Consider the following 72,089-nt stretch of genomic DNA (forward strand, 5'->3'; position numbering starts at 1 on the left):
TGGATATATACAGTAACAGACCAAAAGTTTGGACACACCTTCTCATTTAAAGATTTTTCTGTATTTTCAATGACAATGAAAATTGTACATTCACACTGAAGTCATCAAAACTATGAATTAACACATGTGGAATTATGTACTTAACAAAAAAGTGTGAAACAACTGAAAATATGTCTTATATTCTAGGTTCTTCAAAGTAGCCACCTTTTGCTTTGATGACTGCTTTGCACACTCTTGACATTCTCTTGATGAGCTTCAAGAGGTAGTCACCGGAAATGGTTTTCACTTCACAGGTGTGCCCTGTCAGGTTTAATAAGAGGGATTTCTGGCCTTATAAATGGGGTTGGGACCATCAGTTGGGTTGTGCAGAAGTCTGGTGGATACACAGCTGATAGTCCTACTGAATAGAATTTGTACTATGGCAAGAAAAAAAAGCAGAAAAACATGTCCCCAGCATGAGACACCCATTCAGGGCCGGCGTAATGGCAAGCAGACTAGGCATCTGCCTGGGGCCTCCAGCCCGTGGCGTGCCTCTATAGGGTCCGTGAGTTCGTCCCCCCGCATCGCGCATTGAACTGTATCGGTAGCGGGGGAATGACTGTGCCTGCAGAGTGGAGCTGCTGAGACGCTCTGCAGAGCATGGAGCAGCTGGAGAACGAGGAGAGGTGAGTATTGTATGTATTTGTTTTTTATACGTGGTGACCATAATACTGCAGAACTGGGGGGCTGCATTATACTTATGGAGTGGCTGAATTATACTCTATGGTTGGGGCCAAATTATACTTTACGAGGACTATGGGTTGCATTATATTATATGTACTATATGTTTGGCTGCATTATACTATAGGGAGGCTGCATTATACTCTATTAAGGACTGAGGAGAATGCATTATACTATATGAAGGACTATGGGGAGTGCATTATACACTATGAAGGACTATGGAGAGTGCATTATACTATAGGGAGGGCTATGGGGAGTGCATTATACTATAGGGAGGGCTATAGGGAGTGCATTATACTATATGGAGGGCTATAGGGAGTGCATTATACTATATGGAGGACTATGAGGTGCATTCCATTATATGGAGGACTATGGGGAGTATATTATACTATATGGAGGGCTATGGGGAGTGTATTATACTATATGGAGGACTATGAGGTGCATTATACTATATGGAGGGCTATGGGGAGTGTATTATACTATATGGAGGACTATGAGGTGCATTATACTATATGGAGGGCTATGGGGAGTGTATTATACTATATGGAGGGCTATGGGGAGTGCATTATACTATATGGAGGGCTATGGGGAGTGTACTATACTATATGGAGGACTATGAGGTGCATTATACTATATGGAGGGCTATGGGGAATGTATTTACTATATTGAGGAAAATGGGCCACATTATACAATATGGAGGGCTGTGGTGCACATTATACAATATGAAAGACTATGGGGAGTGCATTATGCTATATGAAGGACTATGGGGAGTATATTATACTATATGGAGGGCTATGAGGTGCATTATACTATATGGAGGACTATGAGGTGCATTATACTATATGGAGAACTATGAGGTGCATTAAACTATATAGCGAGCTTTGGGGAGTGTATTATACTATTTGGAGGAATATGGGCCACATTATACAATATGGAGGGCTATGGGGAGTGCATTATACAATATGGAGGACTATGGGGAGTGCATTATACAATATGGAGGGCTGTGGGGCACATTATACAATATGGAGGACTATGGGGAGTATATTATACTATATAGAGGGTTATGGGGAGTGCATTATACAATATGGAGGACTATGGGGAGTATATTACACTATATAGAGGGTTATGGGGAGTGCATTATACTATATGGAGGGCTATCGGGAGTGTATTATACTATATGGAGGACTATGGGGAGTGCATTATACAATATTGAGGGCTATGGGGAGTGCATTATACAATATGGGGGGCTGTGGGGCACATTATAAAATATGGAGGACTATGACATGTATTATACTAAACAAGCAAAATGCTGCCTATTCATCGAGTAATTGGATTGTTTATGCCAGAACAAAAATCCTTGTTCTCAGCAGCACATCGGCCGGTGTAACCTGCAGATGTGCTGCTGATAACATGATGCTGTATGGGGACAGATTGATCTATTAGTGATTGTTCTGTATCCATCATTCTTCCTCAGCTGGTGTAAAGAGGTCGGGAAACAAGCGTCGAACGGCTTCAGTATTGTGGATTGCGCTCGTTTAGCGTCCTGATCTCAGCGCATGTACATACAAGCTAAATGTTTGTGTGGTGCTGTATGTCAGCATTTGGGACCCCACTTTAAACTTTTCCCCAGGGCCCCACTTTATCTAAAATCGGCCCTGCACCCATTTAAATGGTTCCCGTACGCTGCACAGACTGGGAGAGAGAGGGGAGACTATTTGTGGCTTATGTAGTGGCGCTCAGTTTTGTGGACATCGGAGGGAAAGTTTTCTTTTAATTTATGAAATTCAATTCATGTGATAAATTTAAAATAATATTAGTAACAATTCAACTTTATTTTAATCCTTAGGTTATGGGTGAGGATCTTTTGGCAGAAAGAACAGAGGAAGGACAAATGGACACAAAAACCACTCAGACATTGGCCTCTTACATAATGCCGTCTGACGCCGAGTTCAGAGTCAAATGGTTTCAGAAAGCGACCACTTTCCTAATGAGCAGCGAGTAAAGATGATCAGCTCTCCGCCATCACTGACTGTCTGCCAACTGGAGCTTGTCCATCTCTAATCATTCCTGCTCAATGGGGGCCACAATATTTTGACTTCACAGTAATCACTGACATCTTTTCGGAGTATATTGTATACATAGTGATCTTTATACGGCTGGAGCACTTACAGTAGCCAATCAGATGGCATGCAGGTAGCGTTGTGCGAGATCCAGTATGCCGTCCTGCTTCTATCATTAGAGGGTCCTCCTAGAGAACAGCGGCCACACTATTATACTGTGTCCAGAGTTACAGGAGTCTGTCAGATGTGGACTGCTACGTTGCAAAAAATGCTTAATGAGTTTTTTTTTTTCAAACTGGATTGATATGCAAAATATTTTTAATAAAATCATTTTCTTATACTTGCAGGGTTTCTGTTTATTCAGTAATGTTGTAGCTGTTTTCTCTCACGCTGTGGATGATTGTAAATGAATACAGTTTCCTACATAATCATTGCAGCGGATCAGTTAAAAACGGGTGCCGTATGTGTTGTACCCAGGGCCGGCATCACCACCCGGGCAAGTGCCTGGGCCCTGAGCGAGCAGGGGGCCCACTCACCCTCTGGGACACCAGCGCACTATGGGGCCCATGAGTCAGCGGGGCCTGATGCCAGCGAATGGGCACTTGCACTGGGCCTTCCCCAGTGCTTTAAACTGTTTGCAATACTTACCTCTCCCTGTTCCTCTGCTGCTCCTCTGTCTTCTGCGTCTTCTTACTCTGTGACATCTCAGGGCAGAGGGCGCAATGACGTCACTACAGAGCGCCCTCTGCTGAGCAGTCCCAGTGCAGAGAGTCAGAAGACGCTGATGAGACAGGCCTGCTTCCAGCAAGGAGCGGTGAGTATTTGATTTTTTTTTTTTATGTTATGAGTATTATATGGGGCTCATTATCTATTGAACAATATATGGGGCCCATTATGTATGGAGTATTATATAGGGCTTATTATCTATTGAACAATATATGAGGCTCATTATGTATGTAGTATTATATGGGGCTCATTATCTATTGAACAATATATGGGGCCCATTATGTATGGAGTATTATATAGGGCCCATTATCTATGGAGCATTATATGGGGCCTATTCTTTATGGAGCAATATATTGGTCCCACTATTTATGGAGCAATATATAGGGCCCATACTGTATGGAGCAATATTTGGGCTCCATTATTCTGTATGGAGCATTATATGGTACCCATTATGTATGGAGCAATATATGGGGCTCATTTTACTTTATGGAGCAATATATGGGATCCATTATACTGAATGGAGCAATATATGGGGATCATACTGTATGGAGCATTATATACGGTCCGTTATTCTGTATGGAGCAATATATGGTGCCCATAGTACTGGATGCAGGACCATGTGGTGCCCATAATACTGTATATGGAGGACCACGTGGTGCCCATAATACTGTATGGAGGACCACGTGGTGCCCATAATACTGTATATGGAGGACTACGTGGGGCCCATAATACTGTATAGAGGACTATATTGTCTGGTCTGAACTGTGCGCTGGGAGGATTCGCCGGTTTCTGAGCTGTTGTAGACTTTACAATAGATATCACTCATGTAATGTGAGAAGTGAAATCTTTAGCATTGTACTATACCTATATTTCTGTGCATCATGAATCGTGGTAGGTGTGAAAGGGGCCCACTGAGACTTTTGCCCGGGGCCCATGAAATCCTGGAGCCGGCCCTGGTTGTGGCATCTATTTCTTTTTGTACTGTATGCATGAGTTTTAATGGCGAATTTCTTTAAAAAAACAGTGGGATAAACCGTCATCTGAACTTGTCCCTTAACTTACATTGGTCTGTGAGGTGATCTGAAAGCAGAAAATCCAATGCTGACTTCTATAACATTTGGGGTAACTTTCCCGCATTGGTCTCTACATAATCTGTGAATTCAGGGAACTGCTAGATCTGCAGCAGATAAAAGAGGGATTATATCAAAATGCCATCATGCAGACCAGCAAGTGACACATCGCTGGGATAAGGTCCTCTGCCCCGACTTGTTGCTTTTAGATTACATAGCAAAAACCTGATGACAGTTTCCCTGTAATAAAATCCCAGAGCTTCTCCCATGGGAAATCCAGCGGGTGGCAGATACTGGCCTGGAATCCTGCAGATACACAGCACTGCCGTCGCCTATACACTGCATTGTGAAAGGATTTGGCCCCCTTGAACTTTTCTACCTTTTGCCACATTTCTGGCTTTAAACATAAAGATATAAAATTCTATTTTTTGGGGGAAGAATCAACAACAAGTGGGACACAATCGTGAAGTGGAATGAAATTTATTTGCTATTTTAAACTTTTTTAACAAATTAAAAACTGAAAAGTGGGGCGTGCAATATTATTCGGCCCCCTTGAGTTAATACTTTGTAGCGCCACCTTTTGCTGCGATTACAGCTGCAAGTCGCTTGGCGTATGCCTCTATCAGTTTTGCACATCGAGTGGCTGAAATTCTTGCCCATACTTCCTTGCAAAACAGCTCGAGCTCAGTGAGGTTGGATGGAGGGCGTTTGTGAACAGCAGTTTTCAGCTCTTTCCACAGATTCTCGATTGGATTCAGGTCTGGACTTTGACTTGGCCATTCTAACACCTGGATATGTTTATTTTTGAACCATTCCATTGTAGATTTTGCTTTATGTTTGGGATCATTGTCTTGTTGGAAGATAAATTTCCGTCCCAGTCTCAGGTCTTTTGCAGACTCCAACAGGTTTTCTTCCAGAATGGTCCTGTATTTGGCTCCATCCATCTTCCCATCAATTTTAACCATCTTCTCTGTCCCTGCTGAAGAAAAGCAGGCCCAAACCATGATGCTGCCACCACCATGTTCGACAGTGGGGATGGTGTTTTGAGGGTGATGAGCTGTGTTGCTTTTACGCCAAACATATCGTTTTGCATTGTGGCCAAAAAGTTTGATTTTGGTTTCATCTGACCAGAGCACCTTATTCCACATGTTTGGTGTGTCTCCCAGATGGCTTGTGGCAAACTTCAAACGAGATTTTTTATAGATATCTTTGAGAAATGGCTTTCTTCTTGCCATTCTTCCATAAAGCCCAGATTTGTGCAGTGTATAACTGATTGTTGTCCTATGGACAGACTAACCCACCTCCGCTCTAGATCTCTGCAGTTCATCCAGAGTGATCATGGGCCTTTTAGCTGCATCTCTGATCAGTCTTCTCCTTGTTCGAGATGAAAGTTTAGAGCAGTGTTTCCCATACTCCAGTCCTCACAGACCCCACAGGTCATGTTTTCAGGATTTCCATAGTATTGCACAGGTGAGAAAATTCCTGATGCCTTGATGATACTTCCATCACCTATGCAATACTAAGGAAATCCTGAAAACATGACCTGTGGTGGTCCGTGAGGACTGGAGTTTGGGAAACACTGGTTTAGAGGGACGGCCGGGTCTTGGTAGATTAGCATTGGTCTGATACTCCTTCCATTTCAATATGATCGCTTGCACAGTGCTCCTTGAGATGTTTAAGACTTGGGAAATCTTTTTGTATCCAAATCCGGCTTTGAACTTCGCCACAACAGTATCTCGGACCTGCCTGGTGTGTTCCTTGGTCTTCATGGTGCTCTCTGCACTTGAAACAGAACCCTGAGACTATCACACAGCAGGTGCATTTATACAGAGACTTGATTACACACAGGTGGATTCTAGTTATCGTTACCAGTCATTTAGGACAACATTGGATCAGTGGATTCTAGTTATCGTTACCAGTCATTTAGGACAACATTGGATCATTCAGAGATCCTCACTGAACTTCTGGAGTGAGTTTGCTGCACTGAAAGTAAAGGGGCCGAATAATATTGCACGCCCCACTTTTCAGTTTTTATTTTTAAGTTTAAAATATCCAATAAATTTCATTCCCACTTGTTGATTCTTCCCAAAAAAATTTGAATTTTATATCTTTATGTTTGAAGCCAGAAATGTGGCAAAAGGTGGAAAAGTTCAAGGGGGCCAAATCCTTTCACAATGCAGTGTATCTACCACTCGCTGACCTCCCTCTGTGAGAAGCTGATGGTTATTAATGATGGAATACAATGTTTTATTATAGCGGTGAGTGCTGCATTCACTTCTTACACTCATTCATGTGGATTTGTCTGATTAGTGACCTGCACCAGCTTATATCATGGGGCTGCTCAGAGTATAAAAATTTACCAAAAAGGTGTGTTCTGTTTATTTTCTTTTGGTTTCCATTTTTTTTTACTTTTCTTCTTTTTTTTCTTTACGTGGATCTTTCTGTAAAAAATAAATAAATAAAAAATAAAATATAGTCAACCTCTGCTATGCTCTACTACCATGAGATCCCCATAATAAAGGCAGAATTTAATAAAGGGTTACACATTTATCCAAGACATTGAAAGTTATGGTTAAAAAGGTAAAAAGACTTTTCTTTTTTTGCAGCAAAATTGGCTACAATTGCCCAGACAGGTTATATTTGCCCACAGCGTCGCACTGGGGAGACTGGGGCCCACCCTACAGCTAGATGCAGATACCTGATAGCCGTTATCCCCGTTATAGTGGGACCTCGACTGTAAATCACAGGCGGCTCCTGCACATCTACTGTGCGCACAGCACAACTGGGATGGACAATTACGGTAGTTTGCATTAAAGGGCTTCTTTGGTGAAAACAAGTTATCACCGATCCATGGGCTCCTCAGGATTGGTGATAACTTAATGATCGTTTGGGTCCGACCATTGGAAACTGCACTGATCAGAATTGGGAAGTTTTATCCCTGACAGGACACTTTTATCCCCATTTTAAAATGCAGCGGCAGGTGGGATGTCTGACCGCAGATCCATTCATTCTCTTTGGGGCTTCCAGAAAAAAACAAGAGCAGCGCTCGCAGCCATTGAGGAAATCAATGGATCAGTGGTGAAGTCGCACATGCTGCTCCAGTCTAGTGGGGATAAAAGCTCCACATTCTACCAATCGGTGCGGGTCCCAGCAGTCAGACCCCCACCAATCAATACCTTATCACTTATCCTTTGGAAAGGTGATTACTTGTTTTCACAGTAGAATTCCTGTAAGTGCATCTTGTTCCAAGTATTTAATCACAAATCTAAATAAAGATTATTCTCCTAATATCAGAGAGAACAATTGACTGCTGTACACAACACACTCCACTTTTTCAAGACCAATAATACCACATTCAAGGGAGAACTAACGTGACACTGTGACCAGACCACATATTACCAGCATAAAGCGACCGAATAATCCCACGTAGAAGGGAGAAATACAGCCACACCGTGACCAGACCACATATTACCACCACATAGTGACCGAATAATACCACATATTGTATAAGGGACAAATATTGCCACACCATGATCAGACCAGATTTTAGCAGCATATAGCGACCAAATTATTCCACATAGAAGGGAGAACTACCGTCACACCGTGAGCAGACCACATATGACCACCACATAGTGACCGAACAATACCACATATTGTATAAGGGACAAATATCGCCACACCATGACCAGACCAGATTTTAGCAGCATATAGTGACCAAATTATTCCACATAGAAGGGAGAACTACCGTCACACCGTGAGCAGACCACATATGACCACCACATAGTGACCGAACAATACCTCATACTGTAAAAGGGACAAATAGTGCCACACCATGACCAGACCAGATTTTAGCAGCATATAGCGACCAAATTATTCCACATAGAAGGGAGAACTACCGTCACACCGTGAGCAGACCACATATGACCACCACATAGTGACCGAACAATACCTCATACTGTAAAAGGGAGAAATATCGCCACACCATGACCAGACCAGATATTACCAACATATAGCGACCAAATAATTCCACATACAAGGGAGAAATACCACCACACCATGTCCACACCACATAGTGACCAAATAATAACACATACAGGGATAAATACCACACCATGACCGGACCAGATATTACAACATAGTGACCGAATATTACAATACTGATCATTAATGAAATGTCCTCGGACGCACATTCAGTTGAAACCAGTGGGCCCCCTCTACGTCCTGCCAAGGACCCTGGCCCACCGGATAATCGTCCAGTGTCCCGGTGCTCCAGTCAGACCCTGTTTGCCCACCAAACTCATCCATTTAAATGTCTGATTTTAGAGTTTGCATTGTGTTCCTTTTCTTTGCTTATAAAAACATAATAATTATAGTCTATGGACCTTTTCTGATGCTGATGGTTCACAAAAGAAATTTGAGACATGTTTGATTGTAATCTGATTTGCAGATAAAACTGGCCCATTCAAATGATTGGATTGCCAAAAAAAGATCCATTTGCATCCTTGTTCTGTATGTTTTTCACTGACTAATGTTAGAAGTTTGTAAATCTTCATCACTTTTTTTCTCTCATCAATAGGTGGCAGAAAATGTCATTTTTCAACATGAGGAGAGAAAACTTCATTCCATCACTTTACCTGATGGGCCCATGTAGGGTCGGACTGGCCTGGTGTGATAGCGCGAAAAATTCCCGGTGGGCCCCGATGAGAGAGTGAGAGAATTGGTAGCGGGGGCTCTTAAAAAGTGCGGGCCCTTTAAAAGCGCAGCCGAAGGAAATGTAGCGTCGCGTGCGGCGCTCCTACTATTCAGTGGTGACAGCGGGTGACGCGCATAGTCACATGACAGGAGGACGTGATCTTGGTGGGCGGTGACACGCACCGCGCTCTGCTTTCCCGCTGGTGGCTGGCAGTTGTGTGGTGACACGCTGACGTCACGCTCTCCTCTCCCTGCCCCCCTGGCGGCTTTTCATACGCCGACGCCGCGCTCTGCTCTCCAGTCCCGGCTCCTGCTCCCTTGGAATTGGCCTTGTAACACCGGCTCCCGTCCGGGTATGTAACACCGCACCAGCACCGCGCACCGCCCTCTTCTCTCCTGCTCTCTTGGCCTTTTAAGCCGGCTCCTGGGCTGAGTATGCGGTGACCTGCACTCTGCTCTCTCACCATCACCCTGGAAACAAGGCTGCAGGCCCCGGCTACAGCTCTCCCTGCTTCAACTTCAAGTCAAGTGCAATATCCACGTTTTTCTGGGTGAGTGTGACCAGCATTGGTCATCATCCGTATATGGAGGGGTCGCAGGCTGGTCACATGGGGACATGGATGGAGACATGGGGCTGAAGGGGGGGCTGGATGGACCCGTGGGGACATGTATGGAGACATGGGGCTGAAGGGGGGGGCTGGCTGGACCCGTGGCGACATGGATGGAGACATGGGGCTGAAGGGGGGGCTGGTTGGACCCGTGGGGACATGGATGGAGACATGGGGCTGAAGGGGGGGCTGGTTGCACCCGTGGGGACATGGATGGAGACATGGGGCTGAAGGGGGGGCTGGTTGCACCCGTGGGGACATGGATGGAGACATGGGACTGAAGGGGGGGCTGGCTGCACCCGTGGGGACATGGATGGAGACATGGGGCTGAAGGGGGGGCTAGCTGGACCCATGGGGACATGGGGCTGAAGGGGGGGTTGGCTGGACCCATGGGGCTGAAGGGGGGGCTGGATGGACCCATGGGGCTGAAGGGGGGGGCTGGCTGGACCCATGGGGCTGAAGGGGGGGGCTGGCTGGACCCATGGGGCTGAAGGGGGGGGGCTGGCTGGACCCATGGGGCTGAAGGGGGGGGCTGGCTGGACCCATGGGGCTGAAGGGGGGGGCTGGCTGGACCCATGGGGCTGAAGGGGGGGCTGGATGGACCCATGGGGCTGAAGGGGGGGCTGGCTGGACCCATGGGGACATGGGGCTGAAGGGGGGGCTGGCTGGACCCATGGGGACATGGATGGGGCTGAAGTGGGGGGCTGGCTGGACCCATGGAGACATGGATGGGGACATAGGACTGAAGGGGGGGCTGGCTGGACCCATGGGGACATGGATGGGGCTGAAGTGGGGGGCTGGCTGGACCCATGGAGACATGGATGGGGACATAGGACTGAAGGGGGGGCTGGTTGGACCCATGGGGACATGGATGGGGCTGAAGTGGGGGGCTGGCTGGACCCATGGAGACATGGATGGGGACTTGGGGCTGAAGGGGGGGGCTGGCTGGACCCATGGTGACATGGATGGGGACATAGGACTGAAGGGGGGCTGGCTGGACCCATGGGGACATGGATGGGGACATGGGGCTGAAGGGGGGGCTGGCTGGACCCATGGGGACATGGATGGGGACATGGGGCTGAAGGAGGGGCTGGCTGGACCCATGGGGACATGGATGGGGACATGGGGCTGAAGGAGGGGCTGGCTGGACCCATGGGGACATGGATGGGGACATGGGGCTGAAGGAGGGGCTGGCTGGACCCATGGGGACATGGATGGGGACATGGGGCTGAAGGAGGGGCTGGCTGGACCCATGGGGACATGGATGGGGACATGGGGCTGAAGGAGGGGCTGGCTGGACCCATGGGGACATGGATGGGGACATGGGGCTGAAGGAGGGGCTGGCTGGACCCATGGGGACGTGGATGGGGACATGGGGCTGGCTGGACCCATGGGGACATGAATGGGGACATGGGGCTGAAGGGGGGGCTGGCTGGACCCATGGGGACATGGGGCTGAAGGGGGGGCTGGCTTTACCCATGGGGACATGGGGCTGAAGGGGGGGCTGGCTGGACCCATGGAGACATGGATGGAGACATGGGGCTGAAGGGGGGGCTGGCTGGACCCATGGAGACATGGATGGAGACATGGGGCTGAAGGGGGGGCTGGCTGGACCCATGGGGACATGGATGGAGACATGGGGCTGAAGGGGGGGCTGGCTGGACCCAAGGGGCCATGGATGGAGACATAGGGCTGAAGGGGGGGCTGGCTGGACCCGTGGCGACGTGGATGGAGACATGGGGCTGAAGGGGGGGCTGGCTGGACCCGTGGCGACGTGGATGGAGACATGGGGCTGAAGGGGGGGCTGGCTGGACCCGTGGCGACGTGGATGGAGACATGGGGCTGAAGGGGGGGCTGGTTGGACCCATGGGGACGTGGATGGAGACATGGGGCTGAAGGGGGGGCTGGTTGCACCCTTTGGGGACATGGATGGAGACATGGGGCTGAAGGGGGGGCTGGCTGGACCCATGGGGACAGGGATGGGGACATGGGGCTGAAGGGGGGGGCTGGCTGGACCCATGGTGACATGGGGCTGAAGGGGGGGGCTGGCTGGACCCATGGTGACATGGGGCTGAAGGGGGGGCTGGCTGGACCCATGGTGACATGGGGCTGAAGGGGGGGCTGGCTGGACCCATGGGGACATGGGGCTGAAGGGGAGGCTGGCTGGACCCATGGGGACATGGGGCTGAAGGGGAGGCTGGCTGGACCCATGGGAACATGGGGCTGAAGGGGGGGCTGGCTGGACCCATGGGGACATGGGGCTGAAGGGGGGGCTGGCTGGACCCATGGGGACATGGGGCTGAAGGGGGGGCTGGCTGGACCCATGGGGACATGGGGCTGAAGGGGGGCTGGCTGGACCCATGGGGACATGGATGGGGCTGAAGGGGGGGCTGGCTGGACCCATGGGGACATGGGGCTGAAGGGGGGGCTGGCTGGACCCATGGGGACATGGATGGGGCTGAAGGGGGGGCTGGCTGGACCCATGGGGACATGGGGCTGAAGGGGGGGCTGGCTGGACCCATGGGGACATGGATGGGGCTGAAGGGGGGGCTGGCTGGACCCATGGGGACATGGGGCTGAATGGGGGGCTGGCTGGACCCATGGGGACATGGGGCTGAAGGGGGGGCTGGCTGGACCCATGGGGACATGGGGCTGAAGGGGGGGCTGGCTGGACTCATGGGGACATGGGGCTGAAGGGGGGGCTGGCTGGACCCATGGGGACATGGGGCTGAAGGGGGGGCTGGCTGGACCCATGGGGACATGGGGCTGAAGGGGGGGCTGGCTGGACCCATGGGGACATGGGGCTGAAGGGGGGGCTGGCTGGACCCATGGGGACATGGGGCTGAAGGGGGGGCTGGCTGGACCCATGGGGACATGGATGGGGCTGAAGGGGGGGGCTGGCTGGACCCATGGGGACATGGATGGGGCTGAAGGGGGGGGCTGGCTGGACCCATGGGGACATGGATGGGGCTGAAGGGGGGGGCTGGCTGGACCCATGGGGACATGGATGGGCTGAAGGGGGGGCTGGCTGGACCCATGGGGACATGGATGGGGCTGAAGGGGGGGGCTGGCTGGACCCATGGAGACATGGATGGGGACTTGGGGCTGAAGGGGGGGGCTGGCTGGACCCATGGGGCTGAAGGGGGGGGGCTGGCTGGACCCATGGTGACATGGATGGGGACATGGGACTGAAGGGGGGGCTGGCTGGACCCATGGGGACATGGGGCTGAAGGAGGGGCTGGCTAGACCCATGGGGACGTGGATGGGGACATGGGGCTGAAGGGGGGGCTGGCTGGACCCATGGGGACATGGGGCTGAAGGGGGGGCTGGCTGGACCCATGGGGACATGGGGCTGAAGGGGGGGCTGGCTGGACCCATGGGGACATGGGGCTGAAGGGGGGGCTGGATGGACCCATGGGGACATGGGGCTGAAGGGGGGGCTGGCTGGACCGATGGAGACATGGGGCTGAAGGGGGGGCTGGCTGGACCGATGGAGACATGGGGCTGAAGGGGGGGCTGGCTGGACCCGTGGGGCCATGGATGGAGACATGGGGCTGAAGGGGGGGCTGGCTGGACCCGTGGGGCCATGGATGGAGACATGGGGCTGAAGGGGGGGCTGGATGGACCCGTGGGGACATGGAAGGAGACATGGGGCTGAAGGGGGGCTGGCTGGACGCATGGGGAGACATGGATTGAGGCATGGGGCTGAAGGGGGGGCTGGCTGGACGCATGGGGGGACTTATGGATGGAGGCACGGGGCTGAAGAGGGGGCTGGCTGGACGCATGGGGAGACACATGGAGGTGAAGGTGGCCAAGTTGGGGACCTGGATGAACACATGGAGGTGAAGGGCGGCAAGCTGGACACATGGGGACCTAGATAGATATATGGGGTGGGGTGGGATGCATATATGGGGGGGACAGGATGGATATATGAAGGGGGCGGGCTGGACACATGGAGGCCCGGATGGATATATGGGAGGGGCAGGCTGGACACATGGAGACCAGAATGGATATATGGGTGGGGGGGGGTCAGGATGGATAGATGGTTGGCCTCGCTGGACAAGGGACTTTATTACTGTTTAGTGGCCAGATTGAGGAACTTTATTAGTTTATGATGGCGAGTGGGGAACATTATTACTTTAAAGTCCAATTAGGGACATTATTACTTCTGTAATATAATTTACTTTTTAGGAAACTGTTTTCCATAAGAGGGGACAAAAGGGGGGTCCTGTTACTGTGCAGGGCGCCACTATGTCGCTTTATTTCTTCAACTGGTGTAGTGTAGAAGCCTGGGGAAAAGTGGGAATGTGCTCTAAAAGAGATCAGCTATTGATAACTGTGTGTTATTTTCTGCAGAGATGATTCCTCGCTGGAAGAAGTGATGGCGGACTGTGCCAGTTGAAGAAAAGCGAAGATGAAGAACTTCACCTAGAGACATCACTGGTGAGTCAGTGTATTACTGTACACTTACACTATATAGTATATTCAGAGCTCCTGTGTATGTCACTGGTGACCAGTGTATTACCTATACACTATATACAGAGCTCCTGTGTATAATGTCATCGGTAATCACTGTATTACCTGTACACTATATACAGAGCTCCTGTGTATAATGTCACTGGTGATCACTGTATTACCTGTACACTGACACTATATACAGAGCTCATATGTATAGTGACAGTGTTGTTAGTATTGTGGTTTGTATTCCTGATCAGTATTGTATTATTTGGTCACTATGTGGTGGTAATATGTGGTCTGGTCATGGTGTGGTGATATTTGCCCCTTTTGTATGTGGTATTATTGGTGTTGTTATAGTGGATTATGTTGTGTATGGCGGTCATTTGTTCTCGCTGAGATTAACTAGGAAAAGATTTTTTTCCATGAGGCCACGGCTTCACTATCAGTATTTGGTCAGTATTTTTTCTCAGTAGTGAGAGGCAAAAGCAGGAGTGGGTGATAAATCCAGAATTGGTGACTTGTTTCTATTATTCTCTTTCTCTGATTGTTCCTCACCTGGTTTTGGCTCCCACTCCTGAGAATAATCCTGACTGAATACTGATAGTGGGGCTGTGGCCTTAGAGATGGAATACTTGGAGCAGAGCGTCAGAGATGCACTTACAGGGGTTCTCCGGTGAGAACAAGTAATCACCTCTCCACAGGATCAGTGATAACTTATTGATTGGTGGGGGTCTGACTACTGGGACCTGCACCGATCGGCAGAATGTGGAGCTTTTCTCCCCATTAGACTGGAGCTCATGTGCGACTCGACCACTGATCCATTCTTCCAATCGGTGCGGTTTCCAATCAATAAGTGATCACCTATCCTGTGTAGCCCATGAATCTGTGATCACTTGTTTTAACCAAAGAAGCTCTTTCATGCAAACTCCAGAAATTGTCCATCCCTGTTCTAGTCTGTGCACAGTAGATGTGAGGAGCCGCCGGTCACTGCTCCACTATAACAGGGAGAGCAGAGAAAAGAGATCTGCATATTGCTGTAGGTGGCCCCTAGAGTCACTGTCCCCTGTGGGCCCCAGACACCCCAGTCCGACCCTGCTGACATCTGATTAAGGCCTAAGGCCCCGTTCACATGTCAGGTTTTAATCAGTGTTTTTTTCTCATTTTCATCTGATTTTGGTCAGTGTGGCAGTTTTTCTCCTCAGTGGGGCATATTTTTTATATGTAAAGTAAAAAGCTAAAGGTTTCCTGGCCTCGCTTGCCCGGCCTATAGACACTGGAGAACAGGCAGTACAGGCAACATGGTTGGTTCTGGCCATTTTTCTGACAGACTCATTGACTTCAATAGATGATCTGTATCTACAAATCGGATGAAAATCGGACCGGTCTCAGTTCTGATTTACAGATCAATCGTCCACAAAAAATAGAGCTGTAAACCTGTCCCCGGTCTATAACGGAGCATATTCTACCTGTTAGAGAAATAACCAGACGTGAAAAGAGCCATGTGCTATTCTTACACGGAAGGGGCCACCATTTTATGTTTTGTATTAATAATTATGTAATCAATTATTTTTAATACAAAATTAAATGTTCCACTTTATTAGTTTTTTATTTATTTATTTTTACATTGGCCACTGGGGGCTGCCATTTTTATTTGGGAGGTGTGTAAGAAGCTAAGAAGCGCTCTTACACACCTCATTTACGGCAGCCCTGGCCATAAGAGACAGTAGTCAGTCACCGACCCTATCTCTAACATTAGAGGCCGCTCCTCCTGCCTCTAGCTGTGACCTGGGCACGCCCCCTTGGCTGTTCAGGTCGCAGCCGTGGGAGGAGATTGCAGCCATCTTTGTGGAGCCTGCAGTGTAAGCTGTACATTCCCCCTGTCGTCGCACGCACTGCTCAGTCAGAGCGTGCCATGACAGGAGCTGCCGGGGAGGAAATGCCTGGGAGTGGAGGCCTCGAGTGAGTATCTGCGGCGGCGCCGTGCGGTGATCTCAGCTTCTCTGCTGTTATCACTGCCGACATCTTCAGGCAACACAGACACAGCGCTGCGTGGGAACGTGGAAGGTGAGTAGAAGCGTTTATTTTTTGTTTTTTTTTCCTTTGCAGTGAATATATGGGGGCATATACCCACCAGGGTGGAGTTGGAGGCATATACCCACCAGGGTGGAGGGGGAGGCATATACCCACCAGGATGGATGGAAGAGGCATATACCCACCAGGATGTAGGGAGTGTGCATATACCCACCAATGAAGGGGGGCATTTACCCACCAGGATGGATGAAGGGGGCATATATCCACCAGGATGGATGGAGGGGGGGCATACACCCACAAGGATGGAGGGGGGGTGTATACCCACAAGGATGGACGGGGGCATATACCCACCAGGATGGATGGACGGGGGCATATACCCACCAGGATGGATGGACGGGGGCATATACCCACCAGGATGGATGGAGGGGGGCATATACCCACCAGGATGGATGGAGGGGGTGCATATACCCACCAGGATGGAGAGGTGGCATATACCCACCAGGATGGAGAGGTGGCATATACTCACCAGAATAGAGGGAGGGGGCATATACACCTTCCCAGGCTGGATGAATGGAGGGGCATATACACCTTCCCAGGATGGATGGATGGAGGGGCATATACACCTACCCAGGATGGATGGATGGAGGGGCATATACACCTACCCAGGATGGATGGATGGAGGGGCATATACACCTACCCAGAGTGGATGGATGGAGGGGCATATACACCTACCCAGAGTGGATGGATGGAGGGGCATATACACCTACCCAGGATGGATGGATGGATGGAGGGGCATATACACCTACCCAGGATGGATGGATGGAGGGGCATATACACCTGCCCAGGATGGATGGAGGGGCATATACACCTACCCTGGATGGATGGAGGGGCATCTACACCTACCCAGGATGGGGACCATATTCCATATACCAGGATGGGGCATATAGAAGGATGAGGGGCATATACTGTAGGGCGTATATGGTGTCATTACGCTTTGGCTCTTTTGATACCTGTGATACGTCTGACCTCATAGTATGTCCCCCCCTTTTTACTCTTTTGAAGGAGGCTGTTTTACACTTGAAGCATATATGTGTTACAATCCATAACTAAATCGTATATATTTTGTTATTTTTCCTCTTTATTGGTTAACTCTGGAATGAAGCACCGCTTTGTATTCATTTATATGAGATATTTTCATGTGCTGAGTGTCGGCTTATTTGTTATCCCCCCTCTTTTTCTCAGATATGATTGTAATTTGATTTATCTTGAGACGATGGATTTTCGTTTTTTATACAGTTCTTCCCATTTTTGTATTGTTTTAGATAAACCTTGATAAAGGCTGAGGCCGAAGTGTTGGTCATACATCTGTATCATGAACAATTTATTGTCTGAATAAATACCTTGATTTGCATCAATATCCATTGTGCTTAAAGGTTTATATATATATATAAAATAAGTATTTTTCCATGTGAGTTTTCTTATAATGTTTTTAAATAGAAGACCGTATTGCGATATCATTGAGATACAAATGTTTCTGTTGCGATCCTCAGCTCTACCTGAGAACACAATCTGCGTGGGACTGGGCCGAGTGGGGGGCATATGGCCAACTTATAGCGGCGGGCACTCTGCAGCAACTCAGCACTGTTGACTTTGGAGGTCCTTTTCATTCCCTGGTGGTCAGCGGCTGCATGCATCCCCTAGAACTAGATATGCTAAGATTGTTTGCTGTGGAGCCCTTTAGTTTCTATCAGATAAATGTGGAGGACAACTCAACATATCTGTCATCATAGACAATCTGTGCCGAATCCGCACCCCTCACTGCTGAGCAGCTACCCTGTCTAGGTGGCAGCACACAGTGCTTTGTGTGTGTCCCATTGTGTTACTAGTGATATAGCAGTATACTAGGGATGCACCAACTCCACATTTTTATTAATATTACTCCAGATATGGACGAAACCCTCCAAGATGCAGTCTTTATTATACTACAGAATTTTGGTGCATCCATAATATATGCTCAAGCACTTTAATAGAAACCTGTTCCACCATGTCCATCCTTCACTGCGTTACTGGTATTTATTTGGAAACACAGGGATATTCCAGGAAAACGTGTTTTATGCTTAATAAAAATAAACTGATCACATTTTCAGAGAATTTCCATTGGTATTTATCTCCTTTTTTGTAATTTATCTGTCTGGTTAATTCACACTTTTCATGTTTTTTGTACAACCAGTTAATGGGGTGGTCTCAGTTTCTTAAAGGGAGTCTGTCACCCCAATACTCAAATCATTTATGGATTTGTATAGGAATCTTGGCCCCTATAAAAAAAAATATACTTTAGGTACAGATATTTTTATGCAAAAACAGCATTTACACCCCACGCTTAATTACCATCCTCTGCCCCTCCCCTTACGATGATTGACAGCACTGCCTATATTGAATCCTCAGCCCTGCACACACTGACACTGCAGGAGCTGAAAACTCAGTGTCCAAGCTTGCGGGCATCCTCTGATCCCCTTGTCCAGTCTACAGTTGTCTCGTTCAGTGGGCAGAAAAAAGCTTTTACTTAAAAATTGTAAGTCTCGATTTGAGTTTGCCAAAAGACATGTGGGAGACTCCCAAAATATATGGAGGAATGTGCTGTGGTCAGATGAGACCAAAATTGAAGTTTTTGGCCACCAAGGTAAATGCTATGTCTGGCACCAAACCAACAGCTCATCACCCCAAGAACACCATCCCCACAGTGAAACATGGTGGTTGCAGTATCATGCTGTGGGTATGTTTTTCTGCAGCAGCCACCTCCATTATCTGAATGCAAGGAAGATTGTGAACTTGTGCTACTTGTGCAGTAACACTTTGTCATTTCTGCTCCATTCTGTCTTCAAGCACAGGGTTAACAATGCTCTGACTCCATATCCGGCTTCATGGCTTGATCATAGATGCTGGATCCTGATTCCCAAGAAAATCCCACCAACCCAAGATTGTGAAAGAAATGCACAAAACACTTTTAGTGAATGTTAAATAGACCAAATTTTATTACAAACCATATTATTTCATTCAGTGTCTGAAATTTAGAATAAGCCAATTGCTATGAAAAAGACACTGAAAATGGCAAACCTCCGACTCACGAAGAATCATCCGTCAGCACTCAGGAGAGGAAAACCCCCTGTGGAGGAAACCTCTAGGGAACCATGGCTGGAGGACTTGCCCATCCCTCGGGCTTAGAAGGATAGTGCCAACAAGTAACAGCAAATTGTACTAGAATTTGTACATTGTATCATATTTACAGTGAGACATAATATACATCCACTATAGATATGATAGCAGTGACATCACATAGTCACACAAGTTACACATTACATCATCAGAAAACAGACAGTAATGGAGAAGGTCAAAGTAGGTGCCCTGTGCGAGCACCATATGGAGAAGTCTAATGCGACATCTCCAGGCCGTACACATAAAGGTGAAGGCAACTAGTACCGGACGTGAGGGAGATCTGGCTGCAACATCTGTCACCCCATTGATCGCTAGGGTTAGGCTGATCTGGCTGGCTAGGCGGTATGGCTGATCTGGCTGGCTAGGCGGTATGGCTGATCTGGCTGGCTAGGCGGTATGGCTGATCTGGCTGGCTAGGCCGTATCCCCTTCCTCCCTTACAGGTTGTGGAGTGATGAAGCTCCAGGTCTCCAGACACATCAAGTACGGCGCTTCATACGGCTGAATGACCTGTGGTTCCGGAATCATCTTCTATATCATTAGATGTAAGTGTTTATGACATCAGCACAGTTGCCGTAGTTACCACAGGTGTTCATTACTGGTGCTTCACTGGCTAGAAAGTCTCTCTCAGTGTTCCAAAGAATTAACCCTTGAATGACTGGCATTGTACATTTGTCCAGAATCCTGTAACATAATCTTGTCACTATGCAGGACCGTTATCAATATTATACTTTAAAATTCCCTTAAACAAAGTCTAATTAGTGAGCGCATCTACAGATTTGATGGGTAACAAGCACAATAATCCCCTTAAGCCCCACTAAATGCATAAATGTCCAATATGAGTACAGAGCAGTCCACACAGAATGGATGATATAGAGGGCAATACAGTTAGATAAAGAAGTAGAAAGCCAAACCAAGTAAATGTCTCCTGAGATCTCGGCTACTGAGGTCTCAATTGCGCATCTGCTGCCTCAGGCGGCCATTTGTGTAACACAAGCGATCGGAAGATCACAGCTTCTAGTCTGCTAAGGAGACTATTGAAGCATGTAAAAAGTAAAAAAAAAATATTTAAAAGTTCAAATCACCCCCCTTTTACCCCATTCAAAATAAAACAATCAAAAATACACGTTTGGTATCTCCGCATTTAGAATCGCCCGATCTATCAATATATAAAAAGAATGACTTCCATCAGTAAACTGTATAACGAGAAAAAAAACAAAACTCCAGAATTAAGTTGTTTTGGTCGCCGCAACATTGCATTAAAATGTAATAACAGGCGATGATAACATCATATCTACACCAAAACGGTATCAATAAAAATGTCAGCTCAGTGCGCAAAAAATAACCCCTGACCCGGCTCTAGATCTCCAAAAATGGAGACGCTACGGGTCTCGGAAAAATTATTTTTTTTTTTACAAGCTTTGAATTTTGATTTCACCACTTAAATAAAATAGAAGCTACACATTTTTGGTAACTACGCCATATTGACGGAAAAATAAAAAAGTTATGGCTCTGGGAAGAAGGGGAGCAAAAAATGAAAGCGCAAAAACGGAAAAACCTGAGGTGATAAAGGGGTTAACTGGAATTTTCTGCCATGGACTCATTGGCAAATCTGAAATAGATATTTCTCGCTCCCTTATCAGTGTGGAAACATATATCTTTGGCCTCATTCAGACGTCTGTTTTTCATGTTTGTGTCCTCTCCATATTTGTTACGGATAGATCACATACACAATATAATCTGTGGAGTCGTCCACAGGTCATTTTTTTTTGAAAACCGCGTAGTGTCCGTTTTTTATCCTAGTGGTTGATGAAAATTCTCCAGTCAGATCTATGGGTCCATGACATCGCTGACAGCTGGCATTGCCATCCATGTGCTGTCTGTGATAACACTGTCACCAGAGGAGAAGCTTCTCAATTTATGGATTTATTTTGCATACAAGAAAAGCTGATGAAACGCTGAAGATAAAAACTGACCACTTTCAGACATTTTTTGCATATACGATAAGTCACTGTCATCTGATTAAGGCCTAAGGCCCCGTTCACATGTCAGGTTTTAATCAGTGTTTTTTCTAATTTTCATCTGATTTTGGTCAGTGTGGCAGTTTCTCTCCTCAGTGGGGCATATTTTTTATATGTAAAGTAAAAAGCTAAAGGTTTCCTCGCCTCGCTTGCCCGGCCTATAGACACTGGAAAACAAGCAGTACAGGCAACATGGTTGGTTCTGGCCATTTTTCTGACAGACTCATTGACTTCAATAGATGATCTTTATCTACAAATCGGATGGAAATCGGACCGGTCTCAGTTCTCATTTACAGATCAATCGTCCACAAAAAATAGAGCTGTAAACCTGTCCCCGGTCTATAACGGAGCATATTCTACCTGTTACAGAAATAACCAGACGTGAAAAGAGCCATGTGCTATTCTTACAGGGAAGGGGCCACCATTTTATGTTTTGTATTAATAATTATGTAATCAATTATTTTTAATGCAAAATTAAATGTACCACTTTATTAGTTTTTTATTTATTTATTTTTTCATTGGCCACTGGGGGCTGCCATTTTTATTTGGGGGGTGTGTAAGAAGCGCTCTTACACACCTCATTTACGGCAGCCCTGGCCATAAGAGACAGTAGTCTGTCACCGACCCTATCTCTAACATTAGAGGCCGCTCCTCCTGCCTCTAGCTGTGACCTGGGCACGCCCCCTTGGCTGTCCAGGTCGCAGCCGTGGGAGGAGATTGCAGCCATCTTTGTGGAGCCTGCAGTGTAAGCTGTACATTCCCCCTGTCGTCGCACGCACTGCTCAGTCAGAGCGTGCCATGACAGGAGCTGCCGGGGAGGAAATGCCTGGGAGTGGAGGCCCCGAGTGAGTATCTGTGGCGGCACCGTGCGGTGATCTCAGCTTCTCTGCTGTTATCACTGCCGACATCTTCAGGCAACACAGACACAGCGCTGCGTGGGAACGTGGAAGGTGAGTAGAAGCGTTTATTGTTTTTTTTTTTTTTCCTTTGCATTGAATATATGGGGGCATAAACCCACCAGGATGGAGGAGGAGGCATAAACCCACCAGGATGGAGGAGGAGGCATAAACCCACCAGGATGGAGGAGGAGGCATAAACCCACCAGGATGGAGGAGGAGGCATATACCCACCAGGATGGAGGGTGCATATACCCACCAGGATGGAGGAAGGGCATATACCCACCAGGATGGATGGAGGGGGGGCATATACCCACCAGTATGGAAGGGGGGCATATACCCACTAGGATGGATGGAGCGGGGGCATATACCCACCAGTATGGAGGGGGGGGATATACCCACCAGGATGGATGGATGGAGGGGGGCATATACTGACCGGGATGGATGGAGTGGCATATACACCTAACCAGGATGGATGAAGGTACATACGTTCCTCTCCCAGAATTCCAACTATTGGTCTCCTCACTACCCGGAGGTTTACTGACTGCTGTACAAAGAAGAGGAGATGCCACACAGTGGTAGACATGACCATGACCTTATTTTGAGTTGTGTTGCTGCCGTCAATTTCTACATTAGGTAAGTTTTTCAAATGAAATGGAAAATGTCTGATGTTCACCCTCTGATCTGTGATCTATGTTCTGTTGTGAATAAAATGTGGCTATAAGAGATTTCCCAATCATTGCATTCTTGTTTTCTTTCCATTTTTACACACAGCCCCAACTTTTTGGGAATTGGGGCTGTAATTTATGGTCATGTTCACAATGTCCACAAAGATAAAACATGGATATATCCATTTTCCATCGGATTTGCAGATAAAACTCGCCCCTTCGAGTGAAAGTTTGTAAGGAAAATGCACAGCACTCGGATGCTATCCACGTCATTTGAGCGATGTTCGTCTTTTAGGGTTTAATGGGCAGAAGACGCTTGGAAACGCTAAAGGGACGTCACATAAATGTGTCACATACATTGACATGATGCAGATTTTAATTCTACATTGCAAACAATTTCTGCATGAAATCAGCAGAGACATTTATTTTCAGCGTGCAGATTACATTTTGTAAACTTCCATCCGCTTTCCTGCTGCTATAATACGCTGCGGCTTTTCCACAGAGAGAGGACCCTGGTCCACAACATTTTGCTTATTTTGTTGGGAATTGAGCCCTCCGGAGTATGGGAGCTGACACTGATATGGGAGGTTTTATGCTGTTTGTGCAGTATTTGGGACATTAATTTATCAATTATTCGGCCAGGGTATAACAGTATTTTTAGGTAATGATTTGTATTGTACTAATATTTAAAACTTTAATACAATAAACTTTACGGTGTGATGTCAGGACTATGGCACAGTTATTTGGCCGGTGTATTTCAGTATTGTACAGCACTATTATTTGGGGACTTTCTGACGTGTATTTATGGACTGTGGGGTAGAATTATTTTGTGCACTGTATTGCACTATTTTCCATAGAACTGTGTGGCTATATTATTTGGCCAGCATATGGTAGTAGTTTTTGGCACTATGGATACTATTATTCTGAAACTTTGTGTCATCATTTTATGGACTGTACAATTCTGTTCATACTAATGTAATTGCTTCTATTTTTATAGTCTATGTAACATTTTGAACACCGTACGGTATTATTTTATGACAGAATTATTTGACCACTTTATGGAATTATTTTCTTATGGACTGTATGGCGCCATTATTTAGTTATTGTATCGTCGTTTTTAGTAATTATGTGTTACTATTCTTTAGAGTTTCATATGGTGGGTATTTAGGGATTGTTTGGTGGAATTAATTTGACCACTGTATGGCAGTATTATTGAGGCATTATAATAGGCCCATTGTGTGACTGTTGAAAGTCTATCCAGCAGAGCCGTCACCACAAGGAGTCTCACATGTAGACCCAGGTGATGTGTTTGACCTGAGAAAAATACCTCCACTAGCTTTGGGGGGGAGGGTGAGAGCAGTTCTGTCCATTCAGAGGGCTGATCCCAGTGAAGGAGAAAAGAAGCCACATGGTTAGAGTTGGTGGAATGTCGTTGAAGGGATAGTATCTAGTCTGAGGATCTGGACCATGGATGAATCGATGGCTTATGGCGTAGAGATCAGCTACCACCTGAGCTGAATAAATGTGCTACAGTTGTGGGATCCGGGATCCATTGTCTGGATTTGATACATTTTCTTAAAGGACTGTTGCTACTGGGCACCTTTGCTTCTATGGTTTTATGTGTCATATGGAGGATCGTGGACTGTGACTACAGACTATACTTGCTGGAGATACGAAATATGTGGGCCAACCAAAAGTTGGGGGATAGTGAGTATCGCTTGGCACAAAGGCGGTGGAATTACCTCCCCGGGGAGGGGATCTTGTGGACTGAGACAATTGTATTTTGGACATTTACCTGGAATTGCTGTATTACCATGGATGTAAGGAATAAAATAGTGTTGCTTGTAGATGGTAAGCTTAGGAGCAGGGACCTCAATCCTCATGTAACAGTTTAAACTGTCTTACCTTGTATTGAACTTATTGTATGTACATGTCCCCGCTTAATTGTAAAGTGCTGCGGAATATGTTGGCGCTATATAAATAAAAATCATTATTATTATTATTAACCTGCCTAAGTAATTATTGAAATGCACCATCTCAGATCTTCACAGTATGGACCCCAAAATAGTAAGGATAAAAACTACAGCAAACACTGCAAATAAAAAAAATAAGAAAGTTGGAAAGCAAAGAGGAAGCAATAGGACTATGTGACCCAGGACCTGGTGCAGCCATCTACTAACGTGCAGGACACCCTGGGGACAATGTCCTCCCCATCCATTAGAACTACAAGGTCCAGCAGACAAGCAGCAGAGCACATCACTCCTTCCCTCCATGTTCCGCTGCAAGTCCAGCGCCGACATTACCGCACATGGCCGCTAGATGGCGGGGCACCTCTGCTGTTGCAGCCAATACTAGCGTGCAGGTGAAGTCGCTGGCCACTAGGTGGAGGGGCATCTCTGCTGTTGCTTCCATTACAATTGCTGGGTGCAGTCGCTGGCCACTAGGTGGCGGCAGACTTTTCCAGGCTGGAATGTTGCTCTCCTCTGCTCTTGCAGTCTGATATAACGCTGGGGATTGTGGGCAGCAGAGATCACAGCCGCCTTGTCTCCTCCACACTCCGCGGAGAGATCCTGTCAGTGAGCCGCCCCTCCTGTCAGGGAGCCGGGGAGAGCCTGACCGCTGCCTCCATCCATCACCGGCCGCTGCTGCGGGCTCAGGTAAGTAGCAGCCCCGTGCCCGCAGCCCATGTCCCGGGCTGAGAAGCCTCCGGCTGCTGATTGCTGCTGGCAGAGGCGATGGCATCCGGGACTGGCAGCAGGTGATGGGTCCTGTGTGATGTGGGCACATACTGGTCAGATGGGGGCGCAGCAGTGCCAGGGAAGCTGGCAGGAGGAGATGCCCATAGTGTGTGGTGTCTGGGGTGATGGGGTGAGACTGGCACCTGCCCTGATAACGCTGCCAGTGCCCGGGAGACTTGTGCCGCTCACTGTGCCCGGGGAGACTCGATCACCTGCTGATCTGCCAGTATTCTACAGCTGGGATTGGCTGTAAGAAGCGGATTGTAACCAAGTCCTAGTGATTAGCTGCAGCGTCGCTATGTTCCATTGTGATCATTATATACCAGGGATTAGCTGCAGCATCGCTATGTGCCATTGTGATCGTTATATACCAGGGATTAGCTGCAGCGTCGCTGTGTGCCATTGTGATTGTTATATACCAGGGATTAGCTGCAGTGTCGCTCTGTGCCATTGTGATGTTATATACCAGGGATTATCTGCAACGTCGCTCTGTGCCATTGTGATCGTTATATACCAGGGATTAGCTGCAGTGTCACTCTGTGCCATTGTGATAGTTATATACCAGGGATTAGCTGCAGCGTCGCTCTGTGCCATTGCGATCGTTATATACCAGGGATTAGCTGCAGCGTTGCTCTGTGCCATTGTGATCGTTATATACCAGGGATTAGCTGCAGTGTCGCTATGTGCCATTGTGATCGTTATATACCAGGGATTAGCTGCAGTGTCGCTCTATGCCATTGTGATCGTTATATACCAGGGATTAGCTGCAGCGTCGCTCTGTGCCATTGTGATCGTTATATACCAGGGATTAGCTGCAGCGTCGCTCTGTGCCATTGTGATCCTAATATTCCGAGTTACAATGTGACCCTATAAGATGTGAGTAGCCCCTGAGTAATAGACACGAGGAGGTGAAGGACCCTCCTGCTGTTCCTCCTGGCCCGGTGGCCGTGGCACATAAGGACGTCCACTCCAGTGATGGGTATCAATGTTATTATATTATTTTCTGATAACTGAATATTTTATCAACGGTATTTTCTGCCGTTAATGTTAGTGTTGGTGAGGTCCCAGTGTGCTATGAGATATCCCCAGCGCCTTCTCTCCTGCTGATCCCCCCCCTCCACAGTCCTCCGTGCTGCTGATCTCCCTCCCCTCAGTCCTCCGCCCTGCTGATATCCCCCTTCCATTCCTCCGTGCTGCTGATATCCCCCCCTCCATTCCTCCGTGCTGCTTCTATCCCCCCCTCCATTCCTCCGTGCTGCTATCCCCCCCTCCATTCCTCCGTGCTGCTGCTATCCCCCCCTCCATTCCTTCGTGCTGCTGCTATCCCCCCTCCATTCCTCCGTGCTGCTGCTATCCCCCCCTCCATTCCTCCTTGCTGCTGCTATCCCCCCTCCATTCCTCCGTGCTGCTGATACCCCCCCTCCATTCCTCCGTGCTGCTGCTATCCCCCCTTCCATTCCTCCGTGCTGCTGCTATCCCCCCTCTATTCCTTCGTGCTGCTGCTGATATCTCCCCCTTCATTCCTCCGTGCTGCTGCTGATATCCCCCCTCCATTCCTCCGTGCTGCTGCTGATATTCCCCCCTCCATTCCTCCGTGCTGCTGCTGATATTCCCCCCTCCATTCCTCCGTGCTGCTGCTGATATCCCCCCTCCATTCCTCCGTGCTGCTGCTGATATCCCCCCTCCATTCCTCCGTGCTGCTGATATCCCCCCCTCCATTCCTCCGTGCTGCTGATACCCCCCCTCCATTCCTCTGTGCTGCTGCTGATATACCCCCTCCATTCCTCCGTGCTGCTGATATCCCCCCCCCCTCCATTCCTCCGTCCTGCTGACCGGGTCCCCGCTACTTTCTTCTCTTCTTCCATTGTTGGCTCGTGCCTTTCCCATTCAAGTAGTGGTGGTAGCAGGTATGGCCACTGAATTGGCTGCAGCAGTCACATGCCAACAGTACTGGGAAAGCCTGGTGGGACCCGACCAGCAGCATGGAGGACTAGGGGGGGATCAGCAGGGGCTGTTCAGTATTTCCATCCCACACTCAGCCCATACCTACATATAGAATGTGATGTCTGCAGCCGATCTATAGCTACTGATTGTCTGCAGCGTTCCTCGGTGCACTTCACTATTGAGGGCGCTGTCCGGGATCGTCCTCACCCACTGGGATTCTGGCAATAATGAGAAGCGATAAATGACGGGTGAGGAAAATCCTGGAGAAAAGCCGCAAAGAGAAACCTTCAGGGTGTTTCCTACTGATTCTATAGAAATCCTTTTCTCCGCCAGTAACATAGTCCATTAGCCCCCATAGTGACCGCCTGGTGGTCAGGGGGTCCGGGGTGTTGTGCCCTGGTGGTCAGGGGGTCCGGGGTGTTGTGGTCAGGGGGTCAGGTGTGTTGCACCTGTGGCCTCTGTACATTTATAAGGGTGGAGTCGCTGATATCAGCCACAATATAGTGAGACATAAAGATGGAGAAATGCTGGAGATCTCCGGATCCACTGTGATCTCCTAGAAGAGATCTGCCGGTGACGCCCCAGAAACGATGACTGTTCGGAGCTCCGCACCTTGGATACGAGTGGGGTCTCATTCACACCTCCGTGATCTTCACGTGTGCAAGAAAAATGCTCCCGTGGTCCTCAGTGTTCTGGATATAAGTATAAGGGTCTGTGCGCACCACGTCTTGTAGATGCCGGCGACCCGCTCAGCTTTACTACAGGAAGAAGCTGCAGAAACCGAGACAGGGAGAACTCCGAGCAGAAACCGCCTGGAGAACGGAGCGGTCACTTCTAACCGTGTGGCCTCTTCATAAACGTGAAACGGTTAAAGGACTGACCATGTGCACAGCGAGGCGGATTACATTGCAGGGTATATGGTCATTCTATCTATTTATTGGGTGGTTGTTCTTCAGACGGGTTGTGGAGCGTACCGGCCTGATAAAGGAGCTGTGTGCACAGAGCCTAAACCTGCAGCGGGAATCATAGGGTCAGCCATGAATCTCTGCTCGTAGATCACATTGCAAATGCACAAGGGATTTATTAGTGTGAGCTCCCGGTAACAATGCTCACACTCACTGGGTGGATGTGGACCAAGCCTGCTCATATTCACCACCTAACATGTATGGTCTTTCTTCATGTCTGGGAAGGAAAGATCAGGCATATTGGATAGCAGCATGCCCAATCCTTTTCTTCTGAGAGAAGCTGTCATCAGTAAATATATTTCTAAAGGTGCTATTGCCATGAAATTCTCACCAGATGTCGGTAACAGCCCATCCAATCCACACAGGCAAAGAAATCACCATAGATGTCCATAAATGAAGTTTTGTGTAATGAGAAATGACAATTTCTCAGCTGGAGGTCTACGAGGCATCGAGTGATATCATTGCTACTAATGGAGACAAGTGTAGAGAATTCTGCTACTTCTGGGCTTAGGACCATTATGTGCAAAAAGTGTATGGTGTGTGTTACCAAAATAGGAATACCTCTTTAAAGGGGTTGTCCGAGCTTTTATACTTTTCAATATGTGTCTAAGTTGCAGAATGCTGCCCCCTTGTAATATACTCACTGTCAGCATTCTGCACCGTTGCCTACATACTATACTTCAGCATGTGACCAGCCTCACTCCTGATTTTGGAGGACCTGGTCACATCCTGACTAGTCTTTTCGTGTTCGGTTCGGAGACTAGTCATGAAGTCACAACTAACACCACACCCAGTTTCTGCCAGACCCTCCTCCTTCAGCCTCCTGTGCCTGCACACAGTGCAAGGCGGCAGTGGCATGTCACAGCTGGTGGCACTAACCAGTCCAATCAGCTGTTAGCAGAGACATACGGGTGAACTGAATGGTGGAACAAGGAGCTGAAAGCTTCTTCCTCCACTGATCAATCTCAGGAAAGGATGGAGGTCCTGTCACTGATGATGATGGGAAAACAGTGCTGCTGTAGGTGCAGCGCAAAATCACATTTTGCAAATGGGAAAGTAATCAGACCTAGGTATTTCTAATAGCTGCAGAGCAGGTGACATTACTTTGACCGGTGTCCTAATAGACCTTCCTTCAGTCAAGGTCTAATAGGAGCAGTAAGATGTCAGTCATGGGGGTCACTGTTAGGACCCCAACTTCTATAGAAACTCATCTGCACTGTAATCGTATCTCCCTCTCCTTCTGTCCAAACCATCTAGATGCTGTGGTTGCTACTGACGGTGGGGTATAAGGGGTTAAACTGCCAGGATCAGGAATAGCTCCTCCAGCAGCGGGACTGTGTAATACAGCTGTACGACTGCTGCAGATCTCGTAGGTGCCCTGACGACACCTGCCTGATGAAAATGTGCACTATTGAGCGGGTGCTGGATCCTGACTGTGAAGTAGATTTTCGATGCTTCTCGGGAACCAGTTATTCTTAATCTTTCAGCAGGTTAAGGGTAGAGAGTCTGATTCCAGTGATGTGTCAATTACTGGGTGTGTTTTGCTGTTTTAATACAATCAGTATTTTATCAGCAGGACGTTGTGACTACAAGACTAGGTGTCTCGTGTCTCCTAGTCCAACCACACCGCCATCACTGGTTAGCGGCTTTCTGTCAATATACAGTGTACATAGAAAGCTGCCAATCAATGGTGTGTTCAGGGTTATACAGGGCTCAACATCTGAGCTCTGCTACAGAGAAAAGTGTGATTCTATCACAATTGCTGCACCCAGTAAGTGGCACATCGCTGGAATCAGGGTCTCTGTCCCTACATCATGCTGCTGTCAGATTACATAGCAAAAACCTGCTGACAGATTCCTGTTAAGGCCCAGCTATAATATCACTGTAACACTATCATTAGATGTGAGCTCCCTATACCTGTGTACCTGCTGCTGTGGTGCTGCACAAAAAGTTATTCACAAAACGAGCGTATACATGTATATCTATATCTCCTGAATGGTATTACTGCTAGATTTACTATAGATATACAGTACAGACCAAAAGATGAAGCTCATCAAGAGAATGCCAAGAGTGTGCAAAGCAGTCATCAAAGCAAAAGGTGGCTACTTTGAAGAACCTAGAATATAAGACATATTTTCAGTTGTTTCACACTTTTTTGTTAAGTATATAATTCCACATGTGTTAATTCATAGTTTTGATGCCTTCAGAGTGAATGTACAATTTTCATAGTCATGAAAATACAGAAAAATCTTTAAATAAGAAGGTGTGTCCAAACTTTTGGTCTGTACTTTATATGATTGTGAACTAAAAGTAAACGACAAAAAGTGAATAACAATTGATCAAACTTTCCATACACTAATGAAAGTGCTACAGTGCATATATGAACAATAAAAAATGTGTATATAATTTCTTTAAAACAATAATAAATATATAAGGATTGAGAGGAACCACTAATTTTAAAAACCTCTATATCAAAAAAGCTCTTGTATGAATATCCAGCAGCCTGTCACTGGTATTTATTCAGATAAGTATGATGAACAGAACCTGGAATGTGAAGACCAATTCCTCGTTGGCGAAATATCATCAATTCAGATGCATTTTTATTGTGCAAAAGCGCCAAAACCTAAAAAAACTATATAGATGTAGTATAGCAGTAAATGTACTGACCCGAAGAATAAAGCTGCCTTATCAATTTTACCACACGTGGAACAGCGTAAAAAAACAATTCCTGAATTGTTGATTTTTGTTTCTTCTGCCTCCCAAAAATAGGAGTAGAAAGCGATCAAAAAATGTCACGTGCCCGAAAATGATACCAATAAAACCGTCAACTTGTCCCGCAAAAAACAAGCCCTTACATGACTCTCTCGGCCGAAATATGGAAAAATTATAGCTATCAAAATATGGGATGCAAAAACTAGTTTTTGCAAAAAAAGCGTCTTTTATGAATATGAATCTGGTATCGTTGTAATCGCACCAACCCGAAGAATAAAGTCGTCTAATCACTTATACCACACGAGGAACAGCGTAAAAAATAAGCTCTAGCATTAGAGTTACGGTTAGACCACGGCCTCATTATCAGTATCTGGTCAGCATTTGGTCAGTATTTTTCTCAGGAGTGGGAACCAAATGCAGAGTTGGTGACTTGTTTCTATTCTACCTTTTCTCTGATTGTTCCTCTCCTGGTTTTGTCTCCCACTCCTGAGAAACAATACTGACCCAATACTGATAATGGGGCCCTGGCCTTAGGGTTGTTTTAGGGTTAGGGTTGTGTTGAGGTTGGGATGTTTTCAAAAGTAAAGAAAAAAAAAAAAAATGATGACGATATGGTGACTAGTCTTGAGCGCAAGTGCTCGCTACTTGAGTATGCATCGGGTGCCGGGTATGCACTGAGTATCGCAGGTGCTCAAGTGACATGCTCGAGTTTCTGCCCCATATGTTTCACGGCTGTTATACAGCCAAAAGAACAAAAACACATGGGGATTGCCTGTTATGCATCGGCAATCCCTGCATGGTTTTTTTTTGTTGTTGTTTTTTTGAGTGTCTAGAAACCGTGAAACATGCGAGGCGGGGACTCGAGCATGTCACTCGAGCCCTCGCGATACTTGTTTCATACCTGAGTACCTGATGCAAACTCAAGTAGCGAGCACTTGCGCTTAAGACTAATGACAACATAATGTTATCAAACTCTGTGTTCTGTGTCGTACCTCTGGGTTCAAAATGTTCACTATACCCTGTGACAAAGTCACTGGCAAAGTACTGGAGGGAAGATGTGTAGCACTGAGATTAGGAGCTCCAGTAATTAAATATAGGAAAAAGGTTCCAGCACACGAAGGGGTTACTCAGCCATCTTTAGTTCTAAGGTGGTTAAACACCTGTAGAAAGGAAGGAGGTCAGAGGATAAAATCCCAGCCTTTTAGAGCATTTGTGTGTAGGGTGGGTTTGGAGGTGAAAGCTCTGAGCTGTTTTGTCTTGTGAAGGAAAGACAAACCTTGAGTTGTTTGTTCCTGAAGCGGGCGGTTACTCGTAGCAACAAGGACTGTGCCATACGTTATGTTTTGTTTTTCCTGTTAGGCCAGGAAGGCCGTGTTTGTTTATGCTATCTGTGCTGTGGTTTATGCAGCATTCTTAATAAACCCAGCAGAAGATTTAAAGAGACAATGTTCCTGTGTACCGCTATATGCAACCAAGTGAGCCGATCTACAACAACCCCTTGATAAAATCCTTGGGGGGGTCTAGTTTCCAAAATGGGGTCACTTGTGGGGGATGTCCACTGTTTAGGTGCATCAGGGGCTCTCCAAATGCGACATGGCGTCCGCTCTCGATTCCAGCCAATTTTGCGTTCAAAAAGTCACACAGTGCTCCTTCCCTTCTGAACCCTGCCGTGCACGCAAACAGTGGTTTTTCCCCACATATCAGGTATCGGCGTACTCAGGAGAAATTGCACAACAAGTTTTGGGGTCCATTTTCTCCTCTTACCCTTGTGAAAATAAAAAAATTTGGGGCTAAAAGATCATTTTTGTGAAAAATGTTAAATGTTCATTTTTTTCTTCCACATTCCAAAAATTCCTGTGAAGCACCTGAAGGGTTAATAAACTTCTTGAATACTGTTTTGAGCACCTTGAGGGGTGCAGTTTTTAGAATGCTGTCATATAGTCACTTCCACCTCCTATCCACGATCTGTCACAAACTCTCGCAACCCTTTTAACCTTATTCCCATCCGCCCAGCCCCCGCCTCCCCAGTCCCACTAACAGGAGCTCTATGCAATGCTCGCTCCGTGTGCAACAAACTTTCCTACATCCATGAGCTTTTCATTACTAACAAACTCTCCTTCATCGGCATCACCGATACCTGGCTCACCACCTCTGACACGGCGTCCCCAGCTGCACTTTCGTACAGTGGATTCCATCTTTCTCACACACCCCGCTCCAATTTCAAGCATGGTGGAGGAGTAGGTTTTCTGTCAGGCAACTGCTCCTTCACCCATATCCCACTGCCACCCTCCATTACTCTCCCCTCCTTTGAAGTACACTGTGTGCTCATCTACTCCCCCCTCCAACTGGCCGTCGTTTGCTGCTCCCCAGGACTAGCCACCACCTTCTTTGACCACTTCAACACCTGGCTGCTTAATTTCCTTTCCGATGACATCCCCACTATCATCATGGGTGACTTCAACATCCCCATTGACACTTCCCACTCATCAGTCTCGAAGCTTGTATTCCTCACTTCCTCCTTCAGCCTTGCTCAATGGTCTTCAGCCCCCACTCACAAAGATGGCCACACACTGGACCTCATCTTCACCCTCCTCTGTTCCCTATCTAACCTCTCAAGCTCACCTCTCCCTCTTTATGACCACAACTTACATTCTCTTACCTATCCTCTCCAGGTACACAAGCCACACTCCACAAACTTGCGCACCCTCACAGAAATCTCAAACACCTTGACCTACACTCAATCTCTGAATCCCTTCTCCCTCTCACAGGCATAAGTTCATTACACAATGCAAATGCTGCTGCCACTTTATATAACATCTCAATAGCTGCAGCTCTCAAATCGGTCGCCCCCTCACACTTATCACAGCTCGCCCATTCAACCGGCAACCCTGGCACACCAACCTGACTAAAGAACTGCGAAGGGCCTCCAGGGTTGCTGAGTGAAAATGGAAAAGGTCCCACTCCAACGAGCACTTCATTGCATTCTAACAGTCCCTCACTACCTTCAAGTCCACACTTACTGCAGCAAAACAAACATACTTCTCATCTCTCATATCATCCCTGTCTCACAACCCTAAACAGCTATTCAAAACTTTCAGTTCTCTCCTCCGTCCCCCAGCGCCTCCTTCATCTCCTCTCATCTCAGCCGAAGACTTTGCCACATTCTTCAATCAGAAGGTTGACACCATCAGACAAATCTTTTGACTAAAGTCCCCACAGCCCCTCCTCACACCTACTCAACCATCCTCCTCCAAAACCAGCTTCTCCACCATTACAGACAATCAACTCTCCTCTTTACTCTCCAAATCACACCTCACCACCTGCAAACTTGACCCAGTCCCGTCCCACCTCATCCCTAACCTTAACACTATTCTCATCCCAACCCTAACCCACCTTTTCAACCTGTCACTAACAACTGGTGTCTTCCCCTCATGCTTCAAACATGCCTCGATCACACCCATCCTCAAAAAGCCATCCCTTGACCCATCCTCTCTGTTTAGCTATCGCCCTATATCACTTCTCCCCTATGCCTCAAAACTACTGGAACAACACGTCCATTCTGAACTGTCCTCCCACCTCTCCTCTTTGACCGCCTCCAATCTGGCTTCCGAACGCACCACTCCACTGAAACTTCCCTGACTTAAGTCACCAACGACCTACTAACTGCCAAATCCAAGCAACACTACTCTGTCCTCCTCCTCCTGGACCTGTCATCTGCCTTTGACACAGTCGACCATTCCCTCTTACTACAGACTCTCATCTCTTGGCATCACGGACTTGGCCCTATCTTGGATCTCTTCATACCTAACTGACCGGACATTCAGTGTCTGCCACTCACACACCACCTCCTCATCTCGCCCCCTATCTGTCAGTGTCCCCCAAGGTTCAGTCCTAGGACCCCTGCTCTTCTCCATCTACACCTTCGGCCTGGGACAGCTCATATAGTCCCATGGCTTTCAGTATCACCTCTATGCTGATGACACACAGATCTACCTCTCTGGATCCGATTTCTCCTCCCTACTAACCAAAATCCCACAATGTCTGTCCGCTATTTTATCCTTCTTCTCTGACAGGTTTCTAAAACTTAACATAGACAAAACTGAATTCATCATTTTTCCACCGTCTCACTCAACCCCCCCCAACTGACCTATCCATCAAAGTCAATGGCTGCCCAATCTCCCTAGTCCCGCAAGCCCGCTGCCTCAGGGTAACCCTGGACTCTAACCTCTCCTTTAAACCACATATCCAAGCGCTTTCCACTTCCTTCCGACTCCAACTCAAAAAATATCTCCCAGATCCGCACATTCCTCAACCACGAATCTGCAAAAACACTAGTGCACGCCCTCATCATCTCCTGCCTTGACTACTGCAACCTCTTGCTCTGTGGCCTCCCTTCTACCACTCGCACACCTCCAATCTATCCTAAACTCTGCTGCCCGACTAATCCACGTGTCCCCCGCCTCTCCTCTCTGTCAATCCCTTCACTGGCCCCCCATTGCCCAGAGACTCCAGTGTAGGGCCAGCAATGGCAGCCCTGGGAGCAGCAGTACAGTATATCACTATAACCATAGTGAGCATCCAGGAGATGTGTGGCTGGCATGGCCGTGCTGTTTCTGTGGCAGAAGCCACATGATATAAAGACAAAGTAGCACTCTGTAGTGCTAAAGCATGGAAACATGAAATACATGGAATTTGAATGTCATTACTGCTTTAGATAATAAGAAAAAATGGAGATGTTTAGCACATAATTTGGCCAATTCATGCAAACCCAGCAGCCAACGACAAGGCACTTTCCGGTGTGCTGGGAACTGATGTAATGTGAATCCTCTGCTAGGCTAAAGCCTGCATTTATGGGTAGCTAGGATCCTGCTGCAATTAAATCCACCACAGGCTGGAGGGTGGAGCGCTCGGTCAGAGAGACCATATACAAAGAGCAAAAAACTGACTGTCACTTCCAAATCAGAAAACTGGTGTGTACAAGTCCCCTCTGGAGCGGAGCTGCGCCCACTAGTCGGGTTCTGCCCGGGAGTATGTATAATGCATATATCACCGCCGTCCCCGGGTCAGAAACCAGCGACTCCGCACAGTGCACAGTCTCTGCGCTGGAGGATTTATAAGTCTGCAGTTACACACTGACCCCACAACCCCTTACAGCAGCCAACCATTAGCTTTGTGTGTAATACCAGGGTGAACCCAAGGTTATGGAATGATTTGTACTCACAGAACTATAATAAAACAATATATTTGTCACTTAGTTGATTTTCTTATAGAATGATCAGACTCGCAGAATTGCAAGAAATCAGTTCTGCAGTTTTGTAGGAAAGACTTTGCCCATAAATCCAAAAGACTTTGCTAAAACATCTAAAAGAATTCTGCCAACATCCCTTTCTTTTAGGAAGGATAATGGCCGTTCTCTTTCTTCCCTTTCAGAAGGCGTTTAATGTGTCCAGCGACTGCTCTGCACTTATACCGCTGGCAAACACCGCAATGAGGAGCGACGTCCAGGAAAGTCAGGCGCGTGGCTTACTACGTCTGGGGAGGCGCAAAGAAGCGCTGGAGAGCGCAGAACTGCTGGGAATGGAATTGGAGACATTATAGGAAACATTATTTCTCCAACTTGAGAAGAAAAAGTTGCTTTATTATGTTTAAAAGTAAAAATGGATGAAACTTACCTTTTTTTTTTAACTAGAGCATAATAGTATGGAAAAGTTGTCATATTTGCATTGGTCCAGGATCTCCCTCTGCCAGTGCCACCTATGTGAGAATGGAGCTGCCAACACCGGGGACCAGCGCTGATATAGTGTTGTGGGAAAACGCTGCAAAGTCAGAATGCTTTACAAAATAAGTTTTGTGTAGGGGGGCATGTCCGGCAGCCATTGGGTGCGTATGTGTCCAAGGGGTCTCCGAGCTACTCAGAGGGCTCATCCCGGCATGGAGGGCCATCAGTGTGACTCCTCTTGGTTACAAGAAGCTTATGGGCCATTTTCAGATGAGTTTGGCTGTGCTCCATTAGCATGGCCTACGCGATGCTCAGAGTTGCGGCCTCACTTGAACTGAGGTGGGAGACCAGAGGACCTTGTCTGCCATTGTCCTGTTACGAATGGGCCCCAGACTGTGAGACCCGACTCAGAAACACATGGCCCCTTACTGTCTGTTACTAGTGTTGAGCCACCCCCGTAGTGTTCGAGTTCGGTTCGGTTCGTCGAACACCCGTGTGTTCGCCGAACTGTTCGTCGAACTGTTCGTCGAACACCTTCGAACACCGTTAAAACCAATGGCAGGCAAACAAAAACACATAGAAACACATAGAAAACACCTTCAAAGGTGTCCAAAAGCTGACAAACTGCTCAGAAGACATAACTAACACATGGAAAAGTGACAAGTACATATAGTCATGCGAAAATAAAAGAGGTGGAGGAGTAAAAGGAGGGGGAGACACAGATATAGGCATGTCATGCCCTTCTAAAATCCAAAAAGTGAGAAGCCGACACGGCCAGTCCGCTCCTGCCCGTGCCACCTCCGTGTCGCCGGGTTTGTGCCAGAGCCGCGGTGAACCCTGATGGCCAGCCCCCCTCTCCCAATACTGGTGCCTGTCCGCTGGTGGGTCGAGCGAGCCCCCCTGTGGTGGAGGCAGCTCTAAGCTTTTTAATTTAAATTGTCTCTCTAATTTGAATGAATACACTTTAAATCCATTTACAAGGATCTATTGGAGGGCAAGTCTCATGCCAGCAGTCGCGTAATTCCAGCTCCAGTAGCGTCCACTAAAGCTGCTGCAGTTAAAAAGCTTTTATAAGGATCGAGCTCGGCTGTCCACCGCAAGGCATCCTACTGCCAGTCCCAGCCCCTATGCCTTGGGGTGCCTCCTGATGCTCTTCACTGAGTATCCCGTGGTCCCGAAGCATTTCCTTTGAAAAAATGAAGTGTCCAAACTACAGGTGGTGTAGCTTGCTTAACAGCCGGGATAATCCGCTGACTAGCAGACCCTGCTACTAGGCACAAAGTATTTCCTGGGCTAGATGCAGTTAAAAATTTGTAATTAGATACTCTCGTTGGATACTGAGAAAGCATTCCATAGAGTCTCCTGGCACGCCATATATGATTCTCTTAAAAAGCTTGGGGTAGGGGTCTAGGGGACCCTTTTATAGCCAAAATCACGGCCCTGTATCGCAATACGTCACCTAGGCTGAAGATAAATGGAACTGTAGCACCCTGAGGGCTCGGTTGCTACAGAGGTATTGCACCTCACCCAGAGGTGTGATATCTCACTCTCAGGTAAGGATGTAGTGTGGATCAGGACCCGACACCTGCATGCATTACACCACATTGCCGTGGGGCAGGGCGACCAATATGCCCCTGAGATGGGCACGACAGTCCCTGTCCCTGGCTGGAGTGGGGGGAGGGAACACTGAGGAAGGGGAACCCTGTAGTGCAGGAGCAGGGAGGAAGCAGTTCCTGGGTGCATTGAGAAGGGAGTATAAAAGGTGGGCACCATCTTAGTTCAGTGCAGAGAAGTCTGAGCAGAAGTGGCAGGGTGCAGGGGCTCTGCATGAGCTCTGCTCCGGAGGCGGGCCTAGTAACAGAGGCCCAGGCCTGGAAGAGGGAGAAGGAAGGAAGAGGAGCGGAGAAGGCTCCAGGAACGAGGAACGAAGGGATCTCAGGGGTGCGGACGGGCGAGTCGCCACCGCACGCCAGAATCCACCTGCGTGGAGGGGTCAGGCCAAAGGGGGAGACCGGTCCCCGAAACTAGTGGAGGCAGGAAACGACCCTCAGCTAGAAACAGGAGGCTGTGACATTTTATGTGGCGCAGCCCCTCGCTACACCCGCTAGGAAGGCACCACATAGGGTCAGGGAAACTGGCGCCAAGTTTACCAAGAGGAGGCCCGAGGCAGCCGGACAGAAGGGTTGGTAAGAAAGGCCAGACAAAGGACACACAAAGGGGGTCCTGTGAAGCACTCCAAAGTTATCTGGGAGTTGTCTGAGCCCCTCACCTGGTGAGCACAGTACGACGTGGGCAGCCGTTACCTGCAGACGTGGTCTGGATAATAAGAACTGTGAGTAAAGGCCCTGAACTGCATCACTGACTCCGTGTCATTACTGCTGCTGCCCTGCACCATCACCCCCATCCTCCGCATACACCGCCCTGAGGCTATACTCCTCCCGTGGGGAGTTATGCTACGCTCTGCTGCACCCACAACACCAGCCTCAGCGGTCTGCCCTGGAGCGGCGGTTCACTCTGACCGCAATCCACGGGTGGCGTAGTCGGACATTTAAACATCAAAACCACATAAATAGTTCCGCCACTGGTTTGACCGCCCTGAGCCACGGAACCGGGTTGCCGCCACGGAGACTACAACCACCAGCATCCACCAAAAAGGGTCCGGCTCCGGGTGTCCCAAGGCCCAGGGGGCGCGTCAGAACATTTTCATCACCTTTCACAATCACCACTGGGACAAGGCAGGGATGTTCTCTGTCCCCTCTCTTATACATCCTAGTGACGGAGCACCTGCTCTCATCAATTCGCCATAACCCCAATATTAGGTGGATTGAGGTGGGAGGCACCGAGTACAAGTGCTCTCTATTTGCTGATGATGTCCTAGTATATATCACTCAATCACATATATCCATCCATGCTGTTATGGCTGAAATAGATCACTTTGTTACATGGTCAAATTTTAAAATCAATGCAGCGAAGTCTGAGGCCCTCGATGTCTCCCTCCCCAAATCCATATAGGATTCCATCCAGTCCAACTTTCCCTTTGCCTGGCCCTCACAGGGTATCAAATACTTAGGAATTCCTATTCATAGAGACCTCTCCCATCTATGTTATCTTAATTTTGGGCCCTTTATTGAACAACTCCATACAGACCACGGTTGGCAAGTTAGAACTGTAAGATTCACTACGTGAACCACTGGTGTTTTGTGGAAAAGCACATGTACACTGTGTTCCAAATTATTATACAAAAAGTGTTTAGGAGTGATAAGGGAAGAATTTGTTTGTTTGTCAGTTAAACTCATTGATGGTGATGTGTGTCAGGGCTCTTTATATCACTGTAAGCAATTGCAGACACCAGTGCTAATTAGTTTGTCAGGTGTGTCCAATGAAAGGCAAGACTACTTAAGAAGGCTCTCTCACATTATTCAGCAGCCTACATTTTCTGCCAAAATGGGAAAGAAAAAGGATGTGTCGGCTGCTGAGAAGCAACAAATTGTGGAGTGTTTAGGTCAAGGCATGACTACAATCAACATTGTGCGATGATCAGGATGAAGTGTCTTGGCAATCAAGAAGTATGTAGCTGATTCACAGTACACACGTGTGCGTGCTGATAAGGGCAAATTGAGGACTCTTTCCTACAGGCAATTACGTCAGGTTGAAAGAGCAGCGGCAAAAAAGCCTTGTCATAGCAGCAGACAAGTTTTTGAAGCTGCTTGTGCCTCCAACGTCCCCCGAACAACAAGATGCAGGGTCCTTCAGAGGTTTGCAGCTGTGCATACGCCATCCTGTCGACCTCCTCTATCCACTTCACACAAGCAGAAACGGCTCCAATGGGCCAAACATTACATGAAGACTGATTTCAAAACTGTTTTGTTCACGGATGAGTGCCGTGCAGCGCTCGATGGTCCAGATGGATGGAGTGGAGGATGGCTGGTTGATGGACACCCCACGCAAACACGGCTACAGCGCCAACAAGGAGGAGGTGGAGTAATGTTTTGGGCTGGAATCATGGGGAGAGAGATTGTCGGCCCCTTTAGGATCCCTGAAGGCGCTAAAGATGAACTCCATAATGTATGTGGATTTTCTCAAACAGCACTTCCTGCCATGGTTCAAGAAGAAGAACCGTGTATTTCACAGCAAGATCATTTTTCTGCATGATAATGCACCATCTCATGCTGCACATAAAACATCTGCATCTCTGGCTGATATGGGCATAAAAGGGGACAAACTTATGGTGTGACCCCCATGCTCCCCTGACCTCTACCCCATTCAGAACCTTTGGAGCATCATTAAAAGGAGTGTCTATGATGGCGGGAGGCAGTTCACATCTAAGCAACAGCTCTGGTAGGGTATTCTGTCCTCATGCAAAACAATTGAAGCAGAAACCATCCAAAACCTGACAAATTCAATGGACGAGAGAGTTCAGAAGCTCCTTTCGAACAAGGGGTCCTATGTGAAAATGTAACATCACCTAGAATAAAGTTTTGAGTTGAAAACTGTTTGATTTCAGTTTCTAACAACCTGCTAATGCTTATAATTTCAAAAATGACCATTTTTTTGGTCTTTATTAAAATGAAAAGGTTGATCGAAAAGTTTGGGGGATCTAAGAGTGTGGCAACCCAGTAGTCATGATTACTTCGAATTCTGACAATATGAGGGTCATGCTGCAGGTAGTGCAGCAAGAAGGCACTTATGTGTCTTGCACATCTCGGAGCCCCAAAATTATTTTCCGGGCTAGATGCAGCTAAAAATTATTTTTAATTTTAAATCTGGTGGAGCTTATTATAGATGGCCTAATAGAATCAGTGCTGCACACTGCTACAAAGCCCAAATTATTTTCCAGTCAAGATACAGATAAACATGATTAGTAATTTGAAAGCTTAAAACGGTTGGTAGGGTGATTTTAAACAATCATCAAGCTTTTACTCTCCCCAGGATGACACAGGGGTAGAAAAGTCGTTTCGGATCCATGATTTGTTCATCTTTATGAACGTGAGTCTGTCTACATTATCAGTGGAGAGCCGCGTGCGCTTATCTGTCAGCACACCACCAGCAGCGCTGAACACACGTTCAGACAGAACGCTGGCTGCGGGGCATGACAAGATCTCCAAGGCGTAAGTGGCTAGCTCCGGCCATTTATCCAGATTGGAAGCCCAAAAAGAGCAAGGGTCCAGTGACACAGTCGTGGCTTCAATGTTTACTTGGTGATACTCCTGTACCATCGTCTCTAGGCGTTGACTATGTGTCAGACTTCTTGTCTCCTGTGGCCTTGCAAAGGATGGGCTAAAAAAGTGGTGAAATGATTCCGCAAAATTGATGTTACCAGCAGATACTGTGGTTCTGTTACGGTTTGAGTGCTGAACACTTGACGGTCCCACGGTTGGCAAGTTGGAACTGTGAGATTCACTACGTGCACCACTGGTATTTTGTGGAAAAGCACATGTAAGATTCTGCAACAGTCTCTGCTGATACTCCTGCATGCGTGCATCCCTTTCTATGGCAGGAATGATTTCTGCAAATTTACTTTTGTACCGGGGATCTAACAGTGTGGCAACCCAGTAGTCAGGATTATTTCTAATTCTCACAATTCGAGGGTCATTTTGCAGGTAGTGCAGCAAGAAGGCACTCATGTGTGTTGCGCATCCAGGAGCACCAAGTCCCTGTTGTGTTGGTGGCGAGGTAACAATCATGCTTCCTTCCTCTGTCCTCTCCCCCCAACCTCGCACAACAGAAATGTGATCAAGGTCTCCCTCATCTGATGAGTCTTCCATCAGTTCGTCCTCCACTTCTTCCTGGGCTCCTGCACCTTCCTCACTAGTTTGGCTGCTACCATGCGCCCTGGTAAAACCATCTCCCCCACCCTCACATGCCTGCCGCCTTGGTGCTGCCGACCGTCTGGACCTTGCAGATGTTAGCCCTTCCGCATACAACTCCTCCTCCTCTACTTCCTCCACCTCCTCTTGTGCCACCACCTGACTCCGAATTCTGTTTAACATGTGCTCCAGCATGTAAATCACCGGAATAGTCATGCTGATAATGGCATCGTCAGCACTAAACATCTTCATCGCCATTTCAAAACTGTGCAGAAGGGTGCATAGGTCCCTGATCTGAGACCACTCCTCCAGCGTGATTTGCCCCACCTCTGAATCTCGTTGGCCCAGGCTATACGTCAGAACGTATTGCACCAGGGCTTGTCGGTGCTGCCACAGTCGCTGCAACATGTGCAGAGTTGAATTCCACCGGGTAGGCACATCGCATTTTAGCCGGTGAAGTGGCAGGCCCAACGACTTCTGTAGAGATGTAAGTCGCTGAGCTGCGGGATGCGAACGGCGGAAGTGAGCACACAGCGACCGTGCCCTCTGCAGAAGGCCATCTAGTCTGGGATAGTGGGCTAAAAATTGCTGGACAACCAGGTTCAACACGTGAGCCATACAAGGCACGTGTGTGACATTGCCCCGGCGAAGGGCCGCACCCAGGTTTGCAGCATTGTCGCACACGGCCTTCCCTGGTTTCAGGTCCAGTGGAGACAACCATTCATGAAATTGGTTCTCCAGAGCTGACCACAACTCCTCAGCTGTGTGACTCACATTTCCCAGACATTTCAATGTAAAAACCGCCTGATGACGTTGAGCCCTACTGCCAGCATAGTAAGGAGGTGTGCAGGATCCCTTCTGCGCAGTTAGAAAGCTTGTGGCATGACCAGACAGGCTTTGGGTGCAGGTGGAAGACCGAGAGGAGGTTGAGGAGGCAGAAGCAGTGGAGGAACTTTGACATAAAGAGGATTGACGCACAACTCGTGGGGATGGCAAGACTTGGACAGCAGCCCCTTGTCCTGCTGTCACCATAGTTACCCAGTGCCCAGTCAGCGACATGTAACGCCCCTGTCCATGCCTACTCGTCCAAGTGTCTGTGGTGAAATGCACCCTGTCACACACAGAGTTTCTCAAAGAAGCGGTGATGTTGTGTGCGACATGCTGGTGGAGCGCAGGCACACCTTTCTTTGAGAAGTAGTGCCGACTGGGCATCTGGTACTGGGGCACTGCGACGGACATAAGGTCTCGAAAATCCTCTGTGTCCACCAGGCGGAAAGGCAGCATTTCTGTAGCCAAGAGCTTGCAGATGGTGAAATTCAACCTCTTAGCTTTCTCATGGCTAGGAGGAAATGGTCTTTTACTTGTCCACATCTGAGGGACCGAGGGCTGGCTATTGTGCTTAGACGGGGTTGATAAGGGTGTCCCCGGCAAACTGCCGGTCTGTGAGGAAGATGCAGGCGGACATGTTAGGTTGCCTTGATCCAAAGGTGGTGCTATCGATCTTGGACAGCGCTCAACACCAGCTGCTGTTACCACCTCCAAAGAAAATGATGACCTGCCAATCACGCTGGCTGTTGCGGGTAAAGAGGTGGCAGGTCTGCGCCCCAAAACAGGTGTGACTGCTGTCCCCCCAGTCACAGAGGATGAAGAGGCCGCGGATGCACAAGATATGGCAGACGGTGGTTGGCCCGGCCGGCTAGGCCGCATTGTAGCACACTGAGCTTCCCACTGCAACTTATGCTTCATGTCCATGTGCCGGTTCATGCATGAAGTACTCAAACTATGTATTTTTTGGCCTCTACTTAGCTTTTGCTGACAAATGTTACAGATAACACGAGTTGGGTCATCTTTATCGATCTGAAAAAATGCCCAGGCTATGCAAGGCTTAGCACCCATGCGACCTGAAGAGCCACCACGACTTGTGGTGAGAGGCAGAGTTGTGTTTGAGGATGCAGTTGTTGACGTGCTTCCAGTACTACGTCTCTGTCCAGGAAGGCGCAACCTGACCTCGTCGTCACTAGCATCTTCCTCCACCTCCTCTGCTGACCTCATCTCTTGGCTGACTGTGGGTTGACAGTAAGTGGGATCTCCAACCTCATCATCATCACCCTGTGTGTTATCACACCCGTCGTCCTCAGAGCCAACCTGTTCCTGCCCTGACAAAAAACTAAAGTTGTCGCTCCAATCAGGTATTTGAGTCTTATCATCGTCTTCCTCATTGTCTCCACCAACAGGAGTTACAGTTTGGGAATGAGGGTCTACATTATGGTCAGAACCTTCTTCGTCTGGTCCTGGATCCGACTCATAAAGATTCTGGGCATCAGTGCAGATCATTTCCTCGTCTGGATTCACAGAAGCGCTGGAGTCGACCTCTGATTCCCAGGCTATAGTATGAGTAAACAGCTCTGCAGACTCAACCATCTGTTCTACCTCATACTCAGACGGGCAGCTGGAGATTTGGGAGCTGTGAGGAAGCAAGTGCGATTTGGGTGACACCTTTGAGGACTGGAGTATTTGTGATGTTGAAGTTGATGTGGAAGAGAGCCCACTTAAAGGAGCACTTGATATCCGTTGAAGCACCTGCTGTTTTTGTGCCTCATCTGGAATTTGTAGCGATTGGCGTGGCCGTAAGAAAGGGATCTTATCACATTGTCCGCTAAAAGAAGTAGACATTTTAGTTTGGCTGGAAGATGGTCTTTCTTCTGCAGATGTTACTGTTGCTTTAACACCTACCCCACGGACACAACCTTTTTTCCCCTTCCCAACACGCCTATTCCCCTTTCCACCAGCAGCAGGCCTTTTTCCACTCATTTTGGTGGTTAACTAATTCACAACTCTGGAGTTGTTTGCACAAAAAAACAATGGATGGTAACCGAGCAGAGCTGAGTGGCCAAACTGTGGTATTAGGCCAAAACTATTGGCTGGGTTAGATGCAGAAAAAAATATATTCAGTTTGCAACCTGATGGAGGTCAGTATAGATGGACTAATACAACAAGTCCCACACACTGCTAGAAGGCCAAATATTTTTTCAGAGGTACTGTAGATGCAGATAAAAATTAGTTTTAATTTGCAACCTGATGGAGGTCAGTATAGATGGACTAATAGAGAAAGTCCGACACACTGCTAGAAGGCCAAATATTTTTTCAGAGCTAGATGCAGAAAAAAATTATATTCAGTTTGCAACCTGATGGAGGTCAGTATAGATGGACTAATAGAACAAGTCCCACACACAGCTAGAAGCCCAAATATTTTTTCAGAGGTAGATGCAGAAAAAAATTATATTCAGTTTGCAACCTGATGGAGGTCTGTATAGATGGATTAATAGAACAAGACCCACACACAGCTAGAAGCCCAATATTTTTTCAGAGGTAGATGCAGAAAAAAATATATTCAGTTTGCAACCTGATGGAGGTCTGTATAGATGGATTAATAGAATGATGCTATGCCCAAAAGATTTTACTTCACTAGGTGCAGTAAAAAAATTGGTATTCTATACACAGGTGGTATATCTTGCAACACAGATAGGCTACTCCACTGACTAACACACTCTGCAATAGGCCAAAAAGGATTAGCTTTGCTAGATTCAGCCAAATGCTGTGAAAAAAACTTGCACAGCACTGGCACAGACCTGCCTGGCAAAAACTGATAGGAACTGATGTAACCTAGTCCTGAAAAGGACTCCAATTACAATTAGTCTTTACTCCCACAATCTATCTATTTAAGAGCACAGACCTGCCTGATAAAAGTCGTAGGAAATGCTGTAACCTAGTCCTTAAAAGGACTGCAATCACAACTATTCCCTACTCCCAAGCTATCTGTAGATTTGTGCGAAAATTGGCTTGAAATTAACAAGGTATAGCGCACACAGCAACAGCGGTGCCGTCTAACACGCAGCTGCAGCAGTGAGAAAATGGTGGCGACGGGGAAAATGGCTTGGTCTTATAGGGCAAGGACATGTGACATACACTGCCAATGACACATGCCCTTGCTTGTGTGAAAAAAAGCACTTCGCTCCGTGTGTGCGCTGCTGATAGGCTGACAGATTGCACCTCCCCACTGTAAATGCGGGAAAGAGAAAAAAAAATGGAGATCTTCATTGTTCCTGCAGAGATCCATCCCCTGCCCCTCCCCCCGCCCCGCTGTACACTCAAACTGCGTATTAACATTAATTTTCATCATTACTGAGAAAAAATCCAGTTATGATTTTGGTGCACGAACAGTTATCGAACATAACCTCGAACAGCCGAATTTTTCTCAAATTGTTCGTGTTCGCCGACCGGCTCGAACACCGCCCAAAACAGCTCGAATTTGAGATTGGCGAACAGTTCGAGTAGAACAACGCTCATCTCTATCTGTTACCACAAGATGGCGTAGTTGGCCCACACCAAGGGTGCAGTTCTAGGTAGACATTGTTCCCCCTGATACCATCACCTATTTACCAGCGCTCAGAGGGAGAGCGAGAGGAGACTGAGGAACAGGGCACAGATACGCCCTCACAGACATTATCGGGCGCGCGTACAGTCTGATGTCAGCCATACCAGTGCAAGTGGCAGTATCTTTCATTAGTCAGCACATGTAATATGCAGGTACTGTTATGTCTGACCTTATTCTGAGCATAGTACTCTGCTGCCCTCATGTGGTGAATGTGAAAACTGAAACATCTCTGCACATATAAATAAAAATGATTATTCTATCATAGCACCAACATATTCTGCAGCACTTTCCAATTAAGTAAGGACCTGTACAGACAATAAAAACAATACAATGTAACACATTTTATCCGTTACAGGAGGAGTGAGGGCCCTGCTCACAAGCTTACAATTTATATACTGAACTCTCTCAGCATCTTAAAGAAGGAAGGGGGAGGAGCTAGCGGAAGGGGGAGGAGCTAGCGGAAGGCACAGACCTTCTGCTGCAAGTTCTCCTGAAACCACAGTTACTTCTCCATGGAAGATTGCAGCTGGTGTTTATACATAGAATCCTAGAACATTAGAATTGGAGGAACCTCCAGGGTCCTAGTGTCCAACCCCTGCTCAATGCAGGATTCACTAAACCATCTCAGACAAATGTCTGTCCAGCCTCTGTTTGAAGACTTCCATTGAAGGAGAATTCACCACCTCTCGTGGCCGCCTGTTCCATTGAAAAACGCACCAAATCTGCAGCGTGCGCACACAGCCTTGTTGTTCTTTTGGTCACAGGCAGGTCTTTGCACAGTCCTGAATGATAAGTACAGCACATACACGCTAAGGCTATGTGCCCACGTAGCAGATTTGATGCAGAGCGTTTTTGTCTCTGGCAGAAAAAAACGCATGCAGATTTACATGCAGATTTACATGCAGACTTACATGCAGATTTACATGCATTTTTTCTGCCAGAGAGAAGTGTTTTTTCAGCATTTTTTCAGCGTTTTTTCAAGCACTTTTCCAAGTGATTTTGAGCATCACTTGGAAAAGTGCTTGACAAGTTGGTTGCACAATATAAATCCATGCAACCGGCAACCGGCATGGATTTATATTGTGTGACCAACTTAGATGCTTTAAATGCTGCATCTATAGTAAAAAAAAAAAAAAGAATTAAAAAGTTAAAAGTAAAAAAACCCTGTATACTCACCTCTCCGGTCTCCTCCCGGCGGTGTTCTCTCTCTTCAGCGTCCCGCGGTATACTGGCAGGACCTGCGGTGACGTCATCTAGTCAGCTGATGGTCACGCGACCATCACCTGACCTCTGACATCATCGGTCGCGTGACCATCAGCTGACTAGATGACGTCACCGCAGGTCCTGCCAGTACACCGCTGGACGCCGAGGAGAGAGGATCGCCGCCGGGAGCAGACCGGAGAGGGGAGTATACAGGTTTATTTATTTTTAACTTATTTATTTCTTTTTTTCACCCCTTGGTAGCCGGGATGAAGAGGAGTTGTAGTCTCTTCTTCATCCTGGGTACCACACGCACCCCAATTACGCTGCAAATTCTCGACCATTGAATTTAATTGAAACGCAGCAAATCCACATATACCTGCGGGTTTGCTGCTTTTCGATGGCCGCGTAATCGCGGTAGAAATGGTCATGCTGTGTTTTGCAACGCAATGCGAATTCGGCGCGCTAATTAGCGCATCATGTGCACAGCACATCCCAATTCACATTGCTTTGCATGGCAGACGGTTTTACATGGGCACATAGCCTAAGAGCGGGGAGCGGCTCTAGTGCCACCTGCTGGGATGGCACAATCACTGTCAGCCGGATACAGGTGACATTATCAGAAAGGAGGAGATGACGTCTCTTCCCTCTCGCCTATCAGAGAATAGATTGCTGTATACGGGGGGCCTTATCCTCCTCTATTACACATCACTCAGCTCCTAAAGGGAATGATTTGACCATAATACAATATATTTGAGTGGGGCCAGTGCTCCAGTTTTATGTTCATAATGTTGAATGGAGATTGATCAGTTCCAGTGTGTCTGAACAGGGTCCGATCCCACATCTCCTGAGCTCAGGCTTTACACTGAGCATCACTGTCACGGAGGTCAGATTAGAAGGGCATGGAGCATGATGTGGATGGTTGCCTCTGTATCCGCCATTACCTGGACTGCTAGCTTTACCTGGACACTCTGGATCAGCTCCTCCGTCTTGTCGAGACCTCTAAGGGCCTGTTCACACAAGCAGATAAAATATCATTCAGAGTTTCATCCAGAAAAGTGGGAGAATTCTTTTCTCACTTGTCGTCCATGTGCAGTCCAGATCTAATCTGGCTTTTTAACGATTTACAGTTTCCAGGGCTACAGGATTGCAATGTATCTGTAAAAAGCAGATTTTTTTCTGTACCCATAGACTTGAATGGGTGAATCTTGTCTGACGGATGAAACGAGGACATGCTGCCATTTTCTTTCTTTCTTTTTTGCTCACACACAGATTCGATCAGTGACCAAAAAGAAAAATGACTCCTCTGCACTTTCCCATTGAATCCCATTGGTCTGAGTGCCGTCCAATTGTTCCACAGACAACTTTCCTACTGAAAATACATTCGTGTGAACGAGTCCTAAGAAAGACATTGTAATTGGTTATTAGATGTTGACTGAAGTTTGGCTCTGAAAATGCAGGGCTCTTAAAGACGTTCTCTAATACTTTAATGCAGATGATTTATGCATAAAATAGGTGGTCTATATCAGATCGTTGTAGGTCCGACTCTTGGCTCCCCACCAATAAGCTGTTTATAGCTCTGGCAACGGCTGGATGTAACTTGTGAACAGAGCGCACCCCAGTGGCCACTGCCTGGTGCTGCAGATCACCTCCGGTACTCCTCAATAGCTGGTCTGCACCCGGCAGCGGCCGCAGTGTACGGAGCGGTTTTGTTCCACTTTGAACATTGCCTGCATCTTGCCAGAGGTGATGACAGCTGATCATCGGGGGGCCGATGGTTGGACCCCCACCTATCTTATATTAATGACCTATCCAGTGGAGTATAAAAGTGTTTGATAACTCCTTTTAAAATCTTGTTTCCATCCCATTGTCTTATACAGCGTGTATCTGTGTTCTTTCTGTAACCAGATGGGCCTGACCTCTGATGGTTCTTCTAGGCTTCTATTACAGCTCTTACAGCCCCAGCATGCATCATTTGTGCTGGAGAGGAATATGAAGACGAAAGAGCAAATAGAAGAACAATTAGGAAAGCTTGGATTATTAGAAGAGCAAAAAATGCTCATAGTGGAGGTGAGCCGATTATTTATTTTTATTTTTTTAACTTTCATTTTTATATTTTTTTATTTTTAGGACATTTGCTTCCTCTCCTCAGAAAATAACAGTAGATAAGATTGATTAAAGCTTCTGGAAAGGTGTTCAATAACGTCTGATCAGGTGGCTGGTTTGTAATGGTTGTCCCATCTTACCAATCCCTCTCTTCTACCATGAATGTCACATTGTGGGATGAATATATATATATATGTATATGTGTATGTGTGAAAAGTTGTTTGCCCCTTCCCGATTTCTCATTCTTTTGCATGTTTGTCATACTTAAATATTTCAGATCTCAAAACAAATTTTAATATTAGACAAAGATAACACAAGTAACCACAAAATGCAGTTTTTAAATGAAGACCCTAATTATTAAGGGAAAAAGAAATCCAAACCTACAGGGCCCTGTGTGAAAAAGTGATTGCCCTCTAAACCTAATAACTGGTTGAAGCACCCTCAGCAACAACAACTACAATCAAGTGTTTGGGATAATTGGCAATGAGTCTTTTACAACACTCTGGAGGAATTTTTGCCAACTCATCTTTGCAAAATTGTTGTAATTTAGCCACATTGGAGGGTTTCCGAGCATGAACCGCTTTCTTAAGGTCAGGACTTTGACTAAGCCACTGCAAAGTCTTAATTTTGTTTTCCTTAAGCCATTCAGAGGTGGACTTAATAGTGTGTTTTGGATCATTGTCCTGCTGCATAACCCAAGTGCACTTCAGCTTGAGGTCATGAACAGATGGCCGGACATTCTCTTTCAGGATTTTTTGGTTAACCAGCAGAATTCATGGTTCCATTTACCACAGCAAGTCTTCCAGGTCCTGAAGCAGAATAACAGTCCCAGACCATCACGCTACCGCCACCATATTTTACTGTTGGTATGATGTTCCTTTTTTGAAATGCAGTGTTACTTCTACGCCAGATGTAATGGGACATACACCTTCCAAAAAGTTCAACTTTTGTCTTGTCAGTCCACAGAGTATTCTCCCAAAAGTCTTGGCGATCATCAAGATGTTTTCTGCCAAAACTGAGATGAGCCTTTGTTCTTATTGCTCAGCAGTGGTTTTTGTCTTGGAACTCTGCTATGCGTGTCATTTTTGCCCAGTCTCTTTCTTATGGTGGAGTCATGAACACTGTCCTTAACTGAGGCAAGTGAGACCTGCAGTTCTCTGGATGTTGTTGTGGGGTCTTTTGTGACCTCTTGGATGAGTCGTTGCTGCGCTCTTGGGGTAATTTTGATCAGCCGGCCACGCCTAGGAAAGTTCACCATTGTTCCATATTTTCGCCTATTGTGGATAATGACTCCCACTGTGGTTTGCTGGAGTCCCAAATCTTTAGAAATGGCTTTAGAACTTTTTCCAGACTGATAGATCTCAATTACTTTGTTTCTCATTTGGTCCTGAATTTCTTTGGATCGCAGCATGATGTCTAGCTTTAGAGGATCTTTTGTTCTAGGGTTAAGATAATTGTGTAAATTCGCGCTAATGGTAGTGGGTTTGGAGAAAGAAAACCAGAGGTGGATAACTTAATTTGCTTGAAGCTTTTATTAAGATATAAAATATATGGGGGTGGGAAAAAAAAAAGTTTGAAAAGGGTGATATGTATCACCAGGATTAGTGTACAAATTTCTTTAAAAATGCACCAGGCTAATATGATAAAAACATAAAACATAGAAAGAAATTTGATGATTGAAATTAATCTTCCTTCTCAGGTGCGACGGGTAGGTTAGATCGGCTGGGCCTGTTGTTGAGTACTTGTAGAATGTGGATAGGGACTCTCGTAGGAGAGGATTAGATACACAGCTCAGCAGACTGTATCACACAGGAGAGGATTAGATACACAGCTCAGCAGATGGTATCACACAGGATAAGATTAGATACACAGCTCAGCAGACTGTATCACACAGGATAGGATTAGATACACAGCTCAGCAGACAGTATCACACAGGAGAGGATTAGATACACGGCTCAGCAGACAGTATCACACAGCATAGGATTAGATACACGGCTCAGCAGACAGTATCACAAAGGAGTGGATTAGATACACAGCTCAGCAGACAGTATCACACAGGAGAGGATTAGATACACAGTTCATCAGACAGTATCACATAGGAGAGGATTAGATACACGGCTCAGCAGACAGTATCACACAGCATAGGATTAGATACACAGCTCAGCAGACAGTAGAACACAGGAGAGGATTAGATACACAGTTCATCAGACAGTATCACATAGGAGAAGATTAGATACACGGCTCAGCAGACACTATCACATAGGAGAGGATTAGATACACGGCTCAGCAGACAGTATCACATAGGAGAGGATTAGCTACACGGCTCAGCAGACAGTATCACACAGCATAGGATTAGATACACAGCTCAGCAGACAGTATCAAAAAGGAGTGGATTAGATACACAGCTCAGCAGACAGTATCACACAGGAGAGGATTAGATACACAGTTCATCAGACAGTATCACATAGGAAAGGATTAGATACACGGCTCAGCAGACAGCATCACACAGCATAGGATTAGATACACAGCTCAGCAGACAGTATCACACAGCATAGGATTAGATACACAGCTCAGCAGACAGTAGAACACAGGAGAGGATTAGATACACAGTTCATCAGACAGTATCACATAGGAGAGGATTAGATACACAGCTCAGCAGACAGTATCACACAGCATAGGATTAGATACACAGCTCAGCAGACAGTATCACACAGCATAGGATTAGATACACAGCTCATCAGACAGTATCACACAGGATGGGATTAGATACACAGCTCAGCAGATGGTATCACACAGGATAAGATTAGATACACAGCTCAATAGACAGTATCACACAGGATAGTGTTATAGCAGAAGATGGAGTCCCTCAAGTTTAAAGGCCCAATCTATGCTATATAAGTCTGACAGTTATTTTAGGTGAAAACAACAGCTATGAATGTTCCTTCTTGTATCATTGTGAGAAGATAAAGTATACTCCCTGGCCAGATGTTTCTTCTTGTAGCAATAATGTGTTCTTGCAGAAAGATGAAATGACCTTGCTAACTAGATAAGTCTAATTAAATATTTTAAAGCATACAGAAACTAGCTTTTTTTCGCTTGTTCAGCTAAACTGTATAATCGAACCATATATGGCAAATCTGTTTCCTGCCTTTTAGGGTGTATATTAGCCCTGTGTTTTGTAATAAAGTTTTTACAGTATGTTTAGACACAAACATCCTGTCCTGTGTCTTCATTCTCTCCGAGCTCGTAATCCAAAGGATAGAAGACCCAAAATTCAGTGACGACAATAGGATTAGATACACAGCTCAGCAGACAGTATCACACAGGAGAGGATTAGATACACAGCTCAGCAGACAGTATCACACAGGAGGAGATTAGATACACAGCTCAGGAGACAGTATCACACAGTATAAGATTAGATACACTGCTCAGCAGACAGTATCACACAGGAGAGGATTAGATACACAGCTCAGCAGACAGTATCTCACAGGAGAGGATTAGATACACTGCTCAGCAGACGGTATCGCACAGGAGAGGATTAGATACATGGCTCCGCAGACAGTATCACACAGGGTAGGATTAGAGACACAGCTCACCAGACAGTATCACACAGGAAAGCATTAGATACATAGCTCAGCAGACGGTATCACACAGGACAGGATTAGATGCATAGCTCAGCAGACAGTATCACACAGGATAGGATTAGATACACAGCTCAGCAGACAGTATCACACAGGAGGGGATTAGATACATAGCTCAGCAGACAGTATCACACAGGAGAGGATTAGATACACAGCTCAGCAGACAGTATCACACAGGAGGGGATTAGATACATAGCTCAGCAGACAGTATCACACAGGAGGGGATTAGATACATAGCTCAGCAGACAGTATCACACAGGAGAGGATTAGATACACAGCTCAGCACACAGTATCACACAGGAGAGGATTAGATACACAGCTCAGCAGACAGTATCGCACAGGAGAGGATTAGATACACGGCTCAGCTGACAGTATCACACAGGAGAGGATTAGATACACAGCTCAGCAGACAGTATCACACAGGAGAGGATTAGATACACAGTTCATCAGACAGTATCACACAGGAGTGGATTAGATACACGGCTCAGCAGACAGTATCGCACAGGGCGGGATTAGATACACGACTCAGCAGACAGTATCACGCAAGATAGGATTAGATACACAGTTCATCAGACAGTATCACACAGGATGGGATTAGATACACAGCTCAGCACACAGTTTCACACAGAAGAGGATTAGATACACGGCTCAGCAGACAGTATCACACAGGAGAGGATTAGATACACAGCTCAAAAGACAGTATCGCACAGGAGAGGATTAGATACACAGCTCAGCAGAAGGTATCACACAGCTTAGATACACTGCTCAGCAGATGGTATCACACAGGAGAGGATTAGATACACGGCTCAGCAGACAGTATCACACAGGAGAGGATTAGATACACTGCTCAGCAGACAGTATCACACAGGGTAGGATTAGAGATACAGCTCAGCAGACAGTATCACACAGGAGAGGATTAGATACACAGCTCAGCAGACAGTATCACACAGGAGAGGATTAGATACACGGCTCAGCAGACAGTATCACACAGGAGAGGATTAGATACACGGCTCAGCAGACAGTATCACACAGGAGAGGATTAGATACACAGCTCAGCAGACAGTATCACACAGGAGAGGATTAGATACACGGCTCAGCAGAAAGTATCACACAGGAGAGGATTAGATACATGGCTCAGCAGAAAGTATCACACAGGAGAGGATTAGATACACAGCTCAGCACACCAGTATCACACAGGAGAGGATTAGATACACGGCTCAGCAGACAGTATCACACAGGAGAGGATTAGATACACAGCTCAGCAGACAGTATCACACAGGATAGGATTAGATACACTGCTCAGCAGATGGTATTACACTGGATAGGATTAGATACACAGCTCAGCAGACAGTATCACACAGGATAGGATTAGATACACGGCTCCGTAGACAGTATCACACAGGAGAGGATTAGATACATGGCTCAGCAGACATTATCACACAGGAGAGGATTAGATACACAGCATAGGATTAGATACATAGCTCAGCAGACAGTATCACACAGCATAGGGTTAGATACACGGCTCAGCGGACAGTATCACACAGCAGGGGATTAGAGACACTGCTCAGCAGACAGTATCGCACAGGAGAGGATTAGATACATGGCTCAGCAGACAGTATCACACAGCATAGGGTTAGATACACGGCTCAGCAGACAGTATCACACAGGAGGGGATTAGATACACAGCTCAGCAGATAGTATCACACAGGAGTGGATTAGATGCATAGCTCAGCAGACAGTATCACACAGGAGAGGATTAGATACACAGCTCAGCAGACAGTATCACACAGGAGAGGATTAGATACACAGGAGAGGATTAGATACACAGCATAGGATTAGATACACAGCTCAGCAGACGGTATCACACAGCATAGGATTAGATACATGACTCAGCAGACAGAATCACACAGGAGGGGATTAGATACACAGCTCAGCAGACAGTATCACACAGGAGAGGATTAGATACACTGCTCAGCAGACAGTATCACACAGGAGAGGATTAGATACACAGCTCAACACACAGTATTACACAGGAGAGGATTAGATACACAGCTCAGCACACAGTATCACACAGGAGAGGATTAGATACACATCTCAGCAGACAGTATCACACAGGAGAGGATTAGATACACAGCTCAACTCACAGTATTACACAGGAGAGGATTAGATACACGGCTCAGCAGACAGTATCACACAGGAGAGGATTAGATACACAGCTCAGCTGACAGTATCACACAGGAGAGGATTAGATACATGGCTCAGCAGACAGTATCACACAGGAGAGGATTAGATAGACACCTCAGCAGACAGTATCACACAGGAGAGGATTAGATACACGGCTCAGCAGACAGTATCACACAGGGTAGGATTAGAGATACAGCTCAGTAGACAGTATCACACAGGAGAGGATTAGATACACGGCTCAGCAGACAGTATCACACAGGGTAGTATTAGAGATACAGCTCAGCAGACAGTATCACACAGGGTAGGATTAGATACACGGCTTAGCAGACAGTATCACACAGGAGGGGATTAGATACACAGCTCAGCAGACAGTATCATACAGGAGGGGATTAGATACACAGCTCAGCAGACAGTATCACACAGGATAAGATTAGATACACAGCTCAGCAGACAGTATCACACAGGAGAGGATTAGATACATGGCTCAGCAGATAGTATCACACAGGATAGGATTAGATACACTGCTCAGCAGACAGTATCACACAGGAGTGGATTAGCTACACAGCTCAGCAGACAGTATCACACAGGAGAGGATTAGATACACGGCTCAGCAGACAGTATCACACAGGAGAGGATTAGCTACACGGGTCAGCAGACAGTATCACACAGGGTAGGATTAGAGATACAGCTCAGCAGACAGTATCACACAGGAGAGTATTAGATACACAGCTCAGCAGACAGTACCACACAGGAGAAGATTAGATACACAGCTCAGCAGATGGTATCACACAGGGTAGGATTAGAGATACAGCTCAGCAGACAGTATCACACAGGAGTGGATTAGCTACACAGCTCAGCAGACAGTATCACACAGGAGAGGATTAGATACACAGCTCAGTAGACAGTATCACACAGGAGATGATTAGATACACTGCTCAGCAGACAGTATCACACAGGATAGGATTAGATGCAAAGCTCAGCAGACAGTATCACACAGGATAGATACACAATTCACCATCACTGAGTCATAATAGCTCAGCGGTATGTGGTGAGGGACTACTACTCCCAGCAAGTGACAGCGCAGGCACCGATCATGTAACTAAACCATCACTGCGTCATAATAGCACTGCAGTATGTGGTGAGGGACTACAACTCCCAGCAAGTGACAGCACAGGCACCGATCATGTAACTAAACCATCACTGCATCATAATAGCCCTGCAGTGTGTGGTGAGGGACTACAACTCCCAGCAAGTGACAGCGCAGGCACCGATCATGTAAATAAACCATCACTGCGTCATAATAGCACTGCAGTATGTGGTGAGGGACTACAACTCCCAGCAAGTGACAGCGCAGGTACCGGTCATGTAACTAAACCATCACTGCGTCATAATAGCACTGCAGTATGTGGTGAGGGACTACAACTCCCAGTAAGTGACAGCGCAAGCACCGATCATGTAACTAAACCATCACTGCGTCATAATAGCACTGCAGTATGTGGTGAGGGACTACAACTCCCAGCAAGTGACAGCACAGGCACCGATCATGTAACTAAATCATCACTGCATCATAATAGCATTGCAGTGTGTGGTGAGGGACTACAACTCCCAGCAAGTGACAGCGCAGGCACCGATCATGTAACTAAACCATCACTGCATCATAATAGCACTGCAGTATGTGGTGAGGGACTACAACTCCCAGCAAGTGACAGCGCAGGCACCGATCATGTAACTAAACCATCACTGCATCATAATAGCACTGCAGTATGTGGTGAGGGACTACAACTCCCAGCAAGTGACAGTGCAGGCACCGATCATGTAACTAAACCATCACTGCATCATATAGCACTGCAGTATGTGGTGAGGGACTACAACTCCCAGCAAGTGACAGAACAGGCACCGGTCATGTAACTAAACCATCACTGCATCATAATAGCACTGCAGTATGTGGTGAGGGACTACAACTCCCAGCAAGTGACAGCGCAGGCACCGATCATGTAACTAAACCATCACTGCATCATAATAGCCCTGCAGTATGTGGTGAGGGACTACAACTCCCAGCAAGTGACAGCGCAGGCACCGATCATGTAACTAAACCATCACTGCGCCATAATAGCATTGCAGTATGTGCTGAGGGACTACAACTCCCAGCAAGTGACAGCGCAGGCACCGGTCATGTAACTAAACCATCACTGCGTCATAATAGCACTGCAGTATGTGGTGAGGGACTACAACTCCCAGCAAGTGACAGCGCAGGCACCGGTCATGTAACTAAACCATCACTGCGTCATGATAACACTGCAGTATGTGGTGAGGGACTACAACTCCCAGCAAGTTTATTTCTTTTTATTTTACACGCTGCTGTTTTCCACAGTGAATTACCAGAAAGATCTGCACCAAAATCATGGAGTGCAAATTTGCTGTTGTGGATTTTCTTGCGGATTTTTGCTAATTTGCTCTGATTTTCTATGGAAATCCTCCAGGAACAATCTGCCACATTTGAACAGATCTTCAGGCCTCATTCAGACATCTGTAGTTTTCTGGTACATTAAAAAAAAAGCAAAAAAAAACAAAACTGATTTTCATCAAAGGGATCGATCCGAATTGTATCAATGTTTGTTACTATATGCAAATAAAAAAATATATATATATATGGATATGTGAGCTGCCCCATAGATGATAAAGGTGCGTATTATGTCTGTCAATAACATGGATGTAAAAAAACAGACGTCTGAATGAGACGTTCACCCACAAGATCATCTAGCAATAGTGCAGCTCTGACCTGACACATAGCATTCACAGAAAGGCTCCTGATCAGCACATATGATGTCTGTGATCTATAAAGAGTCCTCCACATTGTACCCACTACATATACATTCACAATAAAGCTGCTCCCGTAACATCAACTGCCCCACACCTACCACATATAGCCAGGTCCCCGCTCCCCCACACACAGTATATAGCCAGGTCCCCGCTCCCCCACACAAAGTATATAGCCAGGCCCCCGCTCCCCCACACAAAGTATATAGCCAGGTCCCCGCTCCCCCACACAAAGTATATAGCCAGGTCCCCGCTCCCCCACACACAGTATATAGCCAAGATCCTCGCTCCCCCACACACAGTATATAGCCAGGTCCCCGCTCCCCCACACACAGTATATAGCCAGGTCCCCGCTCCCCCACACACAGTATATAGCCAGGTCCCCGCTCCCCCACACACAGTATATAGCCAAGATCCCCGCTCCCCCACACACAGTATATAGCCAGGTCCCCGCTCCCCCACACACAGTATATAGCCAGGTCCCCGCTCCCCCACACAAAGTATATAGCCAAGATCCCCTCCTCCATGTATAGCATATTTATCCAGGTCTCCCTCCCCCACACAAAGTATATAGCCAAGATCCCCTCCTCCATGTATAGCATATTTATCCAGGTCTCCCTCCCCCACACAAAGTATATAGCCAAGGTCCCCTCCTCCATGTATAGCATATTTATCCAGGTCTCCTCCCCCACATATAGCAAAGAGAACCAAGTCCAGCACCCCCTCCCCCACCACACAGCATACGGTATATAGACAAGTACCCCACACAGCATACGGTATATAGACAAGTCCCCCATACACAGCATACGGTATATAGCCAAGATCCCCTCCTCCATGTATAGCATATTTATCCGGGTCCCCGCACCCCCACACAAAGTATATAGCCAAGGTCCCCTCCTCCATGTATAGCATATTTATCAAGGTCTCCCTCCCCCACATATAGCAAAGAGAACCAAGTCCAGCACCCCCTCCCCCACCACACAGCATACGGTATATAGACAAGTAACCCACACAGCATACGGTATATAGACAAGTCCCCCACACACAGCATACAGTATATAGACAAGTCCCCCACCACACAGCATACGGTATATAGACAAGTACCCCACACAGCATACGGTATATAGACAAGTCCCCCCCACACAGCATACGGTATATAGACAAGTCCCCCACACACAGCATACGGTATATAGACAAGACCCCCACACACAGCATACAGTATATAGACAAGACCCCCACACACAGCATACGGTATATAGACAAGACCCCCACACACAGCATACGGTATATAGACAAGTCCCCCCCACACAGCATACGGTATATAGACAAGTCCCCCCCACACAGCATACGGTATATAGACAAGTCCCCCACACACAGCATACGGTATATAGACAAGTCCCCCACACACAGCATACAGTATATAGACAAGTCCCCCACACACAGCATACGGTATATTGACAAGTCCCCCACACACAGCATACGGTATATAGACAAGTCCCCCATACACAGCATACAGTATATAGACAAGTCCCCCACACACAGCATACAGTATATAGACAAGTCCCCCACACACAGCATACGGTATATAGACAAGTCCCCCACACACAGCATACAGTATATAGACAAGTCCCCCACACACAGCATACGGTATATAGACAAGACCCCCACACACAGCATACGGTATATAGACAAGTCCCCCCCACACAGCATACGGTATATAGACAAGTCCCCCCCACACAGCATACGGTATATAGACAAGTCCCCCACACACAGCATACGGTATATAGACAAGTCCCCCACACACAGCATACGGTATATAGACAAGTCCCCCATACACAGCATACGGTATATAGACAAGTCCCCCATACACAGCATACAGTATATAGACAAGTCCCCCACACACAGCATACAGTATATAGACAAGTCCCCCACACACAGCATACGGTATATAGACAAGTCCCCCACACACAGCATACGGTATATAGACAAGTCCCCCATACACAGCATACGGTATATAGACAAGTCCCCCACACACAGCATACAGTATATAGACAAGTCCCCCACACACAGCATACAGTATATAGACAAGTCCCCCGCACACAGCATACGGTATATAGACAAGTACCCCACACAGCATACGGTATATAGACAAGTCCCCCACACACAGCATACAGTATATAGACAAGTCCCCCACCACACAGCATACGGTATATAGACAAGTACCCCACACAGCATACGGTATATAGACAAGTCCCCCCCACACAGCATACGGTATATAGACAAGTCCCCCACACACAGCATACGGTATATAGACAAGTCCCCCACACACATCATACGGTATATAGACAAGACCCCCACACACAGCATACAGTATATAGACAAGTCCCCCACACACAGCATACGGTATATAGACAAGACCCCCACACACAGCATACGGTATATAGACAAGTCCCCCCCACACAGCATACAGTATATAGACAAGTCCCCCATACACAGCATACAGTATATAGACAAGTACCCTACACACAGCATACGGTATATAGACAAGTCCCCCACACACAGCATACGGTATATAGACAAGTCCCCCACACACAGCATACGGTATATAGACAAGTCCCCCACACACAGCATACGGTATATAGACAAGTCCCCCACACACAGCATACGGTATATAGACAAGTCCCCCACACACAGCATACGGTATATAGACAAGTCCCCCATACACAGCATACGGTATATAGACAAGTCCCCCACACACAGCATACGGTATATAGACAAGTCCCCCCCACACAGCATACGGTATATAGACAAGTCCCCCACACACAGCATACGGTATATAGACAAGTCCCCCACACACAGCATACGGTATATAGACAAGTCCCCCACACACAGCATACAGTATATAGACAAGTCCCCCGCACACAGCATACGGTATATAGACAAGTCCCCCACACACAGCATACGGTATATAAACAAGTCCCCCACACACAGCATACGGTATATAGACAAGTCCCCCACACAGCATATGGTATATAGACAAGTCCCCCACACACAGCATACAGTATATAGACAAGTCCCACACACACAGCATACAGTATATAGACAAGTCCCCCATACACAGCATACGGTATATAGACAAGTCCCCCACACACAGCATACGGTATATAGACAAGTCCCCCACACACAGCATACAGTATATAGACAAGTCCCCCACACACAGTATACAGTATATAGACAAGTCCCCCACACAGCATACAGTATATAGACAAGTCCCCCACACACAGCATACGGTATATAGACAAGTCCCCCACACAAAAGCATACGGTATATAGACAAGTCCCCCACACAGCATACGGTATATAGACAAGTCCCCCACACACAGCATAAGGTATATAGACAAGTCCCCCCCACACAGCATACGGTATATAGACAAGTCCCCCCCACACAGCATACGGTATATAGACAAGTCCCCCCCCACACAGCATACGGTATATAGACAAGTCCCCCACACACAGCATACGGTATATAGACAAGTCCCCCCCACACAGCATACGGTATATAGACAAGTCCCCCCCCACACAGCATACAATATATAGACAAGTCCCCCACACACAGCATACAGTATATAGACAAGTCCCCCACACACAGCATACGGTATATAGACAAGTCCCCCACACACAGCATACGGTATATAGACAAGTCCCCCACACACAGCATACAGTATATAGACAAGTCCCCCACACACAGCATACGGTATATAGACAAGTCCCCCCCACACACAGCATACGGTATATAGACAAGTCCCCCACACACAGCATACGGTATATAGACAAGTCCCCCCCACACAGCATACGGTATATAGACAAGTCCCCCCCACACAGCATACGGTATATAGACAAGTCCCCCCCCACACAGCATACGGTATATAGACAAGTCCCCCACACAGCATACAGTATATAGACAAGTCCCCTACACAGCATACAGTATATAGACAAGTCCCCCACACACAGTATACGGTATATAGACAAATTCCACACACACACCGCATACGGTATATAGACAAGTCCCCCACACAGCATACAGTATATAGACAAGTCCCCCCCACACAGCATACAGTGTATAGACAAGTCCCCCCCACACAGCATACGGTATATAGACAAGTCCCCCATACACAGCATACAGTATATAGACAAGTCCCCCACACACAGCATACAGTATATAGACAAGTCCCCCACACAGCATACGGTATATAGACAAGTCCCCAACACAGCATACGGTATATAGACAAGTCCCCTACACAGCATACAGTATATAGACAAATCCCCCACACACAGTATACGGTATATAGACAAGTCCCCTACACAGCATACAGTATATAGACAAGTCCCCTACACAGCATACAGCATATAGACAAGTCCTCCACACACAGTATACGGTATATAGACAAGTCCCCCACACACACAGCATACGGTATATAGACAAGTCCCCCACACACAGCATACAGTATATAGACAAGTCCCCCACACACAGCATACGGTATATAGACAAGTCCCCCACACACAGCATACAGTATAAAGACAAGTCCCCCACACACAGCATACGGTATATAGACAAGTCCCCACCACACAGCATACAGTATATAGACAAGTCCCCCACACACAGCATACGGTATATAGACAAGTCCCCCATACACAGCATACAGTATATAGACAAGTCCCCCACACACAGCATACGGTATATAGACAAGTCCCCCATACACAGCATACAGTATATAGACATGTCCCCCACACACAGCATACAGTATATAGACAAGTCCCCCACACAGTATACGGTATATAGACAAGTCCCCCACACAGCATATGGTATATAGACAAGTCCCCCACACACAGCATACAGTATATAGACAAGTCCCACACACACAGCATACAGTATATAGACAAGTCCCCCATACACAGCATACGGTATATAGACAAGTGCCCCACACACAGCATACGGTATATAGACAAGTCCCCCACACACAGCATACAGTATATAGACAAGTCCCCCACACACAGTATACAGTATATAGACAAGTCCCCCACACAGCATACAGTATATAGACAAGTCCCCCACACACAGCATACGGTATATAGACAAGTCCCCCACACAAAAGCATACGGTATATAGACAAGTCCCCCACACAGCATACGGTATATAGACAAGTCCCCCACACACAGCATAAGGTATATAGACAAGTCCCCCCCACACAGCATACGGTATATAGACAAGTCCCCCCCACACAGCATACGGTATATAGACAAGTCCCCCCCCACACAGCATACGGTATATAGACAAGTCCCCCACACACAGCATACGGTATATAGACAAGTCCCCCCCACACAGCATACGGTATATAGACAAGTCCCCCCCCACACAGCATACAATATATAGACAAGTCCCCCACACACAGCATACAGTATATAGACAAGTCCCCCACACACAGCATACGGTATATAGACAAGTCCCCCACACACAGCATACGGTATATAGACAAGTCCCCCACACACAGCATACAGTATATAGACAAGTCCCCCACACACAGCATACGGTATATAGACAAGTCCCCCCCACACACAGCATACGGTATATAAACAAGTCCCCCACACACAGCATACGGTATATAGACAAGTCCCCCCCACACAGCATACGGTATATAGACAAGTCCCCCCCACACAGCATACGGTATATAGACAAGTCCCCCCCCACACAGCATACGGTATATAGACAAGTCCCCCACACAGCATACAGTATATAGACAAGTCCCCTACACAGCATACAGTATATAGACAAGTCCCCCACACACAGTATACGGTATATAGACAAATTCCACACACACACAGCATACGGTATATAGAAAAGTCCCCCACACAGCATACAGTATATAGACAAGTCCCCCCCACACAGCATACAGTGTATAGACAAGTCCCCCCCACACAGCATACGGTATATAGACAAGTCCCCCATACACAGCATACAGTATATAGACAAGTCCCCCACACACAGCATACAGTATATAGACAAGTCCCCCACACAGCATACGGTATATAGACAAGTCCCCAACACAGCATACGATATATAGACAAGTCCCCTACACAGCATACAGTATATAGACAAATCCCCCACACACAGTATACGGTATATAGACAAGTCCCCTACACAGCATACAGTATATAGACAAGTCCCCTACACAGCATACAGTATATAGACAAGTCCTCCACACACAGTATACGGTATATAGACAAGTCCCCCACACACACAGCATACGGTATATAGACAAGTCCCCCACACACAGCATACAGTATATAGACAAGTCCCCCACACACAGCATACGGTATATAGACAAGTCCCCCACACACAGCATACAGTATAAAGACAAGTCCCCCACACACAGCATACGGTATATAGACAAGTCCCCCCCACACAGCATACGGTATATAGACAAGTCCCCCCCACACAGCATACGGTATATAGACAAGTCCCCCCCACACAGCATACGGTATATAGACAAGTCCCCCACACACAGCATACGGTATATAGACAAGTCCCCCACACACAGCATACGGTATATAGACAAGTCCCCCATACACAGCATACGGTATATAGACAAGTCCCCCATACACAGCATACAGTATATAGACAAGTCCCCCACACACAGCATACAGTATATAGACAAGTCCCCCACACACAGCATACGGTATATAGACAAGTCCCCCACACACAGCATACGGTATATAGACAAGTCCCCCATACACAGCATACGGTATATAGACAAGTCCCCCACACACAGCATACAGTATATAGACAAGTCCCCCACACACAGCATACAGTATATAGACAAGTCCCCCGCACACAGCATACGGTATATAGACAAGTACCCCACACAGCATACGGTATATAGACAAGTCCCCCACACACAGCATACAGTATATAGACAAGTCCCCCACCACACAGAATACGGTATATAGACAAGTACCCCACACAGCATACGGTATATAGACAAGTCCCCCCCACACAGCATACGGTATATAGACAAGTCCCCCCCACACAGCATACGGTATATAGACAAGTCCCCCATACACAGCATACAGTATATAGACAAGTCCCCCACACACAGCATACAGTATATAGACAAGTCCCCCACACAGCATACGGTATATAGACAAGTCCCCAACACAGCATACGATATATAGACAAGTCCCCTACACAGCATACAGTATATAGACAAATCCCCCACACACAGTATACGGTATATAGACAAGTCCCCTACACAGCATACAGTATATAGACAAGTCCCCTACACAGCATACAGTATATAGACAAGTCCTCCACACACAGTATACGGTATATAGACAAGTCCACCACACACACAGCATACGGTATATAGACAAGTCCCCCACACACAGCATACAGTATATAGACAAGTCCCCCACACACAGCATACGGTATATAGACAAGTCCCCCACACACAGCATACAGTATAAAGACAAGTCCCCCACACACAGCATACGGTATATAGACAAGTCCCCCCCACACAGCATACGGTATATAGACAAGTCCCCCCCACAAAGCATACGGTATATAGACAAGTCCCCCCCACACAGCATACGGTATATAGACAAGTCCCCCACACACAGCATACGGTATATAGACAAGTCCCCCACACACAGCATACGGTATATAGACAAGTCCCCCATACACAGCATACGGTATATAGACAAGTCCCCCATACACAGCATACAGTATATAGACAAGTCCCCCACACACAGCATACAGTATATAGACAAGTCCCCCACACACAGCATACGGTATATAGACAAGTCCCCCACACACAGCATACGGTATATAGACAAGTCCCCCATACACAGCATACGGTATATAGACAAGTCCCCCACACACAGCATACAGTATATAGACAAGTCCCCCACACACAGCATACAGTATATAGACAAGTCCCCCGCACACAGCATACGGTATATAGACAAGTACCCCACACAGCATACGGTATATAGACAAGTCCCCCACACACAGCATACAGTATATAGACAAGTCCCCCACCACACAGAATACGGTATATAGACAAGTACCCCACACAGCATACGGTATATAGACAAGTCCCCCCCACACAGCATACGGTATATAGACAAGTCCCCCACACACAGCATACGGTATATAGACAAGTCCCCCACACACATCATACGGTATATAGACAAGACCCCCACACACAGCATACAGTATATAGACAAGTCCCCCACACACAGCATACGGTATATAGACAAGACCCCCACACACAGCATACGGTATATAGACAAGTCCCCCCCACACAGCATACAGTATATAGACAAGTCCCCCATACACAGCATACAGTATATAGACAAGTACCCTACACACAGCATACGGTATATAGACAAGTCCCCCACACACAGCATACGGTATATAGACAAGTCCCCCACACACAGCATACGGTATATAGACAAGTCCCCCACACACAGCATACGGTATATAGACAAGTCCCCCACACACAGCATACGGTATATAGACAAGTCCCCCACACACAGCATACGGTATATAGACAAGTCCCCCATACACAGCATACGGTATATAGACAAGTCCCCCACACACAGCATACGGTATATAGACAAGTCCCCCCCACACAGCATACGGTATATAGACAAGTCCCCCACACACAGCGTACGGTATATAGACAAGTCCCCCACACACAGCATACGGTATATAGACAAGTCCCCCACACACAGCATACAGTATATAGACAAGTCCCCCGCACACAGCATGCGGTATATAGACAAGTCCCCCACACACAGCATACGGTATATAGACAAGTCCCCCACACACAGCATACGGTATATAAACAAGTCCCCCACACACAGCATACGGTATATAGACAAGTCCCCCACACAGCATATGGTATATAGACAAGTCCCCCACACACAGCATACAGTATATAGACAAGTCCCACACACACAGCATACAGTATATAGACAAGTCCCCCATACACAGCATACGGTATATAGACAAGTCCCCCACACACAGCATACGGTATATAGACAAGTCCCCCACACACAGCATACAGTATATAGACAAGTCCCCCACACACAGTATACAGTATATAGACAAGTCCCCCACACAGCATACAGTATATAGACAAGTCCCCCACACACAGCATACGGTATATAGACAAGTCCCCCACACAAAAGCATACGGTATATAGACAAGTCCCCAACACAGCATACGATATATAGACAAGTCCCCTACACAGCATACAGTATATAGACAAATCCCCCACACACAGTATACGGTATATAGACAAGTCCCCTACACAGCATACAGTATATAGACAAGTCCCCTACACAGCATACAGTATATAGACAAGTCCTCCACACACAGTATACGGTATATAGACAAGTCCCCCACACACACAGCATACGGTATATAGACAAGTCCCCCACACACAGCATACAGTATATAGACAAGTCCCCCACACACAGCATACGGTATATAGACAAGTCCCCCACACACAGCATACAGTATAAAGACAAGTCCCCCACACACAGCATACGGTATATAGACAAGTCCCCCCCACACAGCATACGGTATATAGACAAGTCCCCCCCACACAGCATACGGTATATAGACAAGTCCCCCCCACACAGCATACGGTATATAGACAAGTCCCCCACACACAGCATACGGTATATAGACAAGTCCCCCACACACAGCATACGGTATATAGACAAGTCCCCCATACACAGCATACGGTATATAGACAAGTCCCCCATACACAGCATACAGTATATAGACAAGTCCCCCACACACAGCATACAGTATATAGACAAGTCCCCCACACACAGCATACGGTATATAGACAAGTCCCCCACACACAGCATACGGTATATAGACAAGTCCCCCATACACAGCATACGGTATATAGACAAGTCCCCCACACACAGCATACAGTATATAGACAAGTCCCCCCACACACAGCATACAGTATATAGACAAGTCCCCCGCACACAGCATACGGTATATAGACAAGTACCCCACACAGCATACGGTATATAGACAAGTCCCCCACACACAGCATACAGTATATAGACAAGTCCCCCACCACACAGAATACGGTATATAGACAAGTACCCCACACAGCATACGGTATATAGACAAGTCCCCCCCACACAGCATACGGTATATAGACAAGTCCCCCACACACAGCATACGGTATATAGACAAGTCCCCCACACACATCATACGGTATATAGACAAGACCCCCACACACAGCATACAGTATATAGACAAGTCCCCCACACACAGCATACGGTATATAGACAAGACCCCCACACACAGCATACGGTATATAGACAAGTCCCCCCCACACAGCATACAGTATATAGACAAGTCCCCCATACACAGCATACAGTATATAGACAAGTACCCTACACACAGCATACGGTATATAGACAAGTCCCCCACACACAGCATACGGTATATAGACAAGTCCCCCACACACAGCATACGGTATATAGACAAGTCCCCCACACACAGCATACGGTATATAGACAAGTCCCCCACACACAGCATACGGTATATAGACAAGTCCCCCACACACAGCATACGGTATATAGACAAGTCCCCCATACACAGCATACGGTATATAGACAAGTCCCCCACACACAGCATACGGTATATAGACAAGTCCCCCCCACACAGCATACGGTATATAGACAAGTCCCCCACACACAGCATACGGTATATAGACAAGTCCCCCACACACAGCATACGGTATATAGACAAGTCCCCCACACACAGCATACAGTATATAGACAAGTCCCCCGCACACAGCATACGGTATATAGACAAGTCCCCCACACACAGCATACGGTATATAGACAAGTCCCCCACACACAGCATACGGTATATAAACAAGTCCCCCACACACAGCATACGGTATATAGACAAGTCCCCCACACAGCATATGGTATATAGACAAGTCCCCCACACACAGCATACAGTATATAGACAAGTCCCACACACACAGCATACAGTATATAGACAAGTCCCCCATACACAGCATACGGTATATAGACAAGTCCCCCACACACAGCATACGGTATATAGACAAGTCCCCCACACACAGCATACAGTATATAGACAAGTCCCCCACACACAGTATACAGTATATAGACAAGTCCCCCACACAGCATACAGTATATAGACAAGTCCCCCACACACAGCATACGGTATATAGACAAGTCCCCCACACAAAAGCATACGGTATATAGACAAGTCCCCCACACAGCATACGGTATATAGACAAGTCCCCCACACACAGCATAAGGTATATAGACAAGTCCCCCCCACACAGCATACGGTATATAGACAAGTCCCCCCCACACAGCATACGGTATATAGACAAGTCCCCCCCCACACAGCATACGGTATATAGACAAGTCCCCCACACACAGCATACGGTATATAGACAAGTCCCCCCCACACAGCATACGGTATATAGACAAGTCCCCCCCCACACAGCATACAATATATAGACAAGTCCCCCACACACAGCATACAGTATATAGACAAGTCCCCCACACACAGCATACGGTATATAGACAAGTCCCCCACACACAGCATACGGTATATAGACAAGTCCCCCACACACAGCATACAGTATATAGACAAGTCCCCCACACACAGCATACGGTATATAGACAAGTCCCCCCCACACACAGCATACGGTATATAGACAAGTCCCCCACACACAGCATACGGTATATAGACAAGTCCCCCCCACACAGCATACGGTATATAGACAAGTCCCCCCCACACAGCATACGGTATATAGACAAGTCCCCCCCCACACAGCATACGGTATATAGACAAGTCCCCCACACAGCATACAGTATATAGACAAGTCCCCTACACAGCATACAGTATATAGACAAGTCCCCCACACACAGTATACGGTATATAGACAAATTCCACACACACACAGCATACGGTATATAGACAAGTCCCCCACACAGCATACAGTATATAGACAAGTCCCCCCCACACAGCATACAGTGTATAGACAAGTCCCCCCCACACAGCATACGGTATATAGACAAGTCCCCCATACACAGCATACAGTATATAGACAAGTCCCCCACACACAGCATACAGTATATAGACAAGTCCCCCACACAGCATACGGTATATAGACAAGTCCCCAACACAGCATACGGTATATAGACAAGTCCCCTACACAGCATACAGTATATAGACAAATCCCCCACACACAGTATACGGTATATAGACAAGTCCCCTACACAGCATACAGTATATAGACAAGTCCCCTACACAGCATACAGTATATAGACAAGTCCTCCACACACAGTATACGGTATATAGACAAGTCCCCCACACACACAGCATACGGTATATAGACAAGTCCCCCACACACAGCATACAGTATATAGACAAGTCCCCCACACACAGCATACGGTATATAGACAAGTCCCCCATACACAGCATACGGTATATAGACAAGTGCCCCACACACAGCATACGGTATATAGACAAGTCCCCCACACACAGCATACAGTATATAGACAAGTCCCCCACAC

The 72,089-nt window shown here is 47.1% G+C and overlaps 1 long non-coding RNA gene across 1 annotated transcript; it reads left to right on the forward strand.

The window, feature by feature from the left end:
• Window positions 1-9,519: 9,519 nt before the first annotated feature.
• LOC141227837 (uncharacterized) lies at window positions 9,520-37,212 on the forward strand. Its single transcript, XR_012294815.1, has 3 exons — window positions 9,520-9,819; window positions 14,233-14,319; window positions 36,952-37,212. It is a non-coding gene; the product is annotated as an uncharacterized lncRNA (long non-coding RNA).
• Window positions 37,213-72,089: the final 34,877 nt, after the last annotated feature.

This window comes from Phyllobates terribilis, unplaced genomic scaffold (genome assembly GCF_046119375.1).
Source record: "Phyllobates terribilis strain yellow unplaced genomic scaffold, ASM4611937v1 Scaffold_422__1_contigs__length_1607790, whole genome shotgun sequence".
Taxonomy (NCBI): Eukaryota; Metazoa; Chordata; class Amphibia; order Anura; family Dendrobatidae; genus Phyllobates; species Phyllobates terribilis.